This window comes from Bos mutus, unplaced genomic scaffold (assembly GCF_027580195.1).
Source record: "Bos mutus isolate GX-2022 unplaced genomic scaffold, NWIPB_WYAK_1.1 CTG249, whole genome shotgun sequence".
In the NCBI taxonomy this organism is placed as follows: Eukaryota; Metazoa; Chordata; class Mammalia; order Artiodactyla; family Bovidae; genus Bos; species Bos mutus.
Window position 1 is genome coordinate 48,611 of NW_027219754.1, and position 72,089 is coordinate 120,699.

The window sequence follows — 72,089 nt, forward strand, 5'->3', positions numbered from 1 at the left end:
ACGACTGAAGCGACTTAGCAGCAGCAGCAGCAGCAACACTTAATGTAATCCTTATAAAACCAGGGACGTCCCTGGTAGCTCAGCTGGTAAGGAATTTGCCTGCAATGCAGGAGACCCCAGTTCAATTACTGGGTTGGGAAGTCCTGGAGAAGGAATAGGCTACCCACTCCAGTATTTTCCTGGGCTTCGCTGGTGGCTCAGCTGGTAAGGAATCTGTCTGCAATGCAGGAGACCCCCAGTTCAATTCCTGGGTTGGGACAATCCCCTGGAGAAGGTATAAGCTACCACTCCAATATTCTTGGGCTTCCCTAGTGGTAAAGAATTAGCCTGCAGTGCAGGAGACCTGGCTTAAATGCTTAGGTTGGAGAGGTCCCCTGGAGGAGGCCATGGCAACCCACTCCATTATTTTTTTTTTAGATTTTTTTTAAATTTTATTTTATTTTTAAACTTTACAATATTGTATTAGTTTTGCCAAATATCGAAATGAATCCGCCACAGGTATACCCGCGTTCCCCATCCTGAACCCTCCACCCTCCTCCCTCCCCTACCCTCCCTCTGGGTCATCCCAGTGCACCAGCCCCAAGCATCCAGTACTGAGCATCGAACCTGGACTGGCGACTCATTTCATACATGATATTATACATGTTTCAATGCTATTCTCCCAAATCTCCCCACCCTCTCCCTCTCCCACAGAGTCCAAAAGACTGATCTACACATCGGTGTCTCTTTTGCTGTCTCGTATACAGGGTTATTGTTACCATCTTTCTAAATTCCATATATATGCGTTAGTATACTGTATTGGTGTTTTTCTTTCTGGCTTACTTCACTCTGTATAATAGGTTCCAGCAGTATTCTTGATTAAAAAATACCCATGGACACAGGAGCCTGGAGTCCATGGGGTCACAAAGAGTCAGACATGACTGAACAACTAAGCACAACACAGCATAGGATCAAATGGAAATGCTTTAAAAACAGAACTTTAGACATAAAATTAGAAAAATGGAGAGTGTTTATTTGGAGAGAATGTATAACAAGTTTACAACTTGTGAATATGATACTAAAAGCTCTAACAGGTGTCATTTTTGGTCTTAAATATTTTTCTTTTCCTGTCACTACTTTTTATATTAGAGCTATTGGGGATCTTAGGTGCAACATAATAACATTTTGTCTCCACTTGACAGAAATGCTTCCCTTAAAGCAATACTTAAGTACTTGAGTATTAAATGATACTTAAATATCACAAAATAATACTCTTGGTGCCAGTTTGAATTGGAATTATAAGCTGAGGTTCTAAAATAGCATGACAGTACTTTATCTTGAGATTATGCAGTGGTTGTGGTAGTGGGAGTGGTGAGTGAACATTATTTATACATTAAGCTATCTTCAAATACACATTTTTTGAATAACCTCATATAAAATAAAAGATCCAGTTTTGAGAAGTGCTAAGTTTTCAATTTCAGGTTCTTCCCAGAATTCTGAAACTTGTGTTTTCAGATGTTATGGGGAAGCAAAAGAACAAAAATGCTTCTTTTCTATACACAAATAAATATAACAGAGAAAACTTAATGATATGGGAATACCCTGAAACTTCATTATTTCCTACAAATGTTCATATTCCCAAAAGTGATTCTCAAAGTATAAGGAAGATGTAACTTCTTCTCTCCTACTTGGATAAAACAACCACTTCCTTTCACTTTTCCTGTCTTTATAAAGCATGCTTTGCTGTCCTCTCTCCTTCCCTTTGCCCTCCCTTCTGCACATTCGTGCTGCCAAACTCTTATTTCCTCTTCCCTCTCCTTTGTGAAGAGCAATGTGAAAGACTCTGAAGTGCAACTGACTGACTGGCTGTTATTTCTTATTAAGCCAAATATAAGACCCTTCATCTTCTTAACTATTCACGATATTTTAAGATGTTTTTCAGTGATAGTCTAGGTTTTCACTGATCAGATCAGATCAGTCGTTCAGTCATGTCCAACTCTTTGCGACCCCATGAATTGCAGCACACCAGGCCTCCCTGTCCATCACCAACTCCCAGAGTTCACTCAGACTCACGTCCATCGAGTCAGTGATGCCATCCAGCCATCTCATCCTCTGTCATCCCCTTCTCCTCTTGCCCCCAATCCCTCCCAGCATCAGAGTCTTTTCCAGTGAGTCAACTCTTCACATGAGGTGGCCGAAGTACTGGAGTTTCAGCTTTAGCATCATTCCTTCCAAAGAAATCCCAGGGCTGATCTCCTTCAGAATGGACTAGTTGGATCTCCTTGCAGTCCAAGGGACTCTCAAGAGTCGACTCCAACACCACAGTTCAAAAGCATCAATTCTTCAGCGCTCAGCCTTCTTCACAGTCCAACTCTCACATCCATACATGACCACAGGAAAAACCATAGCCTTGACTAGACGAACCTTTGTTGGCAAAATAATGTCTCTGCTTTTGAATATGCTATCTAGGTTGGTGATAACTTTCCTTCCACGGAGTAAGCATCTTTTAATTTCATGGCTGCAGTCACCATCTGCAGTGATTTTGGAGCCCAGAAAAATAAAGTCTGACACTGTTTCCACTGTTTCCCCATCTATTTCCCATGAAGTGATGGAACCAGATGCCATGATCTTCGTTTTCTGAATGTTGAGCTTTAAGCCAACTTTTTCACTCTCCACTTTCACTTTCATCAAGAGGCTTTTGAGTTCCTCTTCACTTTCTGCTGTAAAGGTGGTGTCGTCTGCATATCTGAGGCTATTGATATTTCTCCCAGCAATCTTGATTCCAGCTTGTGTTTCTTCCAGTCCAGCGTTTCTCATGATGTACTCTGCATATAAGTTAAATAAGCAGGATGACAATATACAGCCTTGATGTACTCCATTTCCTATTTGGAACCAGTCTGTTGTTCCATGTCCAGTTCTAACTGTTGCTTCCTGACCTCCATACAAATTTCTCAAGAGGAAGATCAGGTGGTCTGGTATTCCCATCTCTTTCAGAATTTTCCACAGTTTATTGTGATCCACACAGTCAAAGGCTTTGGCATAGTCAATAAAGCAGAAATAGATGTTTTTCTGGAACTCTCTTTCTTTCTCCATGATGCAGTGGATGTTGGCAATTTGATCTCTGGTTCCTCTGCCTTTTCTAAAACCAGCTTGCACATGAGGAGGTTCACGGTTCACATATTGCTGAAGCCTGACTTGGAGAATTTTGAGCATTACTTTACTAGCGTGTGAGATGAGTGCAATTGGGCGGTAGTTTGAGCACTCTTTGGCATTGCTTGTCTTTGGGATTGGAATGAAAACTGACCTTTTCCAGTCCTGTGGCCATTGCTGAGTTTTCCAAACTTGCTGGCATATTGAGTGCAGCACTTTCACAGCATCATCTTTCAGGATTTGGAATAGCTCAACTGGAATTCCATCACCTCCACTAGCTTTGTTCATAGTGATGCTTTCTAAGGCCCACTTGACTTCACATTCCAGGATGTCTGGCTCTAGGTGAGTGATCACACCATCGTGATTATTTGGGTCATGAAGGTCTTTTTTGTACAGTTCTTCTGTGTATTCTTGCCATCTCTTCTTAATATCTTCTGCTTCTGTTAGGTCCATACCATTTCTGTCCTTTATCGAGCCCATCTTTGCATGAAATGTTCCTTTGGTATCTCTGATTTTCTTTTCTTTTCTTTTTTAAAGAAAAAAGTTTATTTATTTTTGGCTGTGTTGGGTCTTTGTCGCTGCATGGGCTTTTCTTTTCTTTTTTTTTTAATTTTATTTTATTTTTAAACTTTACATAATTGTATTAGTTTTGCCAGATATCAAAAGAGATCTCTAGTCTTTCCCATTCTGTTGTTTTCCTCTATTTCTTTGCGTTGATCGCTGAAGAAGGCTTTCTTATCTCTTCTTGCTATTCTTTGGAACTCTGCATTCAGATGTTTATATCTTTCCTTTTCTCCTTTGCTTTTCACTTCTCTTCTTTTCACAGCTATTTATAAGCCCTCCCCGGACAGCCATTTTGCTTTTTTGCATTTCTTTTCCATGGGGATGGTCTTGATCCTGGTCTCCTATACAATGTCACAAACCTCATTCCATAGTTCATCAGGCACTCTATCTATCAGATCTAGGCCCTTAAGTCTATTTCTCACTTCCACTGTATAATCATAAGGGATATGATTTAGGTCATACCTGAATGGTCTCGTGGTTTTCCCTACGTTCTTCAGTTTAAGTCTGAATTTGGCAATAAGGAGTTCATGGTCTGAGCCACAGTCAGCTCCTGGTCTTGTTTTTGTGGACTGTATAGAGTCTCTCCATCTTTGGCTGCAAAGAATATAATCAATCTGATTTCGGTGTTGACCATCTGGTGATGTCCATGTATAGAGTCTTCTCTTGTGTTGTTGGAAGAGGGTGTTTGTTATGACCAGGGCATTTTCTTGGCAAAACTCTATTAGTCTTTGCCCTGCTTCATTCCTTATTCCAAGGCCAAATTTGTTTCTTGACTTCCTACTTTTGCATTCCAGTCCCCTATAATGAAAAGGACATCTTTTTTGGGTGCTAGTTCTAAAAGGTCTTGTAGGTCTTCATAGAACCATTCAACTTCAGCTTCTTCAGCGTTACTGGTTGGGGCATAGACTTGGATTACTGTGAAAGTGAATGGTTTGCCTTGGAAACGAACAGAGATCATTCTGTCGTTTTTGAGATTGCATCCAAGTACTGCATTTTGGACTCTTTTGTTGACCATGATGGCTACTCCATTTCTTCTGAGGGATTCCTTCCCGCAATAGTAGATATAATGGTCATCTGAGTTAAATTCACCCATTCCAGTCCATTTCAGTTTGCTGATTCCTAGAATGTCGACAGTCACTCTTGCCATCTCTTGTTTGACCACTTCCAGTTTGCCTTGATTCATGGACCTGACATTCCAGGTTCCTATGCAATATTGTTCTTTATATCATCAGACCTTGCTTCTATCACCAGTCACATCCACAGCTGGGTATTCTTTTTGCTTTGGCTCCATCCCTTTATTCTTTCTGGAGTTATTTCTCCACTGATCTCCAGTAGCATATTGGGCACCTACTGACCTGGGGAGTTTCTCTTTCAGTATCCTATCATTTTGCCTTTTCATACTGTTCATGGGGTTCTCAAAGTTCCAGCTTTTATAGGAGTTTGAGGGTCATCAGTGTAGATACACTAGTGAGGTGGATTCAGCACTGATTTCCAGAGTAACATTTTCTCAGAGAATCTTGTCTAATTGTTAGGTTTTCAAGACAGAAACCATGATTCTGTAAAGTTCCAGTCCTTATGGATAAGCTCTTATGACCACCTTCATAAGAACTAAAACAAAATCTAGAAAAAGAACCAATGTGCACGTATGCATGTGTGCACACGCACACACATACACACACACACACACACACACACACATATTCTGTCAGTCCATTTCTCTCTGAAGAAATATTTGTACAGGAAACTAAATTTTCATATGAATATTGTCTGATGTTGATAGAAAAAAAGTAAGAGTCATCAGAGGTTGTTCAAAATTGTTATGGATTTTGTTTTCTAAAGCAAGCCTCTCAGAATAAGGATACTGTGTATCTCTGTCCTTATATCCATGTATTTCTTTATTCTTGCTTCTGAACAAATATATGCTATTTCTTCTGTCCATAAAGCAGAACTAAATCATTAAGGAAATATACACAAGGATTCCTGTATATACACTTATCAACTGAAGTCATGCTTTACTATACCATAACATTTTCATGGCATTTTTCACTTCTTCATTCCATAGTGTATAGATCAGTGGGTTAAGCAAGGGTGTCCCAATTGTATAAAATACAGCCACCATCTTGTCTATTGGAAATGTGGTTGGTGGGCATGTGTATATGAATATACATGGGCCAAAAAATAAGACAACCACATGAAGTGGAAGGTGCATGTAGAGAGGGCTTTCACCTTGCTTCTGCACTGTGGTTTCTCAGTGAGTACAAGATGACAACATAAGAGATAAATAGGATTATGACCCCCGCCATGCATATGGCCCCACTATTAGAAACAACAAACAAATTTATCACAAAAGTGTCCATGCGGGCAAGTTTCAACAAGGGCTGCAAGGCACAGAAATGATGGTCAATCACTTTGGGGCCACAGAAGGGCAACCTCAAAGCCAGGAAAATCTGTGCTGAAGAGTGAATACAAGACCCCGCCCAGGCTAAAATCACCAACACACCAAAAAGGTGCTGGTTCATGAGGGTTGTATATCGCAAGGGTTTACAAATGGCTATGCAGTGATCAAAGGCCATGAGGATGAGCACAAAGATCTCCATGCATCCAAAGAAATGGGCTGCAAAGACCTGGGTCATGCACTCATTGTAGGAAATGGTTTTCTCCTGAGAAAGGGCATCCTGGGGGCTGTGATTGTAGAGAAGAATGCATCAGCAAAGGACAGATAGAATAGGAAGAAATATATGGGACTCCCAAAATGTCCTGCTTGTCTTAACAGGCACTACAATAAGTTCCCCAACAGTGTTGCAAGGCATAGGATCAAGAAGACTCCATTTTGGACTCTGTGGGAGAGAGAGAGAGGGTGGGATGATTTTGGAGAGTGGCATTGAAACATGTATAATATCATATAAGAAATGAATCGCCAGTCCAGGTTCGATGCAGGATACAGGATGCTTGGGGCTGGTGCACTGGGATGACCCAGATGGATGGTACAGGGAGGGAGGTGGGAGGGGGGTTCAGGATGGGGAACACGTGTACACCTGTGGCGGATTCATGTTGATGTATGGCAAAACCAATACAATATTGTAAAGTAATTAGCCTCCAATTAAAATAAATAAATTTAAATTTAAAAAAAAGAAAATATAGCCTGTATATTCAGTTCAAAAAAAAAAGAAGAAGAAGACTCCAAATATCACTTTCTGCTTTCCTGCATCCTGTGTCAAGCCACAGAGAATGAATTCAGTCACACTCTTATTCACTGACGTGATAATGACTGTAGATAAGATGTAGTTGACAAAGGTTTAGTCTGCAGAAAGAAGAAAAGAATAGACATCTCGGGAAGATAAGTGGACTGAATTCTGAAGTCCTAGTTTTTGTTTCACGCTCTGTTTGTTCCAAATGTCTTTAAACTGATATGAATCTCTGGAAATCTGTACATGTCCTAATCTCTCCCAGATCTATCTATTGATTCAGAAGTTAGCTACCTTGGATCAAAGTTTTTGCATTTTGAGAATACAGAATGAATGGCCTTTAAAATTTTTATTCCAACCAAGATTGTGAACTCCAGAACTAGTACTTTCTGTTAGCAAATGACTTTAACATTTCCAAATTCAGCCTTCAGACAAGAAATGGAGTACAAATACTTGCCATATTTTATTCTGAGTTTTCCTAAAAATTTAAAGACGATTTTGTATCCACATAGACATCAATATACACATGTATATTCCAGGCATTATATATCTTTTCTATGTTCTCTAAAATCTAAATAGCACTATTTCAATATTAACTGCTAATATTATTAGAGTCCCTGCTGAAGAAACCATTCTTACTTTGGTTCATTTTTGTGTCTATTATACCTGACTCCATTGGAATCTTGGTTGAAATATGCTTTGACAATTTTTACCAATGCCTCTTGTGTTCAAGATGTCAGCTTCACTGATAGTCATAATATAACAAATGTGTGGATAATACACTAAGGTTTATGTAATTTGGGAAACTACTATTTACCCTCTTGACTATACTCCTAAACTTACCCCATTAAAGTACTGAGCCTTTCTGCCTATGGATTTGACTTGTAAAATTTCCTATATGTGTATAATCTAATATATGATCTTACTGTCTCTCTTTACTCTAAATTTTCCAGAAAACTTTCTTAAAAATATTGTTTGAAAAAAATCCTGCAGTTTCAATATACAGTAATATAATTTTTCTATTTTAGATATTTATTAATATCACATATAGTTTGATTGAAATAATCATTGTAGTTTCTGACTTTCACTTAGAATTATTATAATAATTTTCACATATTACTATAATTTCCATAGTTTAATTATTGACTTAATGATATAATTATATATAAAGTTTTAGAATATTGCAGAAAAATTAATGCACATACAAGCAAAGCAAAAAGAGCTTATTGTATTATCTCACTTGGTTAGCAAAAATGTATTTTTATTATGTGTATATCAAATTATATTACAAGCCACATTTTATTTTTTACCACATTTTCATGAAAATATATTGTCCTGAGTATCCTTTATTTTTTGTCCTCTTATATTTTGTAATCTTGGTATTTTATTTACAATTAATATTAATCTAGCAAAATGATATTTCTTGGTAAAGAATACAGTTGCTGGAGTCAGTTTGTCTGGGTTCAAATCCCCGATTCACTATTTACTAGTTGCAAGATCTTGGGAAAATCACTTCAGACATAATCATGTTTACTATGCAGATAAAATGAAGAAGGATGTGGCTCATAGTAAGTAAGAACTATGTAAGTCTGTCTCTACTATTTTCACTTTTATGACTTTGCTTCTTTTCTTCTTCTGCGACTTTGTTCCTTTTTATAAAATACAAGCTGTCAATTTTCCCATTTTAATGTAGTCTATATTTTGAAAAAACTTTAAAATAGTAATACAGTATCCACTCACCTTCAATTAATTCCATAATTATCTTTCATTTTAAATACTTAATTGAAATTATCTGGAGTTATTGTGAGGAATGTGGAAAACATCCTCACTGTTCCTAAAAGTTTAATATGAGTTTTAAGGTACTTGGATATAAGATCACTAATTATGTAAGTCATCATATGATTGGTGTTATAAGAGTAGAAACCATCTGCAGGGAGAAAAGTACAAATTCCTAAGAGTAAATCGATCAGTGAAAAATTCAGAATTTTTTAAAGAGATGAACTTTAACTGAAGAAAGTCAGGTTTTAAATCAGGTCTGAGAGTTAGCATAGAATCTGAGGCCACACTGCCTAGATTCACACTCCATCTGCTGCCTATGAGGGTGTATATTTAACAAATTCCTTGATTCTATGCATTTCATTTTCTCCAGCTGTGAAAATATATGATAAAGCAATCTACTTTTCAGGGTTGCTATGAAGGTTGGATAATTCAGTATGTGCAAAACATATGGAAGATGCAGGTATGCAGTACCTTCAATTGTAGTGGTTACTTCCATTATGATTATGAGTGTTAGCTTTCCAAGAGGGATTTTTCATTTTCCAAAAACATCAATTCCAAATTTTTATTTACCTATAAAACAACTGCACAACTGTTTTAAACATTAAGTTCCTTTTCTGAGTAGCTGAAATCATATCAGTACTGTGTATCACACCAGTTTTCTCATGGTAACCAGAAATTAGGAATGATGCTTTCAGAAATTTTAATGTGTATTTAAATATAAATAAATAAAAGCACATAACACCTACAGTAATATGGGCCCATGATAAGAAGAAAGTAGAAGGAACATAGGCCCTTGGATGTGAAAAAGTCTAGAATCCAGAGATAAAACTCAGAGGAGGGAGGGCTTTGGAAGGAGAGAGGAAAGCAATATTTTAATGGATATGATACTGCTGCTACTAAGTCACCTCAGTCGTTCAATTGTGTCCGACTCTGTGCGACCCCATAGATGGCAGTCCACCAGGCTCCCTCGTCCCTGGGATTCTCCAGGCAATAACACTGGAGTGGGTTGCCATTTCCTTCTCCAATGCATGAAAGTGAAACTGAAAATGAAACTGAAACTGAAGTCGCTCAGTCATGTCCAACTCTTCATGACTCCACGGACTGTAGCCTACCAGGCTCCTCCATCCATGGGATTTTCCAGGCAAGAGTACTGGAGTGGGTTGCTGTTTCCTTCTCCAAATGGACATGATAAGGCAAATGCTTTATCAAGCGAATAAAAAGAAAATCAAACTGAAACTTCTAGCTTAGTTGGATTATTCTGATGCTGGGAAATATTGAAAGCAAAAGGAGAAGGGGTTGGCAGAGGACAAGATGGTTAGATAGCATCACCAACTTAATGGACATGAATTTGAACAAACTCCAGGAGATCATGGAGGGAAGAGAAGCCTGATATGCTGCAGTCCATGGAGTGGTAAAGAGTCAGACATGACATAGTGACTGAACAATAACAAAGGCATAGTAGAAAAACTTTGAAAACTAGGTTTTCTACCTAGCCAGAGGCCATGAAAGCAAGAGTATATTGTTTGATTATGTTTTTGTAGGGATATATAAAATGTAGAGGCCTAAAATGATGTAGACAGCTTTTATTATGATTTATTTGTTACCTAAGAACAGAATTTTTGAGTGCAAGATTTGCACAGAATCATCTTTCAGAATTTGAAATAGCTCAACTGGAATTCCATCACCTCCACTAGCTTTGTTCATAGTGATGCTTTCTAAGGCCCACTTGACTTCACATTCCAGGATGTCTGGCTCTAGGTGAGTGATCACACCATCGTGATTATCTGGGTCTTGATGACCTTTTTTGTACAGTTCTTCTGTGTATTCTTGTCACCTCTTCTTAATATCTTCTGCTTCTGGTAGGTCCATACCATTTCTGTCCTTTATCGAGCCCATCTCTGCATGAAATGTTCCCTTGGTATCTCTAATTTTCTTGAAGAGATCTCTGGTCTTTCCCATTCTGTTGTTCCCCTCTATTTCTTTGCATTGATCACTGAGGAAGGCTTTCTTATCTCTCCTTGCTATTCTTTGGAACTCTACATTCAGATGCTTATGTCTTTCCTTTTCTCCTTTGCTTTTTGCTTCTCTTCTTTTCACAGCTATTTGTAAGGTCTCCCCAGACAGCCATTTTGCTTTTTTGCATTTCTTTTCCATGGGAATGGTCTTGATCCCTGTCTCCTGTACAATGTCACGAACGTCCGTCCATAGTTCATCAGGCACTCTGTCTATCAGATCTAGTCCCTTAGATCCATTTCTCACTTCCACTGTATAATCATAAGGGATTTGATTTAGGTCATACCTGAATGGTCTAGTGGTTTTCCCTACTTTCTTCAATTTAAGTCTGAATTTGGCAATAAGGAGTTCATGATCCGGGCCACAGCCAGCTCCTGGTCTTCTTTTTGTTGACTGTATAGAGCTTCTCCATCTTTGGCTGTAAAGAATATAATCAATCTGATTTCAGTGTTGACCATCTGGTGATATCCATGTGTAGAGTCTTCTCTTGTGTAGTTCGAAGAGTCTGTTTTCTATGACCAGTGCATTCTCTTGGCAAAACTCTATTAGCCTTTTCCCTGCTTCATTCCGATGGGCTGGAAGAAGCACAAGCTGGAATCAAGATTGCCAGGAGAAATATCAATAACCTTAGATATGCAGATGACACCACCCTTATGGCAGAAAGTGAAGAGGAACTAAAAAGCCTCTTGATGAAAGTGAAAGAGGAGAGTGAAAAAGCTGGCTTAAAGCTCAGCATTCAGAAAATGAAGATCCTGGCATCTGGTCCCATCACTTCATGGGAAGTAGATGGGGAAACAGTGGAAACAGTTGCAGACTTTATTTTTCTGGGCTCCAAAATCACTATAGATGGTGACTGCAGCCATGAAATTAAAAGATGCTTACTCCTTGGAAGTAAAGTTATGACCAACTTAGCATATTAAAAAGCAGAGACATTGCTTTGCCAGCAAAGGTCAGTCTAGTCAAGGCTATGGTTTTTCCTGTGGTCATGTGTGGATGTGAGAGCTGGACTGTGAAGAAAGCTGAGTGCTAAAGAATTGATGCTTTTGAACTGTGGTGTTGGAGAAGACTCTTGAGAGTCCCTTGGACTGCAAGGAGATCAACCAATCCATTCTAAAGGAGATCAGTCCTGGGTGTTCATTGGAAGGACTGATGCTAAACCTGAAACTCCAATACTTTGGCCACCTCATGCGAAGAGTTGACTCATTGGAAAAGACTCTGATGCTGGGAGGGATGGGGGCAGGAGGAGAAGGGGACGACATAGGATGAGATGGCTTGATGACATTACCGACTCGATGGACATGTGTTTGAGTGGACTCTGGGAGTTGGTGATGGACAGGGAGGCCTGGCTTGCTGGGATTCATGGGGTCACAAAGAGTCGGACACAACTCAGCAACTGAACTGAACTGAAGAACAGAAATAACTAAGTTGTTTAACAAAACTGTCATTAGAAAAAAATTTCAATTGAACTTTAAGCTCATATGCAATGAAAAGTCTATCTTCTTGAAGATATTCAGCTTCCAGGGGAGATATGTCTTTCTATCCCCTATACTAAGAAACTAAGTGGGAAGCATACAAGTTGATCCAACGTGGTCCCAACTAAATAAAGTCTGGACCTTCAGTGACCCCAGATATGATTCATTGGTGACTTTGGATTTCTTATTTCCTTCCCTGGAGAAGGAAATAGCTACCCACTCCAGTATTCTGGCCTGCAAATTTCCATGGTCTGTATAGTCCATGGGTTGCAAAGAGTCGGACATGACTGAGTGACTTTCACTTCTTACAGAAGGATCTTAAATGCTCATTTTTGATTAGTGTCATGCAAAATAGCAAAATTAAATATATCTTGTTATATTTAATAAGATCATGTGCTGTCATTGTTATTATTTTTAAGGCTTTATTTTTTATAGCAGCTTTAGGTTCACAATAAAATTAAGAGAAAGGTTCAGAGATTTCCCATACAGTCCCTGCCCTAACGCATATATAACCTCCACCCCATTATCAACTATCCCACCGGAGTGGTGCATTTTACTGATGAATTTACACTGACACATTGCAATCACCTGAAGTCCATGGTTTAGCACAGGGCTCACTCTTGGTGGTGTACATTCTATGGATTTGAATAAATGTGCAATGATATGTATGTATTACTATAATATTATAGAGAATATGTTCACTGCCCTAAAACATGATCATTTTTATATTTCTAAAACATAGAACACAGTAAGTCTTTTCACAGAGTACTTCATTTTCATTAAATTCTAAATAAACTATCTTGCACAAAAATTTAGGGGATGGAAAGTAACAGTTTGAGTGAGATCTTTCTGTGTGTTTTGATTGTAAGAATTATTAGCTCCTACATACTATAAAGTCAGGCAGATATTTCATAAACATCAGTATTACCAATGGTGGTCTAGTGGTTAAGACTCCATACTCCTAGTGCATGAAGCACAGGTTCATTCCCTGATCAGGGAACTAAGATCCTGCATGCCATTAGACAAGGCCAAAGTAAGAAAGAAAGAAAAGGGAAAGTGAACATTTTAAAGATATGACACATCATAAATGCAATAAAATGATTACTATAGTTTTCAAGAACAATGGCTGAAATACTCACTGTGGCTCTCAGAGTCCTCTAACTCAGTGCCAGTGCTTCTGCATGCAGCAGCCAAGCCTGGCACTGTCAAATAATGTGCTTGCTAATGGCTATCCATTTTAAAGGGCATGTTTCCGTGTGTGTGTGTGTGTGTTGTGTGTGTGCGTATTTATGAATTGTGCAATCCTTTCAGGTTTGTTTTAATATTTTTTGTTCATTTGATTTTTCCATCTCATAAGGTATGTTCAGTCGTGTGTGTGTTTTATTTTTTTAATTTTTATTGGAGCAGAGTTGTTTTACAATGTATTATTTCCTCCTATACATGAAAACCATAATTGCAAAAGATACATGCACCCCAATGTGTATTGCGGCACTTTTTACTGCAGTCAGGACATGGAAGCAGCCTCCATCAGCAGAGGAATGCATAAAGATGTGGCACATACACAATGGAATATTACTCAGCCATAAAAGGATCAAAATTGTGCCATTTGCAGAGATGTGGATGGACCTAGAAACTGTCATACAAGTTATTGTTCTATTTTGTTTACTTCAAGTTAAGCTGGGAGGCAGGATTTAGCAGAAAATAGTCAGAGAGGAACCAGGACTGGAACTGAAGCATTTGTGTTCTATGGCAATTCTTGCTGACTCTGCTCCACACTGTTGCATAAAATATCAGTCTCCAGCCATCCAGAAGGAGCTAGCATAAAGCCTGAAAATCACAAGCAGATAAAGGAGTAAACCTCTGACATGTTCAGTGCATGCTCTGACTAGTCAATGGGTGAAACTTCAGGATGGGTCAAAGAAATCAACATTTTAGATGTATATCTGAAAAATAATAGCGAGGAGTAAGGGATAGAGAGATTAGAGAATGGTGGCAGGAATCAGAGCAAAAGGGGAAAATCTGATTGTGGGAAACAGCCAGAAAAGGAAGAAGAACCAGGGGATGAGACAGGGATGAGACACAAGAGCGAAGATCCATGTTAGGGATAAAGAGTAGTTTATCCCAGGGTTTCATTAGAGAGTTATCTTTCTCTTCTCCAGCCCTCATATTATCTCTTACTCCAATCCCAGAAACAGAATGCAATTTGGGGCTGTAAGTAGGGGCAATGGTGTGTCCTGGACAGAAAATGTTAGTATAATAATTAGGACAATAAGTATCACAACATCACCAGTATCAGTGCATATCCACTGCATATCATTAATCTGTGTCTGTGTCCTTTTCCTATCCCTATGCCTTGTAAATAAGAAATGTGTAAGTATAGAATACTGTGCCTCTGCTCCCTTCAATACCCCTTTTTGGAAAAGAATTGGGCCTGGACCAGTGTTGCATTAAGCAGAGACCAATGAAAGAAGAGGCTCCCCCAAATATTAGAATCCTCTCATCTCCAAGGGAAATGTGTTTCTTGAACTTGAGGTTTCTCAGGAGACAGAATTGGGTAGAGGCAACTGACCTAAAACCCAATCTTGACTGGGAGGCAAGAAAAAGGAAATTGTTCAGTTGGGCTTGAAAACTTATCTTTTTTCTTTGTGGAGAGAAAAAAAAAAACCTATGAGCTCTTGCTCCTTCAATTCTTATTTACTTTGAAGACAAATCATGCTCAGTATTTGCAACATGTAAATTGTACTCCAAATAGATCCACTCTGCTTTCTGTCTCAGGACCTATGGGAGAGAAGATACACCATAGATACCAACCCTTCCTAGAAAGGTTAGACTCTTTTGAGTTAGACTCCTCAAAAGGGTCTGTAATACTAGCAGAAATTTTCTTACTCTGCTCTTAGAAATTTCTAGAATAAATAGGAAATATTCTCACTATTCTGTGATAAAACTATCTCTAAATAGCTATATCCATTACCCCAAATCATTCCCTGGCAGATCACATGAATTAAACATTTCTTCTTCCTCCAACAAATATTTATTACTCATGAAAAGTTCTTTGCCAAGGCTTTGAAGGAAAAATGTCTCACCCTTCCCACCCAACCCTGAAGGATTTGCTAAATAAGCCATTTAGTTCACTTAATCCAGAATCACATCAAACCATGATGCTAATTAATCCCAGACAAGATTGTCAAATGGAATATTCTGCCCACAGAGCTCTCCTCACTTCCTACTCTGTCCTAATGGGACAGCTTCCATTTCAGTTACCAAGAGCTCCACTCATGTACCCTCAGTTGAGTTCAGTTCAGTCACTCAGTTGTGTCCGACTCTGCAACCCCATGAATCTCACTATGCCAGGCCTCCCTGTCCATCACCAACTCCCGGAGTTCACTCAAACTCAAGTCCACCGAGTCAGTGATAGCATCCAGCCATCTCATCCTCTGTCATCGCCTTCTTCTCCTGCCCCCAATCCCTCCCAGCATCAGAATCTTTTCCAATGAGTCAACTCTTTGCATGAGGTGGCCAAAGTATTGGAGTTTCAGCTTTAGCATCAGTCCTCCCAATGAACATCCAGGACTGATCTCCTTTAGAATGGACTGGCTGGACCTCCTTGCAGTCCAAGGGACTCTCAAGAGTCTTCTCCAACACCACAGTTCAAAAGCATCAATTCTTTGGCACTCAGCTTTCTTCACAGTCCAACTCTCACATCCATATATGACCACTGGAAAAACCATAGCCTTGACTAGACGGACCTTTGTTGACAAAGTGGTATCTCTGCTTTTGAATATGCTATCTAGGTTGGTCATAACTTTCCTTCCAAGGAGTAAATATCTTTTACTTTCATAGCTGCTATCACCATCTGCAGTGATTTTGGAGTCGAGAAAAATGAAGCCTGGCACTGTTTCCACTGTTCCCATCTATTTTCCATGAACTGATGGGACCAGATGCCATGATCTTCGTTTTCTGAATGTTGAGCTTTAAGCCAACTTTTTCACTCTCCTCTTTCACTTTCATTAAGAGGCTTTTTAGTTCCTCTTCACTTTCTGCCATAAGGGTGGTGCCATTTGCGTATCTGAGGTTATTGATATTTCTCCCAGCAATATTGATTCCAGCTTGTGCTTCTTCCAGACCAGCGTTTCTCATGATGTACTCTGCATAAAAGTTAAGTAAGCAGGGTGACCTTTGTTGGCAAAGTAATGTCTCTGCATATAAGTTAAATAAACAGGGTGACACTATACAGCCTTGATGTACTCCTTTTCCTATTTGGAACCAGTCAGTTGTTCCATGTCCAGTTCTAACTGTTGCTTCCTGACCTGCATACAAATTTCTCAAGAGGAAGATCAGGTGGTCTGGTATTCCCATCTCTTTCAGAATTTTCCACAGTTTATTGTGATCCACATAGTCAAAGGCTTTGGCATAGTCAATAAAGCAGAAATAGATGTTTTTCTGGAACTCTCTTGCTTTTTCCATGATCCAGCAGATGTTGGCAATTTGATCTCTGGTTCCTCTGCCTTTTCTAAAACCAACTTGCACATCAGGAAGTTCACGGTTCACCTATTGCTGAAGCCTGGCTTGGACAATTTGAGCATTACTTTACTAGCGTGTGAGATGAGTGCAATAGTGCGGTACTTTGAGCATTCTTTGGCATTGCCTGTCTTTGGGATTGGAATGAAAACTGACCTTTTCCAGTCCTGTAGCCATGGCTGAGTTTTCCAAATTTGCTGGCATATTGAGTGCAGCACTTTTACAGCATTATATATTTTGATTAGCAATAGAGAATAACACTTTTGTATATTTTAATTTCTTCTATTTCATTTGTTTTGAATTTCGTATGTGATGTCTATTTAATTTTTATATCTTTAAGTTTTGAGCTTTTTCCCCCAACATTATGCAATAAACTCTATCAATTTTAAACTCCTGTTTCCGTTTTAGTCAATCATGCCTTTAAATTTTAATGTCAAATGAAACACATTTTAACGTGAATTTTGATGTACACTTCCTCTCTCTGATTAATCATCAATTCTTTAGTGATTCAATAACTCCATCAACTCAGTCATCAAATGTGTACTGAGAACCTACTCATATCTGGAGTCAACTTATAGAGCATGAAAAGACGTTCTCAACCTCCTCATAATGACGTTGGAGGGATACCTTTTCTCTACGTAAGAATTTTAATCATTAAAAAACTACACATAACTCTGCAATAACACCAAGTGAATTTTATTTTATTTTACTTTATTAGGTTTATTTATTTATTTATTTTTAATTTTATTTTATTTTTAAACTTTACAATATTGTATTAGTTTTGCCAAATATCACTCTATATCAGAAAGATCCTATAAAATAAGTTGATTGGTTGTTAAAGATTTAAACATGGAAAATAAGTGAAATTATGTCTTTAGTTTAGTTAAACTGCAATTTCCAACAAAGTTGTCTGAAAATTAAATATTCAAAAAGTTTATAAAGGGTTTCCCTAAGTAAGGTAAATATATCAGTGTCAGTAAATCAAACTATTTAACTCTATTAAAGTTATACATCTAAATACAATTAGGTTTCCCTTGCAGTTGAGCTAAAATACTATTAGTTCACTATGAGAAATTGGAAATGTCACAATAATTATAAACTCTGATTAGAAGTTGCAATTTTCTCTGTTGATTATTTAAAAAAGAAAATAAATCAATGATTATTTAATTTTAATACATTAGGTTTCCAGTAGGGGATAAAAACAAAAGAAAGGGAGCTCTTTGCTGTGAGAAGAGGAGTTAGGATAGAAGAGTGATTAAATATTTTTAGAAAGGGAACATGCATTGCTTAGGAAAAATAGATGCTCCCATCATTAAAAACTGCACTCTCATTAAATCCAAACGTTTTAAGAGACAAATTTTGGGTAGATAACAGACAAACATGACATCCAGTTCAACTAATTCTATTTTATTTTAAGTAAGAAAAGAGAAGGTTTGGGAAATAAAACCGGGAAAGCATCATTGAAGAATGTATGCATTAGTTTAAATCAATACTACTTGAGAATTTTATTATTGCATTCAACCATTATCTCCAAACTTTTCTGGACCACCCTGCCTCTTTGATTTGGGAGGGCATCATGGTAGTAGAAGGTCTTTTTCCTTCCTTGATCCTTACATTTTACTTTTACCTACTGAACTGTTAACTGATTCAAATATATTTGGTGCCAAATTTTTTCCATTCTTCCTAAGTTAAATAACCATCTGCCTCTATCTCCTATGTTCCAAATGTGTGTGTGTGTGTGTGTGTGTGTGTGTGTGTGTGTGTGTGTATGATTGAATAAGGCAATTCAGGATTAAATATTATTCTTTTTCCCTAATCTTATCATTCAAACAAGTTTTTGCTTGTCCTATTTCATTTGACATACACGTTTTTTGCAAGGTAACTGGACTGGCCATGTGATTCATCCATTTTTAGTTACAAAGCATGATCTGTGATACAGAGTGTTTTAATTAAAACACTTAGGCTAGAACTAGAAAGGGATGTTACTACATAGCCTCTCTCTCAGCATTCACCCTACATCTCATATAAAATATCAAATTCTAATCATCACATAGATTGCATCTTAGAAAAAAGAAATCATGAGTCATGAGAGAAGGATAGCAACTGATATCTTAAATTTCTGTCCTGACTCCAAAACCAAGTGCATTAAACTGCATGCTGAGGTTAATATTAAAGCAAAATAAATAAATGAATAAAGATCCAACTGGATAATAGTGAGGAGGAGGAAAGAAGCAGACTAAAGCAGTCAGAACAGGAGAGAGGAGTGAGCAGGTTCCAGGGAAAGAAGAGTTGGGGATGGGATATAGAAAGATATAGAGTGGGAAGGAAAACAAACATCTTAGAGAAAGTCATTTTATCTGAGATTTCATCCCACAGTTCAGCTTCTTTCTTCCTGAACAACCATGCCATCGTTCACCCCAATTAAAGAGAGACTGTTGTTGTGTGTCGTCCCAAGGATTGTCAAGGATCCTGAAAATCCAGGTGTGTAGAAAGTGGAGCCCAATTTCATACTCTGTCCCAGAATCATCAGCTCTGACCATAGACTTTGAACCAGGAGCTCCCCAAGGGAGAAACTTCTGCCAAGCTGGCCTTCATTCCGTGTGTTGTGTCCTCTGTGAGCAGAGGTGCCTTTGAGAAGTAGTTCAGCCATGTGCTGAGCCCAAGGAAGGCCTAGGAAGCCTGAACCACCATAACTCTTCATTGGTAGAAACACTCTCCAGGAGCTCTGTCATTTGTTAGAAGACACACTGAGTATAGATTCCAAGAGATCAGTGTTTAGGGCTCAGATGGTAAAGAACCCGTCTGCAATACAGGAGACCTGGGCTCAATCCCTGGGTTGGGAAGATCCCTTGGAAGAGTGCAACACCATCCAGTATTGTCACCTGGAAAATCTCATTGACATAGGACCCTGGCAGGCTACAGTCCATGGGGTCACAAAGAGTCAGACATAACTGAGACTAAGCACAGCACAGAAGAAAAAATTTCTGACAGATTGAGAAACTTACCTCTTTCCTTACAACAAAACAGATGACTTCCAGTAGAGTATATTTTTCATATATTCAACTTTCATTTACTTATAAGGTGAATTATGTGTAGCTTGAATACAACACACAAACTATACTTCATTGAGATTTATCATTGCCTTCTATCACAAGTGATGATGGGATGTAAAGAGTTTATGGAGAAAGGGAACTCTTCATGTAGCCATAATTCACACAGCTCCTTCCTGGTAACACTGGGTCAGACAGAACAGCAAGGTCTGTATTGGAGCAGAGAGAATGCTCTGAAAATGGAGTGAATTTCTTAATTCCATTCTTGGGAAATTTAATTGGAGTAAACTATTCCTGAACTCTGAGACATAAATGCGTCTGCGGCCAGCTTTCTTCCCACTGTATCTCTCTCTCTCTCTTGCTGTTTTCTTTTTGTGTATGTGTGAAAAATCATGAGGCTAAGTGTTTTCTTTTTACTGTACTGGATATTTATAGAAATTCACACAAGAGTTTGCAAATGCTTAAGGTAGGCTTTAAGCCTCAGGAGCTCCAAGGAAACTATTTCTTCCAAACCAGTCCCAAGTGATATGCAATGAGCTATCTAGCTCAAACAGTCCAAGGGCAAAATCAAGCCTTGGGGACAATTAGTCAAACTTCAACTCATATGACTTGATTTGAGGTAATTCTGTTCTCTTCCACATAAACTTTCCTAAGTCCATCTCTTCTAGAGGCCTGGAAGTCTTTGAAGACAGCTGAAAGCCCGTAGATGAAATATGTGTGGTTAACTACTCTTGTTTGTGTTATATCAACTTGTGAACTGGTTTCCCTGGTGGCTCAGATGGTAAAGCATCTGCTTGCAATGCGGGAGAGCAGGGTTCAATCCCTGTGTTGGGAAGATCCCCTGGAGAAAGAAATGGCAAGCCACACCAGTACCCTTGCCTGGAAAAGCCTATGGACAGAGGAGCCTGGTAGGCAACAGTCCATGGGGTCACAAAAGAGTTGAACATGACTGAGCAACATCACTTTCACTTTGAAAGTGTGAATTATAGTTATCATCAATATCAAAGGGCTAATGTCAGCAATAATTAGAGTTCTTTGGCAAATCTGAAAATTAATATGTTAATGTTTTTCTTTCTATTGTTTATTTATTTATTTTTAAAATAGTGTTGATTTACAAAGTTTTGTTGTTTTCAGTTGTACAGCAGATACATTAGGTTGGGCAAAAAGTTCCTTGATATATATATGTATTTATATTTATATATGCAAAACCTAATCCCTAAGACAATTTTGTCTTCCCTCCAGAAATATTTCCCAAAATATCAAATGAGTGGCAAGAAGTGACAGTAATTTTTTTCATTCTTTTTTTACTTATAGATTCTAAGTCTTCTTAGTTCATTTGAGGATACTGAATTGCCAAATCAGAGTTCATAAGTGACCTAAAATGAAAACTAAATTATTTCCTAGAACTTATGCTATTTTTTATAATATTATTACATTACTTACAGTTTAGGTCAGTTCAGTCACTCAGTCATGTCCGACTCTTTGTGACCCCATGAACTGCAGCATGCCAGGCCTCCCTGTCCATCACCAACTCCTGGAGTCCACCCAAACCCATGTCCATCAAGTCAGTGATGCCATCTAGCTATCACATCCTCTGTCATCCCCTTCTACTCCTGCTCTCAATCTTTCCCAGCATTGGGGTCTTTTCAAATGAGTGAGCTCTTTGCATCAGGTGGCAAAATATTGAGTTTCAGCTTCAATATCAGTCCTACCAATGAACACCCAGGACTGATCTCCTTTAGAATGGACTGGTTTGACCTAAACAGGGTGACACTATACAGCCTTGATGTACTCCTTTTCCTATTTGGAACCAGTCAGTTGTTCCATGTCCAGTTCTAACTGTTTGCTTCCTGACCTGCATACAAATTTCTCAAGAGGAAGATCAGGTGGTCTGGTATTCCCATCTCTTTCAGAATTTTCCACAGTTTATTGTGATCCCACAGTCAAAGGCTTTGGCATAGTCAATAAAGCAGAAATAGATGTTTTTCTGGAACTCTCTTGCTTTTTCCATGATCCAGCAGATGTTGGCAATTTGATCTCTGGTTCCTCTGCCTTTTCTAAAACCAACTTGCACATCAGGAAGTTCACGGTTCACCTATTGCTGAAGCCTGGCTTGGACAATTTGAGCATTACTTTACTAGCGTGTGAGATGAGTGCAATAGTGCGGTACTTTGAGCATTCTTTGGCATTGCCTGTCTTTGGGATTGGAATGAAAACTGACCTTTTCCAGTCCTGTAGCCATGGCTGAGTTTTCCAAATTTGCTGGCATATTGAGTGCAGCACTTTTACAGCATTATATATTTTGATTAGCAATAGAGAATAACACTTTTGTATATTTTAATTTCTTCTATTTCATTTGTTTTGAATTTCGTATGTGATGTCTATTTAATTTTTGATATCTTTAAGTTTTGAGCTTTTTTCCCCCAACATTATGCAATAAACTCTATCAATTTTAAACTCCTGTTTCCGTTTTAGTCAATCATGCCTTTAAATTTTAATGTCAAATGAAACACATTTTAACGTGAATTTTGATGTACACTTCCTCTCTCTGATTAATCATCAATTCTTTAGTGATTCAATAACTCCATCAACTCAGTCATCAAATGTGTACTGAGAACCTACTCATATCTGGAGTCAACTTATAGAGCATGAAAAAGACGTTCTCAACCTCCTCATAATGACGTTGGAGGATACCTTTTCTCTACGTAAGAATTTTAATCATTAAAAACTACACATAACTCTGCAATAACACCAAGTGAATTTTATTTTATTTTTACTTTATTAGGTTTATTTATTTATTTATTTTTAATTTTATTTTATTTTTAAATTTTACAATATTGTATTAGTTTTTGCCAAATATCACTCTATATCAGAAAGATCCTATAAAATAAGTTGATTGGTTGTTAAAGATTTAAACATGGAAAATAAGTGAAATTATGTCTTTAGTTTAGTTAAACTGCAATTTCCAACAAAGTTGTCTGAAAATTAAATATTCAAAAAGTTTATAAAGGGTTTCCTAAGTAAGGTAAATATATCAGTGTCAGTAAATCAAACTATTTAACTCTATTAAAGTTATACATCTAAATACAATTAGGTTTCCCTTGCAGTTGAGCTAAAATACTATTAGTTCACTATGAGAAATTGGAAATGTCACAATAATTATAAACTCTGATTAGAAGTTGCAATTTTCTCTGTTGATTATTTAAAAAAGAAAATAAATCAATGATTATTTAATTTTAATACATTAGGTTTCCAGTAGGGGATAAAAACAAAAGAAAGGGAGCTCTTTGCTGTGAGAAGAGGAGTTAGGATAGAAGAGTGATTAAATATTTTTAGAAAGGAACATGCATTGCTTAGGAAAATAGATGCTCCATCATTAAAAACTGCACTCTCATTAAATCCAAACGTTTTAAGAGACAAATTTTGGGTAGATAACAGACAAACATGACATCCAGTTCAACTAATTCTATTTTATTTTAAGTAAGAAAAGAGAAGGTTTGGGAAATAAAACCGGGAAAGCATCATTGAAGAATGTATGCATTAGTTTAAATCAATACTACTTGAGAATTTTATTATTGCATTCAACCATTATCTCAAACTTTTCTGGACCACCCTGCCTCTTTGATTTGGGAGGGCATCATGGTAGTAGAAAGGTCTTTTTCCTTCCTTGATCCTTACATTTTACTTTTACCTACTGAACTGTTAACTGATTCAAATATATTTGGTGCCAAATTTTTTCCATTCTTCCTAAGTTAAATAACCATCTGCCTCTATCTCCTATGTTCCAAAATGTGTGTGTGTGTGTGTGTGTGTGTGTGTGTGTGTGTGTATGATTGAATAAGGCAATTCAGGATTAAATATTATTCTTTTTCCCTAATCTTATCATTCAAACAAGTTTTTGCTTGTCCTATTTCATTTGACATACACGTTTTTTGCAAGGTAACTGGACTGGCCATGTGATTCATCCATTTTTAGTTACAAAGCATGATCTGTGATACAGAGTGTTTTAATTAAAACACTTAGGCTAGAACTAGAAAGGGATGTTACTACATAGCCTCTCTCTCAGCATTCACCCTACATCTCATATAAAATATCAAATTCTAATCATCACATAGATTGCATCTTAGAAAAAGAAATCATGAGTCATGAGAGAAGGATAGCAACTGATATCTTAAATTTCTGTCCTGACTCCAAAACCAAGTGCATTAAACTGCATGCTGAGGTTAATATTAAAGCAAAATAAATAAATGAATAAAGATCCAACTGGATAATAGTGAGGAGGAGGAAAGAAGCAGACTAAAGCAGTCAGAACAGGAGAGAGGTAGGCAGGTTCCAGGAAAGAAGAGTTGGGGATGGGATATAGAAAGATATAGAGTGGGAAGGAAAACAAACATCTTAGAGAAAGTCATTTTATCTGAGATTTCATCCCACAGTTCAGCTTCTTTCTTCCTGAACAACCATGCCATCGTTCACCCCAATTAAAGAGAGACTGTTGTTGTGTGTCGTCCCAAGGATTGTCAAGGATCCTGAAAATCCAGGTGTGTAGAAAGTGGAGCCCAATTTCATACTCTGTCCCAGAATCATCAGCTCTGACCATAGACTTTGAACCAGGAGCTCCCCAAGGGAGAAACTTCTGCCAAGCTGGCCTTCATTCCGTGTGTTGTGTCCTCTGTGAGCAGAGGTGCCTTTGAGAAGTAGTTCAGCCATGTGCTGAGCCCAAGGAAGGCCTAGGAAGCCTGAACCACCATAACTCTTCATTGGTAGAAACACTCTCCAGGAGCTCTGTCATTTGTTAGAAGACACACTGAGTATAGATTCCAAGAGATCAGTGTTTAGGGCTCAGATGGTAAAGAACCCGTCTGCAATACAGGAGACCTGGGCTCAATCCCTGGGTTGGGAAGATCCCTTGGAAGAGTGCAACACCATCCAGTATTGTCACCTGGAAAATCTCATTGACATAGGACCCTGGCAGGCTACAGTCCATGGGGTCACAAAGAGTCAGACATAACTGAGACTAAGCACAGCACAGAAGAAAAAATTTCTGACAGATTGAGAAACTTACCTCTTTCCTTACAACAAAACAGATGACTTCCAGTAGAGTATATTTTTCATATATTCAACTTTCATTTACTTATAAGGTGAATTATGTGTAGCTTGAATACAACACACAAACTATACTTCATTGAGATTTATCATTGCCTTCTATCACAAGTGATGATGGGATGTAAAGAGTTTATGGAGAAAGGGAACTCTTCATGTAGCCATAATTCACACAGCTCCTTCCTGGTAACACTGGGTCAGACAGAACAGCAAGGTCTGTATTGGAGCAGAGAGAATGCTCTGAAAATGGAGTGAATTTCTTAATTCCATTCTTGGAAATTTAATTGGAGTAAACTATTCCTGAACTCTGAGACATAAATGCGTCTGCGGCCAGCTTTCTTCCCACTGTATCTCTCTCTCTCTTGCTGTTTTCTTTTTGTGTATGTGTGAAAAATCATGAGGCTAAGTGTTTTCTTTTTACTGTACTGGATATTTATAGAAATTCACACAAGAGTTTGCAAATGCTTAAGGTAGGCTTTAAGCCTCAGGAGCTCCAAGGAAACTATTTCTTCCAAACCAGTCCCAAGTGATATGCAATGAGCTATCTAGCTCAAACAGTCCAAGGGCAAAATCAAGCCTTGGGGACAATTAGTCAAACTTCAACTCATATGACTTGATTTGAGGTAATTCTGTTCTCTTCCACATAAACTTTCCTAAGTCCATCTCTTCTAGAGGCCTGGAAGTCTTTGAAGACAGCTGAAAGCCCGTAGATGAAATATGTGTGGTTAACTACTCTTGTTTGTGTTATATCAACTTGTGAACTGGTTTCCCTGGTGGCTCAGATGGTAAAGCATCTGCTTGCAATGCGGGAGAGCAGGGTTCAATCCCTGTGTTGGGAAGATCCCCCTGGAGAAAGAAATGGCAAGCCACACCAGTACCCTTGCCTGGAAAAGCCTATGGACAGAGGAGCCTGGTAGGCAACAGTCCATGGGGTCACAAAAGAGTTGAACATGACTGAGCAACATCACTTTCACTTTGAAAGTGTGAATTATAGTTATCATCAATATCAAAGGGCTAATGTCAGCAATAATTAGAGTTCTTTGGCAAATCTGAAAATTAATATGTTAATGTTTTTCTTTCTATTGTTTATTTATTTATTTTTAAAATAGTGTTGATTTACAAAGTTTTGTTATTTTCAGTTGTACAGCAGATACATTAGGTTGGGCAAAAAGTTCCTTGATATATATATGTATTTATATTTATATATGCAAAACCTAATCCCTAAGACAATTTTGTCTTCCTCCAGAAATATTTCCCAAAATATCAAATGAGTGGCAAGAAGTGACAGTAATTTTTTTCATTCTTTTTTTACTTATAGATTCTAAGTCTTCTTAGTTCATTTGAGGATACTGAATTGCCAAATCAGAGTTCATAAGTGACCTAAAATGAAAACTAAATTATTTCCTAGAACTTATGCTATTTTTTATAATATTATTACATTACTTACAGTTTAGGTCAGTTCAGTCACTCAGTCATGTCCGACTCTTTGTGACCCCATGAACTGCAGCATGCCAGGCCTCCCTGTCCATCACCAACTCCTGGAGTCCACCCAAACCCATGTCCATCAAGTCAGTGATGCCATCTAGCTATCTCATCCTCTGTCATCCCCTTCTACTCCTGCTCTCAATCTTTCCCAGCATTGGGGTCTTTTCAAATGAGTGAGCTCTTTGCATCAGGTGGCCAAAATATTGGAGTTTCAGCTTCAATATCAGTCCTACCAATGAACACCCAGGACTGATCTCCTTTAGAATGGACTGGTTTGACCTCCTTGCAGTCCAAGGGACTCTCAAGAGTCTTCTCCAACTCCACAGTTCAAAAGCATCAATCCTTTGGCACTCAGCTTTCTTCACAGTCCAACTCTCACATCCATACATGACCACTGGAAAAACCATAGCCTTGACTAGATGGACCTTTGTTGACAAAGTGATGTCTCTGCTTTTTAATATGCTATCTAGGTTGGTCATAACTTTCCTTCCAAGGAGTAAGCATCTTTTAATTTCATGGATGCAATCACTATCTGTAGTGATTTTGGAGCCCCAAAAAATAAAGTCTGACACTGTTTCCACTGTTTCCCCATCTATTTGCCATGAAGTGATGGGACCAGATGCCATGATCTTCGTTTTCTGAATGTTGAGCTTTAAGCCAACTTTTTCACGCTCTTCTCAACTTTCATCAAGAGGCCCTTTAGTTCTTCTTCACGTTCTGCCCTAAGGGTGGTGTCATATGCATGTCTGGGGTTATTGATACTTCTCCCAGCAATCTTGATTCCAGCTTGTGCTTCTTCCAGCCCAGTGTTTCTTATGATGTACTCTGCATATAAGTTAAATAAGCTGGGTGACAGTATACAGCCTTGACGTACTCCTTTTCCTATTTGGCATCGGTCTGTTGTTCCATGTCCAGTTGTAACTGTTGCTTCCTGATCTGCACACAAGTTTCTCAAGAGACAGGTCAGGTGGTCTGGTATTCCCATCTTTTCAGAATGTTCCACAATTTATTGTGATCCACACAGTCAACCCCTGTCAAACAATGCTCATCCATATAAAATTTTTGTCTGATTAGAAAATTTTAATTTTTTATTCAACTTTAAATGTTTTATTTTTCATTAGAAACCATTATCTTATTCCACACTTTCCTCATGGAACTTTTCACTTCTTTGTTCCTGAAAGCTTAAATCAAAGGATTGAACATGGGAGTTAGGATGGTGTAAAGTATGGCTACCATTTTGTCAAAGGAGAAAGAATATGGAGGCCATACATAGATAAATATGCATGGGGTAAAGAACAAAATCACAACAGCAATGTGAGATCTGCAGGTGGAGAGGGCTTTCTGCTGACCTTCAGAGCTATGGGTTCACAGAGACAGCAAGATGACCCCATAGGAGACAAGCAACAAGAAGAAGATTAGGATGCAGATAAATCCACTGTTGCTGCTGCTAAGTCACTTCAGTCGTGTCCAACTCTGTGCGACCCCATAGACAGCAGCCCACCAGGCTCCCCCGTCCCTGGGATTCTCTAGGCAAGAACACTGGAGTGGGTTGCCATTTCCTTCTCCAATGCATGAAAGTGAAAAGTGAAAGTGAAGTTGCTCAGTCGTGTCCGACTCTTCGCAACCCCATGGACTGCAACCTACCAGGCTCCTCTGTCCATGGGATTTTCTAGGCAAGAGTACTGGAGTGGGGTGCCATTGCCTTCTCCAAAACCCACTGTTGGTGACTACCAAAAGCCCAAAGATGTGAGTGTCAGTGCAGGCAAGCTCCAGCAGTGGGTACAAGTCACATATGAAGTGATCAATGACATTGGGGCCACAGAAGGGCAGCTGGAAAGTGAAGAGTATCTGTATCATGGAATGAATGAAGCTCCCTGTCCAGGCTACCGCCATCAGCAGGACACAGAGTCTGTGGTTCATGATAGAAGAATAGTTCAAAGGCTTGCAGATGGCCACATAGCGGTCAAAGGCCATGGCACTGAGGAAAATCACCTCCACCTCAGCAAAGAAGTGTTCAGCAAAGAGCTGGGTCATGCAACCTTTGAAGGAAATGGTTTTCTTCCAAAGGAGAGAGTCCACAATCATCTCTGGGACAATGACGGAGGAGAAGCATGCATCCAGGAAGGACAGAAAAGTCAGCAAGAAGTACATGGGTGAGCCCCAGAGTGCTGGGCTGCTACTGATGGTCACCACAATTAGCAAGTTGCCTCCAACAGTTGCAATGTAAATGAACAAAAATAAAACAAATATTATTTTCTTCATGGTTGGATTCTGTGAAAGCCCCAGGAGGACAAACTCAGTTACAAAGCTTTGGTTTTACATAATTTCCAAGGAAAAGGTGAATGGTACCACAGTAAGCATGTAGAATCTACAGTTAGAAGAAAGACAAATGTGCCTCAGACCAGTTTTGAGAGTCATCATAGTCATCAACAAATTGGTGCCTGCATGTGAAAAATTGAATTATGTTCTTGCACTTGCTTTTTCATTGAACACAAAGCTAGAAATTTGTTAAGGTGGTAGGGGGATACCAGGAAGAATGAAGTTTATATAAATTGTTAAATGTTTTAAGATAGAGCTTCAATGTAAGAAAAGGTAGGGATCCATCTGGGGTGGGGATAAGATATAGTTGTTATCTCAACTGCCAACTCTGGTCATATGTTAATAGTAGTGGTTTCCTGGAGTGAATCGTGAGAAGAATTCTGAAGCCACAGCCATGTTCTGAGGAAGGGAAAAGAGAAGTTTATTGATCATGCCTGCCATGTGCATGAGTGGGAGGAGGGGGGGGGAGATGTTGCATGCCATCCATGATCAGGTGACTTCCTTATCTACATATAGATAGAAGGAGAAATAAGACAAAACTGAAGAAGTGCTTGGATCATGGCTATGCTCCTAGTTATTTCTTTAAAATCTAAAAAAAAAAAAAAAAAACCTGAAACTTTAAAATCAACTAATTCATTCTTCAAAAAAAAGGTCATTGGGAACACACCTTGCTGTAGACTAATACATAATAAATATCCATGTATTAAGTTGGCTTTCTTTTCACTCATTATTTAAAAACAAGAAGAAAAGCTGACAAAAATAAGTAATACCTACTAATATGTACTGTTATGATGACTAAGTTAAATAATGCAAGGAAGCAGTTGTTCAGAGTTAAGTGGCTATGAAACAGTCCACATTAGATCTTATTACCCAGTTTTACTGGTAGGAAGTCCATGCTTAAAGAGATAAAATTAAAGAAATAACAGACGCTGGCTCTGGAGTTTTAACCCAGAACCTCTGACTCCAGCATGGAAGTGACTGACTCTACAGGGAAAGAAGAAAAAATTTTTCTAGCAAGAGCTTCAGAGCAGAAGGGGCTTCTCTAGAGTTTCCATTCACTGTGGAGGTTATAATCTGATTTCTGTCTTCATATTTGACTGATGCTTCTTGATGAAGGACACAGAGCCAATGATGTAGAATCAGAAGGTAATGGCCGAATTATTTAAAGATACAAAGTGACAGTAACCACATGGGTAAGGAATAGAAACAGAATGTTGACTATAGACAGAGCCTGAGGCTTTATTCATTGCTAAGTATTTATTAAGAAATGCAAAAGCAAAATGGCTGTCTGGGGAGGCCTTAAAAATAGCTGTGAAAAGAAGAGAAGCGAAAAGCAAAGGAGAAAAGGAAAGATATAAGCATCTGAATGCAGAGTTCCAAAGAATAGCAAGAAGAGGTAAGAAAGCCTTCCTCAGCGATCAATGCAAAGAAATAAAGGGGAACAACAGAATGGGAAAGACTAGGGATTTCTTCAAGAAAATCAGAGATACCAAGGGAACATTTCACGCAAAGATGGGCTCAATAAAGGACAGAAATGTTATGGACCTAACAGAAGCAGAAGATATTAAGAAGAGATGGCAAGAATACACAGAAAAACTGTACAAAAAAGATCTTCACGACCCAGATAATCATGATGGTGTGATCACTGACCTAGAGCCAGACATCCTGGAATGTGAAGTCAAGTGGGCCTTAGAAAGCATCACTATGAACAAAGCTAGTGGAGGTGATGGAATTCCCGTTGAGATATTCCAAATCCTGAAAGATGATGCTGTGAAAGTGCTGCACTCAATATGCCAGCAAATTTGGAAAACTCAGCAGTGGCCACAGGACTGGAAAAGGTCAGTTTTCATTCCAATCTCAAAGAAAGGCAATGCCAAAGAATGCTCAAACTACCACACAATTGCACTCATCTCACATGCTAGTGAAGTAATGTTCAAAATTCTCCAAGCCAGGCTTCAGCAATATGTGAACCGTGAACTTCCTGATGTGCAAGCTGGTTTTAGAAAAGGCAGAGGAACCAGAGATCAAATTGCCAACATCCACTGCATCATGGCAAATGCAAGAGAGTTCCAGAAAAACATCTATTTCTGCTTTATTGACTATGCCAAAGCCTTTGACTGTGTGGATCACAATAAACTGTGGAAAATTCTGAAAGAGATGGGAATACCAGACCACCTGATCTTCCTCTTGAGAAATTTGTATGCAGGTCAGGAAGCAACAGTTAGAACTGGACATGGAACAACAGACTGGTTCCAAATAGGAAAAGGAGTTCGTCAAGGCTGTATATTGTCACCCTGCTCATTTAATTTATATGCAGAGTACATCATGAGGAACACTGGACTGGAGGAAGCACAAGCTGGAATCAAGATTGCTGGGAGAAGTATCAATAACCTCAGATATGCAGATGGCACCACCCTTATGGCAGAAATTGAAGAGGAACTCAAAAGCCTCTTGATGAAAGTGAAAGTGGAGAGTGAAAAAGTTGGCTTAAAGCTCAACATTCAGAAAACGAAGATCATGGCATCTGGTCCCATCACTTCATGGCAAATAGATGGGGAAACTGGAAACAGTGTCAGAGCTTATTTTTGGGGGCTCCAAAATCACTGCAGATGGTGACTGCAGCCATGAAATTAAAAGACGCTTACTCCTTGGAAGGAAAGTTATGACCAACCTAGATAGCATATTCAAAAGCAGAGACATTACTTTGCCAGCAAAGGTTCGTCTAGTCAAGGCTATGGTTTTTCCTGTGGTCATGTATGGATGTGAGAGTTGGACTGTGAAGAAGGCTGAGCACCGAAGAATTAATGCTTTTGAACTGTGGAGTTGGAGAAGACTCTTGAGAGTCCCTTGGACTGCAAGGAGATCCAACCAGTCCATTCTGAAGGAGATCAGCCCTGGGATTTCTTTGGAAGGAATGATGCTAAAGCTGAAACTCCAGTACTTTGGCCACCTCATGCGAGGAGTTGACTCATTGGTAGAGACTCTGATGCTGGGAGGGATTGGGGGCAGGAGGAGAAGGGGACGACAGAGGATGAGATGGCTGGATGGCATCACTGACTCGATGGATGTGAGTTTGGGTGAACTCTGAGTGTTGGTGATAGACAGGGAGGCCTGGTGTGCTGCGATTCATGGGGTCACAAAGAGTCGGACACAACTGAGCGACCGAACTGAACTGAACTGAAGTATGTTTTCAAAGTGACCCAATCAGATCAAGCAGTACTCATGAGTGTGTGTCTGCTTCAAATGTATATGACTTACTGTAATGTAGGGAGATTCACATATAATATCCCTACCCATTTCATACAATTATAATGAGGGTCAAATTGGAAAATGTGAAATTGCTGCTTATGATAAAATGCCCTTACTGATTTTAGTGACTCTTCTCTCACTTAAGCCAAACAGCTTACCCACAGAAAGCTTTTCCATTAACCATCCAGATATTACTCCAATTTTTTACTTCATTTCTTATAGCAAGACACAGCTTTGAAGAATGACTGTCCTTTGTTGTTGTTTAGTCACTCAGTCATGTCTGACTCTTTGTGACCCCATGAACTGTAGCCTGTCAGGCTCCTCTGTTCATAGGATTTCTCCTCTGTTCATAAGAACCCAGGAGTGGGTTGTCATTTCCTTCTCCAGGGGATCTTCCTGATGCAGGGATTGAAACTCATTGGCAGGTGGATTCTTTACTGCTAAACAACGAGAGAAATATGATTGTATCCTTCCTTGTACACATGAGAAATTCATCAGTCAAGTGGCAAGTGAGTGTGTGTGTGTGTGTGTGTGTGTGTACATATATATACTATCTATGCTTGTTAAATAGGGAAGTAAAAGAATAATTGGGCTTTCTGAAAGAATTAAAAATGAATTGAATTTTATGAATGACACTGACTGCTAACAAAAATTATTGAAAATATGAATAAAACTAGCAAATATACAGATGTATATACAGCACATTTTTTTACTTACTTTAAAACAAATTGTTTCCAGGGCATAAGAGATTTCTAAACAGTGCCTGGACTCTGAACGCCATATTCAGCTATGTCATCAAGCAAACAAGAACATGAAACAAACCTTATAATATCATTGGATAAGTTAATGACTATATATTAAAGAGTAAAAACTATCAATATATGTAGAGACAATGAAATGAAGACATCAGGTCCAGATTCATAGAGACCTAGGTTCAAATCAAAGCTCTTGTACTGTTATATTATGTGATGAGAAAAGTTACTTAAAATTTTCAAGAGCTCAGATTCTATTCTATAATTGTGTATAATAACAATGGGTTCTTGGAAGAATCAGATAAGGCAATATTGATATTGATAAAACCATTAATGCATTTAGATGCACTGGAGAAAAGTGCCGTAAGTGTGAACACGCTCCCAGAGCCTTTGACACAGAGCAGAAATGACCATCCTTTTACTCCTAATTCATGCTTTACCATGATCATGAGAAATTCTGGGCTGGAAGAAGCACAAGTTGGAATCAAGATTGCTGGGAGAAATATCAATAACCTCAGATATGCAGATGACACCACCCTTATGGCAGAAAGTGAAGAGGAACTAAAAAGCCTCTTGATAAAAGTGAAAGAGGAGAGTGAAAAAGTTGGCTTACAGCTCAACTTTCAGAAAACTAAGATCATGGCATCTGGTCCCATCACTTCTTGGGAAATAGATGGGGAAACAGTGGAAACAGTGTCAGACTTTATTTCTCTGGGCTCCAAAATCACTGCAGGTGGTGATTGCAGCCATGAAATTAAAAGACACTTACTCCTTGGAAGGAAAGTTATGACCAACCTAGATAGCATACTGAAAAGCAGAGGTCCATCTAGTCAAGGCTATGGTTTTTCCAGTGGTCATGTATGGATGCGAGAGTTGGACTGTGAAGAAAGCTGAGTGCCAAAGAATTGATGCTTTTGAACTGTGGAGTTGGAGAAGACTCTTGAGAGTCCCTTGGACTGCAAGGAAGTCCAACCAGTCCATTCTGAAGGAGATCAGCCCTGGGATTTCTTTGGAAGGAATGATGCTAAAGCTGAAACTCCAGTACTTTGGCTACCTCATGCGAAGAGTTGACTCATTGGAAAAGACTCTGATGCTGGGAGGGATTGGAGGCAGGAGGAGAAGGGGATGACAGAGGATGAAATGGCTGGATGGCATCACTGACTCAATGGACGTGAGTCTGAGTGAACTCCGGGAGTTGGTGATAGACAAGGAGGCCTGGCGTGCTGCTATTCATGGGGTCGCAAAGAGCTGGACACGATTGAGCGACTGATCTGATCTGATCTGATCTGAATACAATTTTATAGTCTTCAGACCCTCATGTGTGCATGTGTGGGTGCTAAATTGCTTCAGTTGTGTCCAATTCTTTGTGGCCTTATGGACTGTAGCCTGCCAGGCCGCTCTGTTCATGGAAGTCTCCAGGCAAGAATATTGGGATGGATTGCTGTGCCCTTCTCCAGGGGATCTTCCCGACCCAGGGATCAAACCTACATCTCTTCTTTCTCCTGGATTGGCAGTTAGGTTTTTTACCATTAGCATCAGCTAGGAAGCCCAGATCCCCAGGAGTCCAAATCTTTTTCAGGTAGTGTCATTGTACAAAGAAAATCGAATAATACAAACAGTGGAGAGAAAGAGCAAGGCTCTGTATTAATCTAACAAGTAATTCTTAGGCTCTGTACTTCCCTAGTCTGGGAAGTTTCTAAGAAATACTATTTTAGAATCAAATGCCCATTAAATATGAACAAATCAAACTGCTCTTTTTTTTAATATATTAAAGGAATTTCCAAAATTATTGTTAATACTTAGGCAATAGAGAATACAGTGTCCTCAGAGTTTATGATCACAATGTCTATGATTAGAAATTATTTGAAAGGTAATTAAACATGCTGTGCTGTCCTGGATTGACCCCTAGAAAAGAAAAGTGATAGACATGGAAAAGTTAGTGAAACATGATTAAAATCTTGTGCTTCTTTAATCAATGTTCATTCCACAGTTTTGACAAATATACTACTAGTAACGTTAGATGATAATTATTAGGGGGAAATAATTGAGGAGTAGACAGAAACTCTGTATTATCTTGTCAGCTTTTCTATTAATCTAAACTTATTCCAAAATGAAAAGTTAATTAAAATAATATAATAATTGTTCAGTTTCCAATATAAAAAATCTAGAAGCTACAGATTTATAGTCATGTGTCACTGAAGAAACCACAAAACTTCTAAGTCCTCTCCGATAAAATACAGTACCATTTGTTCAAGCTGTTGACCTGTGAGAGTCAAATAAGACAGTTACTATAAACTGCTTTGTAATATATAATTCAACAGGAAGATGTGGAATATTGATATAAGCTTTATTTTCTTAAATAGTGTTTTCACATATAAAGTGCACTAAAGAATCTATCATAAGAATAAAATAGATTTGTTTCTAAGTCGGGTTTTTAAAAAATGATGTCTTCTAAATTGCAATGAAACAGCTTCATTCATATTATCTAATAGGGAAATGTTTTAGCAAATATTTTTATAGTCATAAAAATGACTATGTTTTTTATACAAGTAACCCCAACCCTAAAAATTATTCTAAGAGTGAAATAAAGTGATGTAAGTTTTATGGAAGATGATATTACATTTATTAAAAAATCAGAAATATCTAAAATGTTGAATAAGATGTTTATGCAACTCAATCTACTATAAATTAACAAGATATGCTATGAATAAAACACTAATTAATAACATAAGGACATACTTTGTGAAGAATTTTTACAGCATGTTAAATGAAAAATTGTAGCAACCCTATTCATTAATAATGTATGAAGATAGTAGAGATTTTTTATTTTCAACATGCATTTTGAAATAATAATAAGAAAAATTAACATTAAAAAATCAATTTTAAAACCCACAACATTGTATTATTTATCATCTAATTATTTGTTCAGGAAGAGATGATGTTTGAAGATAATTTTATTACTTATCCAGTGTAATTAATTTGTACTGGTGGAACCAACATGCTAACATAACATAGAATCTCACACTGTAAGTATTTCCTGCTGTAAAGAATCCACAGATAGCCAAATCATAGGCCTAACCCTCCCTATCAGTTTTCCCTTCATATGTTTTTTTTGGAAATAGCTTGTTCTGTTCATATTTCTGAGAAAATATCTCACGGACTTCCCTTCCCTATTCTTCAGATGCTGGAGATGCACAGAAGATTGCTGAGGGCCCTTCACACATGAACTGAGGGCTCTGAACCATCTTTTGGACCTGGGACCCTGGAAATTTTGCCTCCTGGCTCTTACCATTATTCATTACTGGTTCTTCCCATTCATTTTGGCACCAACATTATTCTAGCATTGATCATTCTGAAAATAATATAGAAATTTCTGTGTCTAATTTAAAGCTGATGTAACTATTATATAATAGTTTATATAATAGCATTATAAAATAAATATAATATTCAAAATTATATGAGAAATTAGTAATAAGGATGTCACTATATGCAGTGTTTTCTAATTATATTTTAATATTAAATTAATAGATTAAAAACCCATTCTAATTACCTTCCAAGTTAAATTCCTTGAATCCACTGCATTTTTATCCAGTGACTGAACTGAACTGTTGTATTAGATATCAATGGTTCTCTAAATAAATCACCTTCATTCTACATAGGCATTATGTAGTCCACTTTTTTTAATCTAAAACACTAGGATGAGGGCTAAATGAATGATAAATATAACATATAAAGAAACAATAATTAAATGATAACAAATTAAGAAAAAATAATAATAAATGATAACATATCAAGAAACAGTAAATAAAATGCTACCTACTAGCTCCAACAAAAATACTCAGATGTTGCATTTTATAGTTATTTGGATTTAACTTTAAGATAAAAAACTGATGCTAGCTATAATTTCATTAGACTTGAATAGGAACACATAGCCCTCCAAAAATATTTGTATTCAAACAGCTGCTATACATTCAATACTTAAATTATTTCAAGTCCTATCTAATTAATTTCACATGTATTATTTTATTTGTTTCCAAATCCTTTGGCCTTGTGAACATATAATCTCCATTAAAAATAAACATTCTAAGGGCAAAAAGGTTTATAGAACTGGCCCAAATGTACACAACCAAGTGATAGACCACAGCTTGCTTTAAACTTGGTAGCCTGCATCATAACACCTATAATTTTACATACTACATCACAATTTTAAATCACCTGTGAATATGCAAAAATGTGAATTATAAATCTCACCGTGTGTCAGTCTCTTGAAAATTCTGGTAATGCTAACATCCTTCTGTCTATGGAGAAAAACCCATTCAACAGCTGGTCAAAATGTGAAATATAAAATTTCTAAGTCTTACTTCTATATCTAAGAGAGATGTTGCAATTCTGGTAGATGTGGTAAAGAAGTTTCCCTACTGATTCTCAAACACTGTCTTCACCATGGTCTCAATGAAAACATAAAGGAGCAAAAGTTTCTTCCTTGACCTTTAAGTGGAATTTAAAGAGGTTTCCCTGAGAGGTCATGAACCTTAGAATTGAATCTCAGTTTCCCTCAGGGTATGGACATTTCCCATCATTACAATTTTCTAAGACACAGTTATTTATGGTTTGACTTGCTCAAGTGTTTGTAAAAATTTTATGACCCCAGTTAGGTTTTTTTTTTTTTGGCTTCTCCTGGGCATCTATTTGTAGGTGCTTTCAATTCCCTTCATATTCAGAAAGAGAAACTGTATAAATTAGTACCAAATATAGTACCTTTGCAGACTGCGGTGAAACGTCTATTTATTTACCAAATGCAAAAGATGAGTTCTGGGATAAGACACAGCATCAATCCATAAAGGCATGTACTGTGTGGGGACTAGTGCAACAGTCATGCTTACTAAAGAGTAACAACTTTTATGTGTGAATTTTTTTCATGCAAAAATCTATACATTAATCCAGAATCTGCTTTTCTTCTCTCAGTATTTGATCTTGATATGCCATAATTTTAAAATTAAAAGTACAATTTCCAGACCTTAAAGAAATTTTTCTCTTTTTTTTTTTTTTTTTTTTAGAGAAAGATTGACAGTTTGTTTACTCTGATGGAATGTAGCATTGCAATTGAAGCTGGAGGGAAAACTGGGGCTTAGCTCATGAGGTCCCTGAAGAAAGTCTATATCAATGAGTGTGCCCCTCTATGGACTCTTGTATTCTACCTATTTTTAATGCTTAGTCACACTCCCCAGAAAGAAGCAGTATTGAAGTGATTAATCAGAAAGGTAAATATTAATAATTGCCTAGACTTCATTTGCACATGGTATTAAGGGACAAGTGTTATTATATTTTCAATAAAATTTTAGATGCTTTTCCTGACATGGGATAGCCATCTGACATGGACCACTCTCTTAGAGGGGATATTTTAAAATTATGACTCAACAGCAGGACTCCAGCAATTAATCCTGGAACTCTGGTTCCTACTTCAAAACGCATGCACCATCTTCTACTTTATTCCAAGTCCTGATTTATTTAATCCTTTATTATTTGCTTCAGATAGAGGAAGTGAGTGGGGTAAGAACTAATATTGTGATGATGGGGTGGGGCAGATAATGTAACAGATATGTTATAGAAACAGGGTAAATTCAGAGAAACCTACAAATCAGAAAAGGGAGAAGGACACAAGGAGCAAAAAGCACAAAGAGTGGGTGAAATGAGAGGATAATGTGGAGGGCTGACCATATGGCTCTTTCAGAATTTATTCAGTAGTCCCTGCTTCCTGAGGGATTAAAATTCCATCCTGATCATTAATTAATTATATTATAGCATTTATTTTAAATCTACAAATATAGAGGACTCAAGTCTGTACCATTTCTCCTGTTCTTTAGGATTCTCTATTCATGGGAATATAGCAAAAAGTTTACAAAGCTTTGTGATATGTTCTTACAGTTAGTAAATCTAGTTTCCTATCAACTTCCTATTCTTCTTTTCTTTTGTCACCAAACGTATTTAAAGACAGGCACACATCCATATAATTTTAGAATTGTTATATCAATTTCCAGGAAAATATGCTTTGTCATTGGGACCAGTGTAAGAAAGCTATTAGTCATTCAGGTGGAAATACAATGGAGGAATTTGGATTTCAAGATCTCAAACTCAAAGAATCATTGTTCAAAGAAAGTATGCCAAGAAAGATGGGATGAAATACTGCTGGTGGATTCTGTAAGATAAGTGAGTGATGACAGTTATGTTGAATAACATAGAGGTCACTGCTGCTGCTGCTGCTGCCAAGTCACTTCAGTCATGACCCAGAAAAGAGAAATTTAACTGAAGTGTGGCTGAAAGTGTTTAAACAGAACAGAATAAGAGAAATAGGAGACAAGTGTTAGAGAATCTCTTGTGTTTTGTAAGAAAGAGGAGAGAATGAAATGAAAGAGTAACTGATGAAGGAAAAGGAATCAATGGAAGATTTACTTGAAAGATGAAAGACATAACAGATTTGTTTCTTTGCTGATGTAAAATTATCAAATAAAAATTGAAATGTAGATAAAATAGATATAGAAGCTATTTTTAGACCAATGCCCTCATACAAACAAGGAAATAAGATCTAGTGTACAATAAAAAGGTTGATTGCTTTGCATAGGAGCATAGATAATGAATGCATTTTTAAGAGTAGGTAAGAAGGTAGCAAATATCTGAATGGGTGCTGGAAATTGGTAGATATATTTGTAATAGTCTAAGGAAATTCCCTTCAGATAGCTTACATTTTCAGAGTGAAATAGGAAGTAAGCTTATTTAATGTCTCCAAATAAGTTGGATGTTTGCAGTAGTTTTTTTTTTTTTAATACCAATACTCTCCTTCAAATTAAAATGCTATTTTATTCCTACTTTGGAATGTCTTTGTATCATAAATAGTATTGAAATTTTCTATTCTGATACACAGATTAGATTATTTACAATCAATTATCCATAGTGAATTTCTTTAAAAAAAAAAAAAAAAAGCAGCAAGACCAAGATTTGTTTCAAAATAAGAGCATTAAAGAACCAAACAAAAAAGATGATCAGTGAGCTGAAAAGTAATATGTTTAATGAATAAAGCTATTTCATGTGAAGAAATTAGGGAGACTTACAGAAGAGAGAAGAGATTTGTAGAATATAATTGCAGGTAATAACTTTAGCATGAATGGTCAGAATGGCCTTACCTTTGTAATATAAAATGTAAATTCTGGACCTATGCTGATGCTGGAGAATTACCAAAAATATTATTTAGCTTTAGGGATCTATTACGAACCTTTCAATTCTCATAATTAAAATAGTAAAAATGATCATGAGAAAGTTCTTACAGAGATCAACATTTACAAACTGTCAGCAGCTTTTTCTTCTTTGACATGAGGCAAGAAAAATAATTATTAGGTGAATCCAGATGTTAAATTTTAAGATATTGTAGGGAGCCAGTAAACATTGTGCTCTGTTATGACGTAGCAAAAATCAAATGGACGCTCTGTGCAAAGATGCATGCATGCGTACCAAGGTGCTTCAGTCATGTCCTACTATTTATGACCCTATGGAGCCCACCAGGTGCCTCTATTCATGGGATTCTCCAGGCAAGAATACTGGAGTAGGTTGCCACACCTTCCATCAGGGGATCTTCCTGACCCAAGGATCAAACTAGCGTCTCTTATGACTTCTGGATTGGCAGGAGTGTTCTTTACCACTAGCACCATCTGGGAAGCCCATTTGCAAAGATGTTTGATGCTAAATTGCTGAGTTATTCATAAACAAATGAGGGATTTGATTTTCAATTATTCTTCTAATCAAAATTATTCTGATGCTGATAATTCATCTTGAATTTAAAAGTCAAATAATAACAGATTTCTTGATCAGAAGAAGTCTGTTAAATTTTCACTTCTCGCCTTGCACCACATTCCCTCCTGTCCACTGATAATCTTCAGTTCAGTTCAGTCACTGAGTCCTGTCCGACTCTGCAATCCCATGAATAGCAGCACGCCAGGCCTCCCTGTCCATCACCAACTCCTGGAGTTCAACCAAACTCATGTCCAATGAGTTGGTGATATCATCCAACCATCTCATCCTCTGTCATCCCCTTTTCCTCCTGCCCTCAATCTTTCCCGGCATCAGCGTCTTTTCAAATGAGTCAGCTCTTTGCATGAGATGGCCAAAGTATCGGAGTTAGCTTCAAAATCTGTCCTTCCAATGAACACCCAGGACTGATCTCCTTCAGAATGGACTGGTTGGATGTTCTTGCAGTCCAAGGGACTCTCAAGAGTCTTCTCCAACACCACAGTTCAAAAGCATCAATTCTTTGGTGTTCAGCTTTCTTTATAGTCCAACTCTCACATCCATACATAACTACTGGAAAAGCCATAGCTTTGACTAGATGGACTTTGGTAGCAAAGTAATGTCTCTACTTTTTAATATGCTGTCTAAGTTGGCCATAACTTTTTTTCCAAGGAGTAAGCATCTTTTAATTTCATGGCTGCAATCACCATCAGCAGTGATTTTGGAGCCCAAAAATAAAGTCAGCCACTGTTTCCCCATCTATTTGCCATGAAGTGATGGGACTGGCTGCCATGATCTTTGTTTTCTGAATGTTGAGCTTTAAGCCAAATTTTTCACTCTCCTCTTTCACTTGCAACAAGAGGCCCTTTAGTTCTTCTTCACTTTCTACCGTAAGGGTGGTGTCATCTGCATATCTGAGGTTATCAATATTTCTCCCAGCAATCTTGATTCCAGCTTGTGCTTCCACCAGCCCCGCGTTTCTCATGACGTACTCTGCATATAAGTTAAATAAGCAGGCTGACAATATACAGCTCCTTTTATATACATACTCCTTTTCCTATTTGGAACCAGTCTGTTGTTCCATGTCTAGTTCTAACTGTTGCTTCCTGACCTGCATACAGGTTTCTCAAGACTCAGGTCAGATGGTTTGGTATTTCCATCTCTTCAGAATTTTCCACAGTTTATTGTGATCCACACAGTCAAAGGCTTTGGCATAGTCAATAAAGCAGACATAGTTGTTGTTGTTGTTGTTGTTGTTGTTTTTCTGGAAATCTTTTGATTTTTTGATGATCCAGTGGATGTCAGCAGTTTGATCTCCGGTTCCTCTTCCTTTTCTAAAACCAGCTTGAGCATCTGGAATTTCACACTTCCCGTATTGTTGAAGCCTGGTTTGGAGAATTTTGAGAATTACTTTGGTAGTGTGTGAGATGAGTGCAATTCTGTGGTAGTTTGACCATTCTTTGGCATTGCCTTTCTTTAGGATTGGAATGATAACTGACCTTTTCCAGTCCCATGGCCACAGCTGAGTTTTCCAAATTTGCTGGCATATTGAGTGCAGCACTTTCACAGCATCATCTTTTAGAATTTGAAATAGCTGAACTGGAAATCCCTCACCTCCACTAGCTTTGTTTGTGGTGCTTCCTAAGGCCCACTTGGCTTCACATTCCAGCATGTCTGGCTCTAGGTGAGTGATCACACCATCATGATTATCTGGGTCATGCAGATATTTTTTGTACAGTTCTCCTGTGTATTCTTGCCACCTTTTATTAATATCTTCTGCGTCTGTTAGGTCCATACAATTTCTGTCCTTTATTGAGCCCATCTTCGAATGAAATGTTCCCTTATCTAATTTTCTTGAATAGATCTCTAGTCTTTCCCATTCTATTATCTTCCTATATTTCTTTGCATTGATCACTGAAGAAGTCTTTCTTATCTCTCCTTGCTATTCTTTGGAGCTCTGCCTTTAAATGTGCATATCTTTCCTTTTCTCCTTTGCTTTTCACTTCTCTTCTTTTCACAGCTATTTGTAAGACCTCTTCAGACAGCTATTTTGCTTTTTTGCATTTTTCTTGGTCAGAAATTATCAGATAATCATTTCTGATTATCTTGACCTTCTTCTATTCAAGGTGGCTTCTAACTTATAAGTTTTTCACTAGCTTTTCAGTAGTCCCTTGAAATGCTCTTCTCACTGATGTGTTTAAGGATGATTCTATCTCATCATTTAGGTCTCAGTTTAAAAGTAACCTCTCAGAAAAACTTCCTTGTCCACCTAACTAAAGTTGTCTGGTCACATAGGCACCATTCCACTACAGTCTCTGACAATCAGTTAACACTTCATGACTTTATTTTCATTTCTACGTATTGTCCCCTGCACTAGAATGTAAACCTATTCATGACTGTGTACCCTGATCTTAAAGAGTATCTGACACTTCATACAAAGTAAGCAAATATTCTTCAGTAAATAAATGGAACTCATAGTTTTCAAAAATAACTGAGGATAATTAACATGAAATATCTACTGTATACACATGTTTTTGTGTATATAAATAAATACTGGCTTAAATATTGTCCTTGCTTGAAATAGTATGACTGATATTGTAATTATTTATATCGTTTATACTGTGTATTTTTAAAATTAAGAAAACTATAACAGAATGCTAATTTAGTCTAAGACATTAGATTTTTAAACTGCAGGCAGTTTAAAAGGGGTCAGTGTCTCTCTAGTGACAGGCAAAGCAAAATCTGGAGGAAAAGAAATGCCATTTGGATTCTCAAATTGAACTCTATGATGTAACAGCAAGAAAAAATTTCCCACACTTTAAGAAAAATTTAGGTCTCTATAGAGTTACTTTTTTCTCATAAAGGGCATAGCTACAGACACTAGAATCTAAAGTATGTTGACTCCCAGTGTGAGTGATTCTTATTCTGCCTCTTTAAAGGAGAAATAACAGCAGCAGAGAATTTTGGCAGTGCTGTAGTCCTTATTAAATAGTAAACTACTAAGTAAAGTACTAATCTGAGATTGTAGTTGCTTTCAAATGTTTCCAGAAAAGACACTTGGAAATATGAAATCAGATAATTCTAACTCCTATATTTCGTGTATGTATACACACACACACACACACACACACACACACACATTTATATATACACCCCTACTTTTTGGCATTAATTTATATTAAGAAAAAAACAATTTACTTTTAGACTTATATTCATTCAACAATATTTATTAAGCACAGCATGAAGCAATAAACACAATCTCTGACCTTACAGGGATTACAAATTTGTTGAAAGGAAAAGAGAAAATAAAAGCCAAGAAATAATTGCTAAAGTTTAGTTTCTGACATTGATACAAAGGATGTAATCAGATGAAGAGTTAAAGAGTTACCTAGAAGAAAGTCATCAGGGAAAACGTCTAAGGAGATGACAGTTCATCTGAAAGAAGGAAAAAAAAAAAGATAAAGCCAGAGAAGAAGAACTCTGGGAAAGAGAATTTCAGGAGTGGGTAGAGTAAGAAAAGCAAAAGCCACAAACTAGAAAAGGCTTGAATTATTCAAAATGCAGGAGAAAAATGTAGAGAGAGAAAGAGAAAGTGGGCAGAGCCTTGTGAGAAAAGGAATGGAGCACACACTGCACTGGGGAGAGAAAAGTAACAGGATTACAGAATCTTAGCCTGATTTGCTTGATTAAATGATGCCAGTGACTACTGTATCCTCAATAGATTGGAATGAATGGGAGGGTAAAAGCACATTGTCCTTGTAAGAAAGAATTGCTTTTAGTATGTAAGCTAATGACCACACAACGCCCCTTGTTTCATTCACAGTTTCCTCATGGCATTTTCACCCCCATGTTCCTCAAGATGTAGATCAGGGGATTTAACATGGGTGCAATGATGGTAAAGGACAGAACCATCACTTTGTCTATGGGGTAAGTGACCACAGGCATCACGTACAGGAAAATACAAGGCACAAAGAAGATGAAAACCATCATGAGGTGGGAGCCACAGGTGGATAGGGTTCTACGCTGCCCTTCAGAGCTGCAGGACTTCAGGGAGCAGAGAATGACCACAAAGGAAGTGGTGAGGATGAGGAAGATGGCCACACACATCACCCCACTGTTGAGGATGACTAAGAGGCCCAGGATGCGGGTGTCCATGCAGGCCAGTTTCAGCAATGGAAACAAATCACACATAAAATGATCAATGACGTTAGGGCCACAGAAGGGAATTTGATACATGAGGAGAAGCTGTACTGTTGCATGGGTAAAAAGCCCCATCCATGACCCTTTCAGTAATAGGCAGCACATCCACGGCCTCATGATGGTCATGTAGTGAAGGGGCTTACAGATGACCACGTAGTGGTCATAGGCCATCACGGTGAGAAGGATTATGTCCACCCCACCGAAGAAGTGGTCAATGAAGAGCTGGGCCATGCAGCCTTTGAGGGAGATGGCAGTGCTCTCAGAGAGGGAGTCCACAATCATCTTGGGGGCAATGATGGAAGAATAGGTGACATCCTTGAGGGAGAAGGATATAAGGAAAAAATACATGGGTGATCTCAGACTCTGACTTGTGATCACAGTTACCACAATGAGGATGTTTCCCAAAATGGTGGACATAGACATGATTAGAGACACAGCAGAGAGTATTTTCTGCAGCTCTGGATTCTTTGCAATGCCCAAAAGAATGAATTCTGTCACATTGTTGAGATTACCCATTTACTATGGGCTGATCTAAGCTTCTGTCTCTGAGCTGGAAAATCTACAAAAGAATATGATTCTAAATTAGCAATTATTACTAATTTGGGATTTTTTATTTTTTGGACTCTCTCTCACACCCTCTTGACTTACCTTTTCCTTCAGCCATCAGAACAGCAACTTGCTGCAAACAATCATATCCTGATAACACCTTGATCCTTATCATTCCCCATACAACACCTTTCACGAGTGTATCTCTTGCTTTTCTGACACTTGCTGCTTGAGACACTTAGAAGACCCTGCTTCATCACCCTGGGACATCAACCATGTGGTGATATGGAGAATTAACATACCTTTAGGAAATCCTAGATCACCAGTCGATAGGAGCCAGTGGATAAATGGTAACCAGCCTAGCACAATCTAAGATTCAGATTTGTTCCTCCCCTGTTTCACTCTCCCCCATTCATTGCCTTCATTTTCTTTTCCAAAATGAGCTAATGACACACAAGCCCTCTCAGCTGCTGCCTTTTACAAAGCTCAAACTAGGAAGCTGACCTTAATGTATCACTGGACATACGTAGTAACCTCAGAATATTTTATTTTAGCTCATTTCCTTCATATTCTTATTGATCACTAGAATGTTCTAGTTGAAGAGTCTGTAAAGCAGGTAGGTCATATCCCAAGGCCTCTTCACTTATTAAGAACTATACTCTTTTCATCTGCATTTCTTCCTATCAAAGTGGATTATTATTGCACTGTGACTATTCAATAAATCTCTCTTGTGTATCAGGCACTAGACTATCCCATGAAGCATTTTCTTCATTTTATTTGTTTGTTCGTTTGTTTTTAATTTTATTTTATTTTTAAACTTTACAATATTGTAGAGATAAGATACCGAGGCAAAAATGGGTGAAAAAAATTACAGCAAGTTCCCAAAGATAATAAACATTGAAGGCAAGTTCAAGTCCAGGTTTTCCTGCGTCAAAATCAATATCAACAACAACCTACATTGCTCCTTTTAGTATAATGTTGAGTACTCAATATGAAAGAGATACTGAGAATTCAATAATTTCTGTATCATGACAATACAGAGAGGCAAATTTATGCTTCCTGTGCTTATCTTACCCAGTAATTCTGCAATAAAATTCAATGATTAATTCAATGATGAGACTACAATGAAGAATATGTTTTATTATAAATATAATCCTGAAACCACGATTTATAACCTTTAACTAACCTCCCAAGATTCTAATTATTTTCCAAAAATGTTGATTAAAGAAAACAAAAGCTTAAATCTCTTTCTTTGCTCTAGGAAGACCCAGATTCAACTTGGCCAGCCTCATCCCAGCAGACGAGCCTGAGTCAACATAAATCCTTTCTTCCATTTTGATATGTGAAGGGGTGCATCCAGATAAAGCCAAAGATTCTAAAGTACAATAAAAATATTAACAAAGCAACTAATCTATTTTGCACTCACTGTGTGACAGCAAGGTGTTTTGTCTGCTATTTGCATTATTACATTTATTTTCATATCACTTGGGACAGGGTACTGTCACAGATCTCATCTTGAGGATGAGGAAACAGAGGTTTAGACACAATGAGCATCCCAGTTAAAAAGAGCGGAAGTTACAAATCCATGTCATCTCGTTTTAAAACACAAATTCTTAGTTTTTGCCTTATACCACTAAAGAAGTGAATAGTGGCCTCCATTGACTAAATGCAATTATTACCACAGTTGGATGATGAGATGGTAAGACAAGTGCTTCATTAGCCAAGGTCTCTTTGCAAGGAATACTTAAGCAGAGGCTGTCTTGGGGGACCTCTGTTAGAGATGATTGCTTTAAATGGGGATGCAAACTACACAGTCTCTGAGATGCCTGTAAACACCTAAGACCCACTCTTAGGATTATCCCTCTTACTAAACAAAATTATACAACTTTCAGGACACTCTATGCAAATATACAATGTAGATTAGCTTCAACCACTCTCATCTCCAGTCTAAAAGTTTCAAAAATTTTAATAGCACAAATGAAGTAGAAAGGACCTGTTCTTGGAAATCAGGAAAGCTGGGTTTTATTCCAGGTTGTCCCTCTCACTCCTAGGTTATGTTGTTAAATTGTTCACTATTCTGGGCCTCAGTTTTCTCATCTAGATAATGAGGTAGCTATGGCACATTATTAGTGAACTCAGATTTGAAAGAGCCAGCATAGAGACTCTGTTCCTTTCAAACACAGCAGCTCAGCTCTTACCTACATTAAATGTTTACACTTCCAAGTAATGTTTCCTATGAACTATCTCATGGCTTCATATATTTTAAAACAAAATACACTATACTAAGATAACAATGTCCTTCTATTTTAATATATATTGACTACTAGTTCACATCTAAGCTTCCTATTTTGAAATTCAAAACCCCCAACCAAAGTAGTAAACTTCACCTTTTTCTACAATTCTCTCTCACTGCCATAAAGCCCATGTTTAACTGTCAGAACACATTTGATTGTGTTTTGTACAGTGGGAAAATCCATAGGGTCAAGAATGAACAACATAATTCTCCACTGTAGTCAGGTCACTTACTGACTACACAACCTATAAATCCCGTAAAAATAAAACAGTGCAACAGCAGTTCAAGTCACTAAGTCTTAAGGAGTTATTATTTGAGAATACTGTGCTAAAATATTTATGGTTATCTTTTTAGTTCCCACAAAACCATATGAAATAAGACCTAGCATTATCCTGATTTTCTAATGCAGTGAATAAGGTCTCAGTTCAGTTCAGTTCAATTCAGTTGCTCAGTCATGTCCGACTCTGTGACACCGTGACTACAGCATCTCACACTTCCCTGTCCACCACCAACTCCCAGAGTTTACCCAAACTCATGGCCATTGAGTCAGTGATGCCATTCAACAATCTCATCCTCTGTTATCCCCTTCTCCTCCCATCCTCAATCTTTCCCAGTATCAGGGTCTTTTCAAATGAGTCAGTTCTTCCCATCAGGTGGCCAAAGTATTGAAGTTTCAGCTTCAACATCAGTCCTTCCACTGAATATGCAGGACTGATTTCATTCAGGATGAACTGGTTGGATCTCCTTGCTGTTCAAGTGACTCTAAACAGTCTTCTACAACACCACAGTTCAAAAGCATCAATTCTTCGGTGCTCAGTTTTCTTTACAGTCAAACTCTCACATCCATACATGACTACTGGAAAAACCATAGCCTTGACTAGAAGGACCTTTGTTGACGAAGTAAGTCGTGAAGTCGCTCAGTCATGTCTGACTCTTTGTGACCTCATGGACTGTAGCCCACCAGGCTCCTCCATCCCTGGAGTAATGTCTCTGCTTTTTAATAAGCTGTCTAGGTTGGTCATAACTTTTCTTCCAAGGAACAAGTGTCCTTTAATTTCATGGCTGCAATCACTATTTGCAGTGATTTTGGAGCCCCCCAAAATTAAGTCTGTCAGTTTCTACTGTTTCCCCATATATTTGCCATGAAGTGATGGGACCAGATGTCATGATTTTAGTTTCTGGAATGTTGAGCTTGAAGCCAACTTTTTCACTCTCCTCTTTCACTTTCATTGAGAAGCTCTGTAGTTCTTCTTCACTTTCTGCCATAAGAGTGGTGTCATTGGCATGTCTGAGGTTATTGATATTTCTCCTAGAAATCTTGATTCCAGATTGTGCTTCATCCAGTCCAGCATTTCTCATGACATACTTTGCATATAAGTTAAATAAGCAGGGTGACCATATACAGCCTTGAGGTACTCTTTTCCCTATTTGGAACCAGTCTGTTGTTCCATGTCCAGTTCTAACTGTTGCTTCCTGACCTACATACAGATTTCTCAGGTGTCAGGTTAGGTGGTCTGGTATTTCCATTTCTTGAGGAATTTTCCACAGTTTGTTTTGATCCACACTGTAAAGGTCTTTGGCGTAGCCAAAAGCATAAGTAGATGTATTTCTTGAACTCTCTTGCTTTTTTGATGATCCAACAGATGTTGGCAATTTGATCTCTGGTTCCTCTGCCTTTTCTAAAACCAGCTTGAACATCTGGAAGTTCACAGTTCTTGTATTATTGAAGCCTTGCTTGGAGAATTTTGAGCAATACTTTATTAGCATTGAGATGAGAGCAATTGTGAAGTAGTTTGAGCATTCTTTGGCATTGCCTTTCTTTGGGAATGGAATGAAAACTGAACTTTTCCAGTCCTGTGGCCACTGCTGAGATTTCCAAATTTCCTGGCATATTGCGTGCAGCACTTTCACAGCATCATCTTTTAGGATTTGAAATAGCTCAATTGGAATTAGTGTATATAACTTGCCCAAAGCCACTTGATACCTATGTAATTAAGTTGATACCTCAGCTCACTGACCACAGCCCCTCCACAAATTTTACACATTGTCTCACTAACTGTCATGAAAATCAAAGGAAGTAAGAGGCATGAGAATGTTTGGAGAGCACTATCCAAATATTCATTATGATTTTCTTCCATTCCTATAAGCTCCTGGCCTCCACTTCCCATGTTCACGTCATTTGTTAAACTAATCCATTACACTCATCTCTCTGCCTCACATCATCTTCCAAATCTCCTTCACCTGTTATTCTGGATATTTGTTACTTGTATCTGTATAGCTTGCATATCAGAAGTAATTCATTTATCTCCTTAGTTAGCTAAATTTTTTAAAAAAGATTAATGCTTATGAAATAAATTTTTAAAATGATGCAGCAAAAAATTGGAGGTCTTTCTTAAGAAACATTTAACCAGTTAATCAGATTTTTAAAAAGATAAAGTTTAAAGAAATATCAAATTTTCCAAATCAATCTATTTATAATAAAGGAAAATATACTATACAGTCCATGGAATTATATAGGCCAGGATACTGGGTTGGGTAGCCATTCCCTGCTTCAGGAGATCTTCCCAACCCAGGGATCGAAGTTGCATCTCTTAGGTCTCCTTCATTGGCAGGCTGATTCTTTACAACTAACATCACCTGGGTCTATTAAATACTAAATTGACTAAAAGGGTATCAGCTTAATTATTCCTGAACAGTTAGCAATATATAAGTTTCTGAACTGACTTTAAAAGAAACCTTCAAAAGCAACTTGTTTCCTAAAATGCTCTTCTAGCCAAAAGTAGAATGTTTATAATTAAATAATTTATTTTCATAAATTGTAAAAACAAGACATGCCCCACGAGGAATAGCTTAAATAGATAGATATATAGAAAGGTTAAAGTCAAAAACCTTCTCCCAACCATAAGCACTCACTCATTTGATCCTCTATTAACAGTTTAGTAAATGCTCCTAAGATATGCATTTGTTTTTGGTATATATATATATCATCATTGATGTGTTTTACTCTATATGAACATATGCAAAATATAATAATTCACTTGAAATTCTAATTATAGCTTGTGGAACATTATCTGTCAATATTGATGAATTTTCCTTGATTTTAATTGTTACATATTATTCCATGTCATTGTTACAACATAATTCCTTTAGTCCATTTTTGCTTGAAATTTATTTTAGTTTTAATATTTTACCTTATACACAGATACACAATGAACACCACTTACAGACATCTTCACTTATTTCTGTTGGAGAAATCTATGTCATCATCAAAACAAAAAATACACATATGTTTACATTTGACAGATTCAGTAGCATTGTTCTCAAAATCCTGAAGTATCGTTTATACCCCAAAATAGTGTATTAAAAACTAATTTTTCCCACAGCTTTGCCATCACTAAATATTAGGAACCTTGAATATATTAAAAATAATGATGTAGAAAATCACCTCATTTTAATTTGAATTTGCTTAATCATTCATTCTTAGAATCTCATTGGTGATATAAACAACAAATGTTAGTCTCCAGAATTAAAGCTGTGCTGCGTGCCTGTGAACTCTTTCATTCAGTTGTGTTCAACTCTTTTGCGACCCCAAGGACTGTAGCCCACCATGTTCCTCTATCCATGGAATTTGCCAGGCAAGAATACTGTAGTGGGTTGTCATTTCCTCCTGCAAGGGATCTTCCCAACCCAGGGATTGAAACCATGTCTCCTGCATTGTCAAGCAGACTCTACCCTTGAGCCACCAGGGAAGCCCAAATTAAAGTGATATGATATAATATATATATATAGAGAGATGATCTATATGTGCTAAGTCACTTCAGTCATGTCCAACTCTTTGTGAGTCTATGGACTGTAGCCAGCCAGCTCCTCTGTCCATGGGATGCTCCAGGCAAGAATACTGGAGTGGGTTGCCATGCCCTCCTCCAGGAGATCTTCCCGATGCAGGGATAGAAGCTGTGTTTCCTGTGGCTCCTGCATTACAGGCAGATTCTTTACCACTGAGCCACCATCTATACACATATCCTAATCAAACTAATAATAAATTATTTAGTATATTCTATATATCAGATATTTTGCTATTACTTAATGTATGTTTTCTCACTTAGTCCTCACATCTAACTCTAATGAGACACATTGTATGACTGAGATAAAGCCAAATGATTAATTTGCTCAAGGGTATACAGTCAGTAATTAACAAAGCCTGGATATGAACCCAGGAAGCCAATTCTAAGTTGTTATGTGTCTCTTGTGTCTGAATTTCTCATGGAGCTTAATGATTTATTCAATAAAATCTTGGATAACAGGAATTACTAGCAAGGTATTTAGGGAGAGCCTCTGGGTCATCATTTTTAAGGAGCAACAGTGTCCTGTTTCTTAGAAGACTCATGCGCAAGCACAGGCATGAGCTATTCCATATGCTATTAGGAATGTGTATTCTTCTCTTATAGTTTTTCAGTTCAGTTCAGTCGCTCAGTCATGTCTGACTCTTTGCGACCCCAAGGACTGCAGTACACCAGGCCTCCCTGTCCATCACCAACTCCTGAGGTTTACTCAAGCTCATGTCTGTTGAGTTGGTGATGCCATCCAACCATCTCATCCTCTGTCATCCCCTTCTCCTCCCGCCTTCAATCTTTCCCAGCATCAGGGTCTTTTCAAATGAGTCAGTTCTTTGCATCAGGTGGCCAAAGTATTGGAATTTCAGCTTCAGCATCAGTCCTTCCAATGAATATTCAGAACTGATTTCCTTTAGGATGGACTGGTTGGATCTCCTTGCAGTCCAAGGGACTCTCAAGAGTCTTCTCCAACACCACAGTTCAAAAGCATCAATTCTTCAGTGTTGTTTTCTTTATAGTCTGACTCTCACATCCATATATGACTACTGGAAAAACCGTAGCTTTCACTAGACATCAACCGACTGTCTCTAATGAAAGACTTTAAAAGGATTGTTTCTGTCCCTAAGTCTTCCTTCCGTGACTCACTATCCTTGAAAGAGGAATAGACATGTAATTATATACATCAGCATAATTTTGGATAGAAATTATTATATCATTGTAGATATAAAAACTAATGCTTTCTTGAAATGACTCCAGAGGCAGGGTACTTCAACCCTGAACAGCCATTTGCTTAACCCTCAGGACCAATGCAGACACCACCCTTATAGACAGAGTTCCTTAGAAATAAACGTCTGTGTTTTAACATATATACACACACACAAAAATTTAATATGTATTATTTATATATGTATATAAATTTAACATATAAATAACTAGAATCAATAATTTATCAAAACAGAAAGAAAAAATAACAAATAAGGTCTTTGTCAAAGGTGACTAATAGAAAAGGAAAGGCAGGGAGGTGGTCTTAAGATGGCAAAGGAATAGGATGGGGAGACCACTTTCTCCCCCACAAATTCATCAAAAGAACATTTAAATGCTGAATAAATTCCACAAAACAACTTGTGAATGCCGGCAGAGGACATCAGGCACCCAGAAAAGTAGCCCATTGTCTTCAAAAGGAGGTAGGAAAAAATATAAAAGACAAAAAGAGAGACAAAAGAGGTAGGGATGGAGCTCCATCCAGGGAAGGGAGTCTTAAAAAGAAAGAAGTTTCCAAACACCAGGAAACACTCTCACTGCCGAGTCTGTGGCGAGCCTTGGAAGCACAGAGGGCAACATAACTGAGAGGAAAAATAAATAAATAATTAAAACCTACAGATTACATGCCCAATGGCAACTCCCCCAGCGGAGAAGCAGCGCAGATGCCTGCATCTGCCACTAGCTAGTGGGGACTGGGCAGGGAGGTGCAGGCTGCATTGCTTAGAGTAAGGACCAGGCCTGACTGCCCCAAGGGCAATCTGAGGGAACTAACTTGGGCTAGCAAACCAGACTATGGGATAGCTACCACACAAAAAGCCCTAACCTAAGACACTGCCAAGCACTCAAAGAACAGAGCTAGTGGGCTGAAGACCATCCCCCTCTGGTGACAGGCAGCCAGAGCCAGAAGGGGACAATCGCAGCCCCAGAGAGGCATTATCTACAAAACTGTGAGCAGTCTTCTTTGCTAAGACTTCTTGGGGTTCTGGACAGTCAACATCCGCCTGAGAAGGTGTGCCGGTTGTACACTCAGAAAACCAAGCGGCAGGGACGGGGGAGGCGATAAGTCGCAGCTACTGCACTCGCCAAACACCTCACCACCTGAGCTGCTCGGACCTGAGAAAGGCACAAAATGCAGGCCCAACAGAGTCTGTGCCTCTTAGGGCTACCTGAGTGCCTGAACCTGAGCAGCTTAGACCTGGGAGGTGCATGCAGCCCAGGGCTGGCCTTGAACGGTTCCTGGAAGAGCAACCTAGAGGCTGAGCAGTGTGGGCAGGGAGGGCACACGTGCCATGAGCGGAGGCAGGCCCAGTGTGGCTGAGACACTGCAAGCACACGCCAGTGTTATTTGTTTGCAGCATCCCTCCCTCCCCACAGGACGACTAAACAAGTGATCCTAAAAAATGTCCATCATCGCCCCCTTCTATCAGGGCGGAAATCAGACTCTGAGGAGACCACCAAACAGAAGAAGCTAAAACAGAGGGAACCGCTTTGGAAGTGACAGGTGCAATAAATTAAAACCCTGTAGTTAGTACCAACTACATAGGAAGGGGCCTATAGATCTTGAAAAATATAAGCTGGACCAAGGAACTATTCAAAAATGAAATGACCCCACACTGCCCACAACAACACCAGAGAAAGTCCTAGATATATTTTTACTATTTTTACTGTTTTTTTTTAATTTTTAAGTCCTCTATTACTCCTTTAATTTTCATTTTTATAACCTACTATTACTTTGAAAAAAAGGCCCTATTTTTTTAAAGCAAACTTCATATATATATATATACATATATATGTATATATATATAATAATTTTTGTGACTTTTTTTTTCCTTTTCTTTAATATTGTATTTTTTAAAATCCAACCTCTACTCTAGATTTTTAATCTTTGCTTTTTGGTATTTGTTATCAATTTTATACCTTTAAGAACCCAGTCTTCAGTACCCATTTTTACTTGGGAGTGAGATTACTGGTTTGACTGCTCTCTTCCCCTTTGGACTCTCCTTTTTCTCCACCAGGTCGCCTCTATCTCCTCCCTCCCCCTTCTCTTCTCTACTCAACTCTGTGAATCTCTTTGTGTGTTCCAGACGGTAGAGAACACTTAGGGAAATGATTACTGGCTGGATCTGTCTCTCTCCTTTTGATTCTCCCCTTTATCCTCCTGGCCACCTCTGTCTCCTTCCTCCCTCTTCTCTTCTCTGTATAACTCCATGAACATCTCTGAGCGGTCCAGACTGTGGAGTGCACATAAGGAAGTGATTACTGGCTAGCTTGCTCTCTTCTCTTTTGATTCCACCTCATCTCATCTGAGTCACCTCTAACTCCCTCCTCCCTTTTTTTTTCTCCATGTAACTCTGTGAACCTCTCTGGGTGTCCCTCACTGTGGAGAAACTTTTCATTTTTAACCTAGATGTTTTATCAATGGTGCTGTATAGATGGAGAAGTCTTGAAGCTACTGTGAAAATAAGACTGAAAACCCGAAGCAGGAGGCTTAAGTCCAAATCCTGAGAACACCAGAGAACTCCTGACTCCAGGGAACATTAATTAACAGGAGCTCATCAAATGCCTCCATACCTACACTGAAACCAAGCACCACACAAGGGCCAGCAAGTTCCAGAGCAAGACATACCACATAAATTCTCCAGCAATTCAGGAACACAGCCCTGAGCTCCAATATACAGGCTGCCCAAAGTTACTACAAAAACATAGACATCTCATAACTCATTACTGAACACTTCATTGCACTCCAGAGAGAAGAAATCCAGCTCCACCTACCAGAACACCGATACAAGCCTCCCTAATCAGGAAACCTGGACTAACCACCAATACAACCCCACCCACAGTGAGAAAACTCCACAATAAAGAAACTCCACAGACTGCCAGCATACAGAAAGGCCACTCCAAACACAGCAATATAAACAGGATGAAGAGACAGAGGAATACCCATCAGGTAAAGGAACAGGACAAATGCCCAACAAACCAAACAAAAGAGGAAAACATAGGGAATCTACCTGATAAAGAATTCCAAAAAATGAGAGTGCAAATGATCCAACATTTTGAAATCAAAATGGAATCACAGATAAATACCCTGGAGAAAAGGACTGAGAAGATGCAAGAAAGGTTTAACAAGGACCTAGAAGAAATAATGCAAAAATAATGCATTATAATAATTATATATTAATATTATATATTAATATTAATATATTACATTATATAATATATATAATTATATATATTATATAATATATACTTATAGTATTGTTATATTATTTTATAATATAAATTTTAATATAATAAAATTATTAGATTATAATACTTTTATAATTTTTATACTTTTTAATATACATAATTTTATAAATTTATAAAAATATATAATAGTAATATTATTTATAACAATATAATACCTATATATTATAATTATATAATACTATAATATAATTGCACTATGTATTATCTATAAAATATATATTTCTCTATATATATTTCTATATATATAGATATAGATATTTCTATATATATATTTATATATTTTTAATATATGTATACATGTTTATTTATATATATTATATATATTTCTATATATTATATATATTATATATTTATATATATTTATATATAGATATATAATTATAATATATAGGTATTATTATATTATTATATATTATATATAGGTATTATATTTAATATACATATATTATATATAATATAAAATATATTTTATAATATATAAAATATATTATTATATGTATTAATATATAATATATGTAATATATTACACATTATATTATATATTATAATATATAATATGTTCAGTTCAGCTCAGTTCTGTCACTCAGTCATTTCCAACTCTTTGCGGCCCCATGAAGCGCAACATGCCAGGTCTCCCTGTCCATCACAAACTCCCGGAGTTCACCCAGACTCACATCCATTAAGTCAGTGATGCCATCCAGCCATCTCCTCCTCTGCCGTCCCCTTCTCCTCCTGCCGTGAATCTCTCCCAGCATCAAAGTCTTTTCCAATGAGTCAACTCTTCGCACGAGGAGGCCAAAGTACTGGAGTTTCAGCTTTAGCATCATTCCTTCCAGAGAAATCCCAGGGCTGATCTCCTTCAGAAGAGACTAGTTGGACCTCCTTGCAGTCCAAGGGACTCACAAGAGTCTTCTCCAACACCACAGTTCAAAAGCATCAATTCTTCGGCACTCAGCCTACTTCACAGTCCAACTCTCACATCCATACATGACCACAGGAAAAACTATAGCCTTGACTAGACAGACCTTTGTTGGCAAAGTAATGTCTCTGCTTTTCAATATGCTATCTAGGTTGGTCATAACTTTCCTTCCAAGGAGTAATCGTCTTTTAATTTCATGGCTGCAGTCACCATCTGCAGTGATTTTGGAGCTCAAAAAAATAAAGTCTGACACTGTTTCCACTGTTTCCCCCTCTATTTCCCATGAAATGATGGGAATGGATGCCATGATCTTTGTTTTCTGAATGTTGAGCTTTAAGCCAACTTTTTCACTCTCCTTCTTCACTTTCATCAGGAGGCTTTTTAGTTCCTCTTCACTTTCTGTCATAAGGGTGGTGTCATCTGCATATCTGAGGTTATTGATATTTCTCCCAGCAATCTTGATTCCAGCTTGTGTTTCTTCCAGTCCAGCCTTTCTCATGATGTACTCTGCATGTAAGTTAAATTAGCAAGGTGACAATATACAGCCTTGACGAACTCCTTTTCCTATTTGGAACCAGTCTGTTGTTCCATGTCCAGTTCTAACTGTTGCTTCCTGACCTGCATGCAGATTTATCAAGAGGAAGATTAGGTGGTCTGGTATTCCTATCTCTTTCAGAATTTTCCACAGTTTATTGTGATCCACACAGTCAAAGGCTTTGGCATAGCCAATAAAGCAGAAATAGATGTTTTTCTGGAACTCTTTTGTTTTTTCCATGATCCAGCGGATATTGGCAATTTGATCTCTAGTTCCTCTGCCTTTTCTAAAACCACCTTGAACATCAGAAAGTTCACGGTTCACATATTGCTAAAGCCTGGCTTGGAGAATTTTGAACATTTCTTTACCAGCATGTGAGATGAGTGCAATTGTGCGGTAGTTTGAGCACTCTTTGGCATTGCCTTTCTTTGGGATTAGAATGAAAATTGACCTTTTCCAGTCCTGTGGCCACTGCTGAGTTTTCCAAATTTGCTGGCATATTGAGTGCAGCACTGTCACAGCATCATCTTCCAGGATTTGAAATAGCTCAAGTGGAATTCCATCACCTCCACTAGCTTCCTTCATAGTGATGCTTTCTAAGGTCCACTTGACTTCACATTCCAGGATGTCTGGCTCTAGGTCAGTGATCACACGATTGTGATTATCTGGGTCATGAAGACCTTTTTTGTACAGTTCTTCGGTGTGTTCTTGCCACCTCTTCTTAATATCTTCTGCTTCTGTTAGATCCATACCATTTCTGTCCTTTATCAAGCCCATCTTTGCATGAAATATCCCATTGATATCTCTAATTTTCTTGAAGAGATCTCTAGTCTTTCCCACTCTGTTGTTTTCCTCTATTTCTTTGCACTGATCACTGAGGAAGGCTTTCTTATCTCTTTTTTCTATTCTTCAGAACTCTGCATTCAGATACCTATACCTTTCCTTTTCTCCTTTGCTTTTCGTTTCTCTTCTTTTCACAGCTATTTGTAAGGCCTCCCCAGACAGCCATTTTCCTTTTTTGCATTTCTTTTCCTTGGGGATGGTCTTGATCCCTGTCTCCTATACAATGTCACGAACCTCATTCCATGGTTCATCAGGCACTCTATCTATCAGATCTAGGCCCTTAAATCTATTTCTCACTTCCACTGTATAATCATAAGGGATTTGATTTAGGTCATACCTTTGTGGTCTAGTGGTTTTCCCTACTTTCTTCAATTTAAGTAGAATTTGGTAATAAGGAGTTCATGATCTGAGCCACAGTCAGCTCCTGGTCTTGTTTTTGTGGACTGTATAGAGCTTCTCCATCTTTGGCTGCAAAGAATATAATCAATCTGATTTCAGTGTTGACCATCTGGTGATGTCCATGTATAGAGTCTTCTCTTGTATTGTTGGAAGAGGGTATTTGCTATGACCAGTGCATTTTCTTGGCAAAACTCTATTAGTCTTTGCCCTGCTTCATTCCATATTCCAAGGCCAAATTTGCCTGTTACCCCAGGTGTTTCTTGACTTCCTACTTTTGCATTCCAGTCCCCTATAATGAAAAGGACATCTGTTTTGGCTGTTAGTTCTAAAAGGTCTTGTAGGTCTTGCATAGAACCGTTCAACTTGAGCTTCTTCAGCATTACTGGTTGGGGCATAGACTTGGATTACTGTGAAAGTGAATGGTTTGCCTTGGAAATGAACAGAAATCATTCTGTCATTTTTGAGATTGCATCCAAGTACTGCATTTCAGACTCTTTTGTTGACCATGATGGCTACTCCATTCTTCTGAGGGATTCCTGCCTGCAGTAGTAGATATAATGGTCATCTGAGTTAAATTCACCCATTCCAGTCCATTTCAGTTTGCTGATTCCTAGAATGTCGACATTCACTCTTGACATCTCTTGTTTGACCACTTCCAATTTGCCTTGATTCATGGACCTGACATTACAGATTCCTATGCAATATTGCTCTTTACAGCATTGGACCTTGCTTCTATCACCAGTCACATCCACAACTGGGTATTGTTTTTGCTTTGGCTCCATCCCTTCATTCTTTCTGGAGTTATTTCTCCACTGATCTCCAGTAGCATATTGGGCACCTACTGACCTGAGGAGTTCCTCTTTCAGTATCCTATCATTTTACCTTTTCATACTGTTCATGGGGTTCTCAAGGCAAGAATACTGAAGTGGTTTGCTAGTCCCTTCTCCAGTGGACCACATTCTGTCAGATCTCTCCACACTGACCCACCCATCTTGGGTTGCCCCACTGGCATGGCTTTGTTTCATTGAGTTAGACAAGGCTGTGGTCCTAGTGTGATTAGATTGACTAGTTTTCTGTGAGTATGATTTCAGTGTGTCTGCCCTCTGATGCCCTCCTGCAACACCTACTGTCTTTCTTTGGTTTCTCTTACCTTGGGCGTGGAGTATCTCCTCACAGCTGCTCCAGCAAAGCACAGCCACTGCTCCTTACCTTGGACGAGGGGTATCTCCTCACCACCACCCTTCCTGACATTCAATGTGGGATAGCTCCTCTAGGCCCTCCTGCGCCCATGCAGCCACTGCTCCTTGGACATGGAGTTGGTCCTCCCGGCCACCACCCCTGGCTTCTGGTGTAGAGTAGCTTCTACCAGCCTCTGCCTCTGGCCTTGGGCATGGGAGCGTGGGGTAGCTCCTCCCGGCCGCCGCTCCAGACCTGGTTTGTGGGTTATCTCCTCTCAGCCACCACCCCTGACATCGGACGCGGGGTATCTCCTCTCAGCCGCGGCCCCTGACCTCAGACGTGGGTAGCTCTTCTCAGCCGTTCCTGCGCTGTGGCAGGCTGGCACTCTCGGCCGCTGCCCCTGACCTCAGACGTGGGGTAACTCCACTTGGCCGCCGCCCTTTGGGCATGGGGTCCTCCCGGCTTCTGCCCCTGACCTCGGACGTGGGGTAGCTCCTCTAGACCGCGCTTAGTGCGCCGGTGGCAGCCGCTGCAGTGCTTTGGAGGCATGATAGGCAGGCCTAGAGAGTAGTAGGTTTTCAGGCCTCTATCATGCAGCAAATGTGTGGCTTCTCAGACTCCAGGCCACCAGGACCTGCTCCGAGGGCCTCAATTCCTCAGTCAGTGCCATGTGTTTGCCTGCACTTTCCAAGTCTTGCAAGCACATTCTTAGGTCAGCGCAGTCCTGCCCATGGGGAAGGAGGCTGGGGGTGTATGTCTGAGGGTGCCGGGTGCCATGCTGGGGTCACCTGTTCCAGGGGTCCTGGAACCTCCCATGGGCCCCTGGCAAGAAGTGGTGGGCTGTCCCCTGGCTTATGAAACGCCAAAGCAGGGAACAGATAGCTCTGTCAGTAGTAAGAAAACAGCAATGGGATGATTTTGCAAGCAGTTGTGGGCCCCTCTGCATTAGGGCTCCCTGGGAGAAAAATGCGAATTTTAGCCCCTAGGCTCAGCATCCAGGTGGGCGCCTAGCATGTTCTCCCCACTAGATCCACGCACGCTGCAGACAGACCTGTCTCACAAGTTTCTCCTGCAGAGCAAACATGACAGAACAGCCGTTTGGAGGTTGCCCTGACCTTCCCTGGGAGTGTGGGAGCCCTCCCGGGACGCAGAGCCTCAGGGGCCATTGTCACTGAAAAATGACCTCCCAGACAGTGCTTCACAGCCTGGTATGACTCTTAGCGCGCAGGCGGCTGGGAATGCTATCTTCCTTGGAGGCAGGAAAGGCAGCCCCAGAGAGTGGGTTTCCAGGATTCTAATTCACAGGAGGTCTTTGGCTCCTCAGAAGTAAGATCACCTGGCCAGCTTCAAGACCCCCAATACCCAAGTCAGGGCCGTGTGTCTCCCTACACTTTCCAAGTGTTGCAAACAAATTCCTAGGTCAGTGCAATCCTGCCCATAGGGAAGGAGGCAGAGGGATTGTGTTGGAGGGGGCCAGTTGCCGCTCAGAGGACACCTATTCAAGGGCACCTGGCACCTCTCATGGGTGCCTAGCGAGCACGCCGGCCCCTGGCTTGCAAAATACCCAAGCATGGAGTAAAGCTAGCTCTGGCACAAGGAAGAAAAATGAGCAAGATGCATTTGCAAGCAGTTGAAGGGCTGCTCCGCGTTTAGGCTACCTGGGGGAAAAAATGCGAATTTTGGCACCTAGGCCCGGGATCCAGTTGGGCGCACAGGGTATTCTCCCCACAGTATCTGACCATGGTGCAGATAGAACTAGGCACATGAGCTCTCCTGTAGAGCAACCAAGCCAGAACAACTGTGTGGAGATTGCCTTGATGTTCCCTGGGAGTGTTGGAGCCCTCCCTGGGTGCAGGGCCTCAGGGGCCATTGCCATTGAAAAATGGCCTGCAAGGCAGTCTTTCTAGCCCTGTGTGACTCTCAGCCTGCAGTCAGCTCTGAAAGCGATCCTCCTTGTAGGAAGGAAAGGCAGCCCCAGAGAGTGGGTTTTCTGGCCTCTATCCTGTAGCAAGTGGGTGGCAACTCAAACGTCACACCTCAAGGTCTGGTCTGATGGCCTCAATTCCTGAGTCAGGGCCGTGTGTCTTCCTGCACTTTCCAAGCCTTGCAAATACTTTCCTAGTAAACAAAGTCTTGCCCTATGGGAAGGAGGCCGCAGGAGTATGTCTGAGGGGCCCTGTGTCATGCTTAGGTCACCGGGTCGAGGCCACGTTGCACCTCCAATTGTCCCCAGGTGAGGAGTGGCAAGCCACCTCCTGGTGTCAGAAATTCCAAATCAGGAAGAAGAGCTAGCTCTGTTAGAAGGAAGGAAACAGCAAGGGAATGCATTTTCACACAGCTGTTGGGCTCCCCCACGTTAGGGGCACAGTCAGCGTGGTCCTGCCAATGAGGAAGGAGGCTGCGGGAGTGGGTCTGAAGGGACTGGGTTCCATACTCAGGTCACCTGATCTAGGGCACCTTGCACCACCAATGGGCCCCAGGCGAGGTGTGGCGGGCCGCGCTCTGGCTTTCGAAATGCTGAAGCAGAGAGCAAAGCGAGCTCTGTCAGAAGGAAGAAAACAGCATTGGCATGCATTTTCAAGCAGTTACTGCGTGACCCCACGTTAGGTCCCCCTGGAAGAAAAATGCGAATTTTGTCCCCTAGGCGGTTATCCAAGTGTTATCCAAGGGTGTTTTCCCCGCAAGATCTGAGCATGTTGCAGACAGACCTAGGCTCACTAGGACTCTCATACAGAGGAAACGTGATGGAACAGCTGTGTGGAAGTTGCTTTGACATTCCCTGGGAGTGTGGGAGCTCTCCCTGGGTGCAGCGCCTCTGAGGCCCTTGCCACTGAAAAATGACCACAAAGCCATCACTTTACAGCCCACATGTGGCTGGGAAAGCTATCTTCCTTGGAGGAAGGATAGGAAGCCCCAGAGAGTGTGTTTTTATGACTCTATCTTGCAGCAATATTTGGCTTTTCAGACGTTAGACCTCCAGCCCTTCTCCGAGGGCCTCAATTCCCAAATCAAGGCCGTGTGTCTCCCTGTATTTTCCAGCCTTGCAAACACATTCCTAGTTCAGCACAGTCTTGTCCTTGGGGAAGGAGGCTGCAAGAGTGTATCTAAGGGGGAAGAGTGCCATGCTGGGGTCACTTGGTCCAGGGAATCTTGCACCTCCAATGTGCCCCAGGTGAGGAGTGGTGGGCTGCCGCCTGGCTTCAGAAATGCCAAAGCGGGGAGCAAAGCTAGCTCTGTCAGAAGGAAGAAAACAGCAAAGGGATGCATTTTCAAGCAAATGCTGGACCACCCCACATTAGGGCTCCCCTGGAGAAAAATTCGTTTTGGCCCCTCGGCCAGATGTCCAAGTGGGTGCACAAGGTGTGCTCCCCTCAGGATCTGAGAACATCGCAGACAGACCTAGGCTCATGGGCTCTCTCCTGCAGAGGATACGGGATGGAAGAGCAGTGTGAAGGTTGCCTTGACTTTCCCTGGGAGTGTGGGAGACCTCCCTGGGCTCAGGGCCTCAAGGGCCATTGCCACTGAAAAATTAACCTCCAAGCTAGCACTACCCAGACGTGTGTGACTCTCAGCCTACATGCGGCTGGGACAACTATCTTCCTTGGAGGAAGGAAAGGCAGCCCCAGAGTGTGTTTTAAGGCCTCTATCTTGTAGCAAGTGTTTGGCTTCTCAGACATCATACCTCCAGGCCTTCTCCAAGGACTTCAATTCCTGAATCAGGGCTGTGTGTCTCCATGCACTTTCTGAGCCTTGCAAACACATTCCTAGGTCAGTGCAGTTCTGTCCATGGGGAAGCAGGCTGCAGGAATGTGTCTGAGGGGGCCAGGTGCCATGTTTGGGTCACCTGGTCAAGGGCACCTTGTACCTCCAATGGGCCCCAGGCGAGGAGTTGTGTTCTGCCCCCTCGCTTCAGAAATCCAAAGCGGGGAGCAAAGCTAGCTCCGGCAGAATGAAGAAAACAGCAAGTGGATGCATTTTCAAGAGGTGCGTGTTAGGGCTCCCTGGGAGAAAAATGCTAATTTTGGCCCCTAGACCCATTATCCAGGTGGTCGCACAGGGTGTTCCCCCTGCAGGATCCAAGAGCGTTCCAGACAGACCTATGATCACTAGCTCTCTCCTGCAGAGGAAACATGATGCAACAGCCATTTGAAGACTGCTTTGACTTTCCCTGGGAGTGTGGAAGCCCTCCCTGGGTGCAAGTCCTCAGGGGCCATTGCCACTGACAAATGACCTCCAAGCCAGTGCTTTCCAGTCATGTGTGACTCAGCACACAGGAGGCTGGGAAAGCTATCTTCCTTGGAGGAAGGAAAGGCATCCCCAGAGAGTGTGTTTTCAGGCCTCAATCTTACATCAAGTATTTGACTTCTTTGACGTCAGACCTCCAGGTCTGCTCCAAGGGCCTCAATTCCGAAGTCAGGGCCGTGTGTCTCCCTGCACTTTCAAAGCCTTGCAAAAACATTCCTAGTTCATAGATTTACTGCCCATGAAGAAGCAGGCTTCAGGAGATTTTCTGAGGGGGCTGCTTGCCATACTGTGGTCTCCGGGTCAAAGTCACCTTGTACCTCAAGTGTGCCCCAGGCAAGGAATTGCGGGCCGCCTCCTTGCTCCTGAATTCCCAAAAAGGGAAGCTAAGCTAGCTCTGTCAGAAGGAGGAAAATAGTCTTCGAATGGATTTTCAAGCAGTTTCTAGGCCACACCCTGGTAGGTCTCCCCAAGAGAAAAATGTGAATTTTGCCCTTGAAGCTCTTATCCAGGTTTACACACAGTGTGTGTACCCACAGGATCCAAGAATTTTCCAAACAGACCTAGGCTCACTACATCTCTTCTGCAGAGGAACCGTGGTGCAGCAAACGTTTGTATGTTATTTGACTTTCCCTGTGAATGTGTGATCCTTCCCTAGGTGCAGGGCCTCAGGGGCCACCCAAAAATGTCCTTAAAGAAGTTGTGAATCTCAGCACTCAGGAGTTTGGGAAAGCAAGCTTACTTTGAGGAATGAAAAGCATCCACAGAGAGTGTGTTTTTAAGCAACTGTTTAGCTTCTCAGACGTCAGACCTCCAGGCCTGCTCTGAGGGCCTAAATTCTAGAGTCAGGGCCATGCGTCTCCCTGTCCTTTCTGAGCCTTGAAAACACATCCTAGATCATTACACTACTGAAAATTTGTTGCTGAACCATAGAAAGTTGCCGGAATCCAGCTCCAGCAGCCAGGGATTCAACCTGAAGGGGTAAGCGGTGTCAGTGAGAAACGAGACAGCCTCTCAGTTTCCTTGGACTGCATATTTATTTCAAGTTTAAGATTTTCTTTTATACTTCTACAAAAGCATTAGGTCAGAGGTATGACATTTTCAGTTCCCCCTCACCCAGATTTATTATCTCCATAAATCATTGTTGCTCTTCAAACAGAGTTTCTGCTTCAGCAATTCTCTCGGAATCAGCTTTACCATCTATTATCTACTTCCTCTTATGTGTCCTATAGTTAACTTGTGATTACATTGTAACTCATGCTACATTCCTCAGTTTATTTCTTATTTTTCTAAATCCTGTTTGTCCCTAACATCCTGAGCTCACTATATCTTAAAAAGGCTTCTAGCTATAGTATCTCTAAAGTTCCTAACCTCTATAAGCTATAGTAAAATATGCTAACATTACAACATCCCTTAAATCTTCAACTTCTGACTATTTTAATTATTTCTAAGTCCTAAATTCAGTAAACTCCTTTGCCATAAACATTTTCCTCACAAATAGGCTTCAGATAGAAATCCCTCCCATGGCCTCAAGCTGCGGCCTATGTGTTCATCTTGGAACACTCTTTTGTAAAAGTCTTTCAACAAATGTCAATGACTAACTTTATGAATTATTTTCTGAGCACAGCTGCAGAAGGCTTTGTGTGTTTCAGTGCTCCTCTCAAGAACAATAAGCACCTTAATATTCCTTTTCAGTCAACTCAGCCGAGGAAAGGAAAAAAACAAGTCAGAATCACAAAACCTAACTCTTTCATCCTGTGTCCGTGCCTGCAGGACAAAGAGAGGGGGTTGGGGCCATGCCTCCATTTTGTCAATAATGCTTAACGTGGCTCCCGACAGAAAGTGCCAGGATTCTTGGCCTCTGGAGAAGAATTCAATCCAGGGCCAGAGTCGAGGATTGATCACTCTTAGCTCTTGTGTAATAGCGTTTTATTAAAGTATAAAAGGGATAGAAAAAGCTTCTGACATCAACATCATAAGGGGGAAGAAAGAGTACCCCCTTGCTAGTGTTAGCAATGGAGTTATATAACTTTTAATTAGTTATTACAATGAATCAAAAGAATGTCTCAAGTTTGTGAAAATTCTACCAGGCCCACTCCCACAATTTACCTTTTAGGATAACAAGATTAAAATTTAACAATAGAAAGATCCTACCAGACCCACTCCCATAATATACATTCTAAGATATTAGGATTCAGTTCAGTTCAGTTCAGTTCAGTTCAGTTGCTCAGTCGTGTCAGTCTCTCTGTGGCCCCCTGAACTGCAGGACTCCAGGCCTCCCTGTCCATCACCAACTTCCGGAGTTTATCCAAACTCATGTCCATTGAGTCGGTTATGCCGTCTAACCATCTCATCCTCTGTCCTGCCCTTCTCCTCCTGCCGTCAATCTTTCCCAGCATCAGGGTCTTTTCAAATGAGTCAGTTCTTCTCATCAGGTGGATTAGTCAGAAGGTTTTCAGGAAGGAGAAACTGTCCTCAAGCGGGATACATTGTTTTTGTATAATCCCTAGTACAGAGTTTAAACTGAGTTGTGTAATTGACTAAGACTAGGGAATGTAGACAAATAAAGTTTGTCATTTATTTACATTTACAGATGCAGAGAGCAAAGAACAAAAACAGAACAATCAGAATTATTGTAATTAAGATAGTTTTCCACTACAGAGAACTAGTTAACATCTCCCAAAGTGAGGCAATTGAGGCTTTAGGAGTATCCATAGCCTCAATCATCTTGTTCATACATTTAGTAAAATGAGTAACATTAGTGCTCCTATTGGATATATATGTATAGCACTGGGTATGAATAATGGCACAAGTTCCTCCTTGTACAGCTGTCAGAATATCTAAGGCCAATCTGTTTTGTAAGACCACCTTTCTAATTTGTGCTTGTTTAGCATTAAAATAGCTTTTTGAGAATCTTGTAATGCCTGTTGAGTAAAATTAGTCAAAGCATTCACTCATAGCATAACATCTGGAGTTCCCAGAGAGGGAACAAACACTGCAGCCAAATAATCATACCAGTGAAATACAAACATTGCCCACTGAGTTTTAAAGTGTGGTAAATTAGCAGGATTTTTTGGAAGCTCTGAAAGTATAAAGCCATGAGTAAAACTAGGCCTAGGGTTCACCTCCCTATCCAACCAGGGGGAACCCATGCCTATAGGTAAGAGCCATATATCCAGTAGGTCCCGTTTGGAGCAAACCAGCTGACTGAGATATCCAGTTCAAATCTAGTGCCTGGCCTGGCAAAAGAAGGACTTGAACTGGGGTTGGAAAACATGGGAATGATTACCTTGCATATTTCCTGAGGCAAAAATCCCAATTGTTTCCAATCATTATAATTAAGTTGTTGGCTAACTTCTGGGGATGGCTCTATTTGTTCCCAGCATATAGGGGCAGTAGATATTAGACGTCCTTTTTCAGGAGTTAGTCATATAACCTCATCCCATATTTGATAAATGTCAGGTAAAAAACCATTAGATCTAGACCCATTTGCCTTATGTGTAGTGAAAAAGTCATTAAACTGAGACAATGTATAATCAAAAGTAAAAATTGCATTATGTCCATAGTTAAAGTACAAAGTGTTGCACCAGTACATCTTAGGGTTATTAGATGTCATCAGTTTAAGAAAAGGCATCACATATGATTGTTGTTGAAGGTATTTGCAGACTTGGAGAAAGTCTTTTCCTTGAGGTGGAGATGTCTACCACAGGAAGCCTTACACTGATAAAAAGGGGAGCACTCCGCAGACCCAGCAGTTAGACTGATTATGGAGTGCAGCATAGGAGTGAGCCCAGGACAGGAAGGCATTGTCTTGAGGATCAAACGGCAGACTCAGGATTTTTGGAGTCAGCAGAAGTAGGCTCATATAGATTATCATGCCCACTTGAAAAGTACAAAGTCAAAGCATAGAAAGTAAAGATATAAAATGATGTCACTTAGTTCTGGTCAGGGTGCCACCTCTTAACTCGAGTGTGATGTACCCACAAACCAATTCCTGGCACTTTCACAGCTGTGGGAGAAGAAAGAATAACCTGGTTAGAGCCTTCCCAGAGGGGCTCAAGGGACTTTCCCCCAGATCCCAATGTTTTTATCAGGACCTTGGTTCCTGGCTCAAATAGAGGCTTGCTTGACTCAGAGGCTGGGTCAGAAGTCATGTCCTGGAGTTCGGTTAATGCCTGTTGAAAAGCTGAGAGCTGGGGGAGGAGCTAAGATGGCAGAGGAATAGGATGGGGAGAGCACTTTCTCCCCCACAAATTCATCAAAAGAACATTTAAACACCGAGTAAATTCCACAAAACAACTTCTGAATGCCGGCAGAGGACATCAGGCACCCAGAAAAGCAGCCCATTGTCTTCGAAAGGAGGTAGGAAAAAATATAAAAGACAAAAAAGGAGACAAAAGAGGTAGGGATGGAGCTCCGTCCCAGGAAGGGAGTCTTAAAAAGAGAAAAGTTTCCAAACACCAGGAAACAGTCTCACTGCCGAGTCTGTGCCGAGCCTTGGAAGGACAGAGGGCAACATAACAGGGAGGAAAAACAAATAAACAATTAAAACCCACAGATTACAAGCCCAACAGTAACTCCCCCAGCAGAGAAGCAGTGCAGATGCCCGCACCCGCCACTAGCAAGTGGGATCTGGGCAGGGAGGCGCGGTCTATACCACTTAGAGTAAGGAACTGGCCTGAATGACCCGAGCGCTATCTGAGCGAAATAACTTGGGCTAGCAAGCCAGACTGTGGGATAACTACCACGCAAAAAGCCAGCCCTAACCTAAGACACCACCAGGCCTCTGCACAGAACAAAGGACTAAACAGAGATAGCAGGTTGCGGACCATCCCCCTCTGGTGACAGGCAGCCAGAGCTGGAAGGGGGCAATCGCAGCCCCAGAGAGACATTATCTACAAAACTGTAAGCAGGCTTCTTTGCTAACTAAGACTTCTTGGGGTTCTGGATGGTCAACATCTGCCTGAGAAGGTGGGCCGGTTGTACACCCAGAAAACCGAGCGGCGGGGAGGCAATAAGTTGCAGCGACCGCGCTCACCAAACACCTCATCACCTGAGCTGCTCGAACTTAGGGAGGGCACAAAACGCTGGCCCAACCGAGTCTGTGCCTCTGAAGACAACCCGAGTGCCTGAACCTGAGCAGCTTAGACCTGGGAGGTGCATGCAGCCCAGGGCCAGCCTCGATGGTTCCCGGCGGAGCAACCCAGAGCCTGAGCATTGTGGGCAGGGAGGGTACATGTGCCGTGAGCAGGGGCAGGCCCAGTGTGGCTAAGGCACTGCGAGCACAAGCCAGTGTTATTAATTTGCAGTGTCCCTCCCTCCCCACAGCGCGACTGAACAAGTGAGCCTAAAAAAAAAAAAAAAAAAAAGTGTCCACCACTGCCCCCTTTATATCAGGGCGGAAATCAGACACTGAAGAGACCAGCAAACAGAAGAAGCTAAAACAGAGGGAACCAACTTGGAAGCGACAGGTGCAATAGCGACAGGTGCAATAGATTAAAACCCTGTCATTAGTACCAACTACATAGGAAGGGACCTATATATCTTGAGAATTATAAGCCGGACCAAGGAACTAGCCAGAAATGAACTGACCCCATAATACCACAACAACACCAGAGAAAGTCCTAGTTATATTTTTACTATTTTTATGATCATTCTTTCTCTCTTTCTTTCTTTTTTAATTTTCAAAAAAAAATTTAAGTCCTCTATTACTCCTTTAATTTTCACTTTTATAACCTACTATTACTTTGCAAAAAAAAAAAAAAGACCCTATATTTTTAAAAGCAAAGTTCATATATATATTTTTTATAGTTTTTGTGACTGTTTTTTTTTTCCTCTTTCTTTTTTTTTTTTTTCCTTCTTTTCTTTAACATTGTATTTCTGAAATTCCAAACTACTCTAGATTTTTAATTTTTGCTTTTTGGTATTTGTTATCAATTTTGTACCATATTTTTTTTTATAATTTTTGTGACTTTGCTTTTTCTTTCTCTTTCTTTCTCTTCTTCTTTTCTTTAACATTGTATTCTTGAAATTCCAAACTCCACTCTAGATTTTTAATTTTTGCTTTTTGGTATTTGTTATCAATTTTGTACCTTTAAGAACCCAATCTTCAGTACCCATTTTTACTTGGGAGCGAGATTACTGGCTTGACTGCTCTCTCCCCCTTTGGACTCTCCTTTTTCTCCACCAGGTCGCCTGTGTCTCCTCCCTAACCCCTTTCTGCTCTACCCAACTCCGTGAATTTCTGTGTGTTCCAGACGGTGGAGAACACTTAGGGAACTGATTACTGGCTGGATCTGTCTCTCTCCTTTTCATTCCCCCCTTTTATCCTCCTGGCCACCTCTGTCTCCTTCTTCCCTCTTCTCTTCTCTGTATAACTCCATGAACATCTCTGAGCGGTCCAGTTGTGGAGTACACATAAAGAAGTGATTACTGGCTAGCCTGCTCTCTCCTCTATTGATTCCACCTCATCTCATTCGGGTCCCCTCTAACTCCCTCCTCCCTCTTCTCTTCTCCATGTAATGCTGTGAACCTCTCTGGGTGTCCCTCACTGTGGAGAAACTTTTCATCTTTAACATAGATATTTTATCAGTGGTGTTGTATAGAAGGAGAAGTTTTGAGACTACTGTAAAAATAAGACTGAAAACCAGAAGCAGGAGGCTTAAGTCCAAACCCTGACTCCAGGGAACTCCTGACTCCAGGGAACATTAATTGACAGGAGCTCATCAAATGCCTCCATACCTACACTGAAACCAAACACCACACAAGGGTCAACAAGTTCCAGAGCAAGACATACCATGCAAATTCTCCAGCAACACAGGAACACAGACCTGAGCTCCAATATACAGGCTGCCCAAAGTTACTACAAAACAATTGACATCTCATAACTCATTACTGGACACTTCATTGCACCCCAGAGAGAAGAAATCCAGCTCCACCCACCAAAACACCGACACAAGCTTCCCTAACCAAGAAACCTTGACAAGCCACCTGTACAAACCCACACACAGCAAGGAAACTCCACAATAAAGAAAACTCCTCAAACTGTCAGAATACAGAAAGGACACCCCGAACTCAGCAATATAAACAAGATGAAGAGACAGAGGAATACCCAGCAGGTAAAGAAACAGGATAAATGCCCACCAAACCAAACAAAAGAGGAAGAGATAGGGAATCTACCTGATAAAGAATTCCAAAAAATGATAGTGAAAATGATCCAAAATCTTGAAAGCAAAATGGAATCACAGATAAATAGCCTGGAGACAAGGATTGAGAAGATGCAAGAAAGGTTTAACAAGGACCTAGAAGAAATAAAAAAGAGTCAATATATAATGAATAATGTAATAAATGAGATCAAAAACACTCTAGAGGCAACAAATAGTAGAATAACAGAGGCAGAAGATAGGATTAGTGAATTAGAAGATAGAATGGTAGAAATAAATGAATCAGAGAGGATAAAAGAAAAACTAATTAAAAGAAATGAGGACAATCTCAGAGACCTCCAGGACAGTGTTAAACACCCCAACACTGGAATCATAGGAGTCCCAGAAGAAGAAGACAAAAAGAAAGACCATGAGAAAATACTTGAGGAGATAATAGTTGAAAACTTCCCTAAAATGGGGAAGGAAATAATCACCCAAGTCCAAGAAACCCAGAGAGTCCCAAACAGGATAAACCCAAGACTAAACACCCCAAGACACATATTAATCAAATTAACAAAGATCAAACACAAAGAACAAATATTAAAAGCAGCAAGGGAAAAACAACAAATATCACACAAGGGAATTCCCTTAAGGATAACAGCTGATCTTTCAATAGAAACTCTTCAGGCCAGGAGGGAATCGCAAGACATACTTAAAGTGATGAAAGAAAATAACCTACAGCCCAGATTACTGTACCCAGCAAGGATCTCATTCAAATATGAAGGAGAAATCAAAAGCTTTTCAGACAAGCAAAAGCTGAGAGAATTCAGCACCAGCAAACCAGCTCTCCAGCAAACACTAAAGGATATTCTCTAGACAGGAAACACAAAAAGGGTGTATAAACTCGAACCCAAAACAATAAAGTAAATGGCAATGGGATCATACTTATCAATAATTACCTTAAACGTAAATGGGTTGAATGCCCCAACCAAAAGACAAAGACTGGCTGAATGGATACAAAAACAAGACCCCTATATATGTTGTCTACAAGAGACCCA

General features: G+C 39.5%; 1 protein-coding gene and 2 pseudogenes across 1 annotated transcript; all 3 read right to left on the reverse strand.

The window, feature by feature from the left end:
- Positions 1–5,698: 5,698 nt before the first annotated feature.
- LOC102273500 (olfactory receptor 4C11-like) lies at positions 5,699–8,634 on the reverse strand (annotated as a pseudogene).
- Positions 8,635–27,402: 18,768 nt separating this feature from the next.
- LOC102272641 (olfactory receptor 4C15-like) lies at positions 27,403–28,617 on the reverse strand (annotated as a pseudogene).
- Positions 28,618–44,219: 15,602 nt separating this feature from the next.
- On the reverse strand, positions 44,220–45,107 carry LOC102273215 (olfactory receptor 4C6). The gene has a single exon (XM_014483110.2). The coding sequence runs from the start codon at positions 45,105–45,107 to the stop codon at positions 44,220–44,222; it is 888 nt and encodes a 295-aa protein (XP_014338596.1).
- Between the last annotated feature and the right edge of the window lie 26,982 nt (positions 45,108–72,089).

Coding starts and splice junctions, on each gene's coding strand:
- LOC102273215 (XM_014483110.2), bottom strand. CDS start 45,107: ATGGGTAATCTCAACAATGTGACAGAATTCATTCTTTTGGGCATTGCA.